Source organism: Xyrauchen texanus, chromosome 3 (genome assembly GCF_025860055.1).
Source record: "Xyrauchen texanus isolate HMW12.3.18 chromosome 3, RBS_HiC_50CHRs, whole genome shotgun sequence".
Classification (NCBI taxonomy): Eukaryota; Metazoa; Chordata; class Actinopteri; order Cypriniformes; family Catostomidae; genus Xyrauchen; species Xyrauchen texanus.
In genome coordinates this window covers 36782165-36854253 of record NC_068278.1, presented here as the reverse complement: position 1 = coordinate 36854253, position 72089 = coordinate 36782165, and the positions used below count along the sequence as shown (strand labels likewise).

The following is a 72089-nucleotide window of genomic DNA, read 5'->3' as shown; positions in this document are numbered from 1 at the left end:
CACTCAAAAAAGTAAAGTTAGGAGGGGATGTTTCATTAAGGACTGTTGCACTACAGCTTTCTTCTAGCCAAGTTTCATTTAGAATCATAAAATCCAGGTTGTATGTGCTTAAGTCGTTGACTAGAAGTGATTTATTTTTAAGTGAGCGGATGTTTAAAAGTGCTAACTTAACAGTTTTTGTCCCCACAGCAATCTTAGTTTGGTGTGTAATAGGCACCAGATTAGATTGGTTTGCTGAACGGCTTTTGAAGGCTTTAGACTTTCTATCATGTAATTGAACAGCAATAGAGAAATATACAGGCACACTGGGTTCCCGCTTGTTTTGTAAACATTTGAGAAAGTTACTGTTATCATAGCGGGGACCCGACACATATCACAGAGAGCTGGTATCAGTTGTTTTTGGTTCACCTCGAGCAGATGGAGGAGGGTGTGAGCCCTGGCGTTGTGGCAGAGGTCGAAGAGCACTCACAGGAGGAGGGGGAGGGCGAGCTGGGCCCGCAGGTGGTTGAGGGGCCTGACGTTTTTTGCTTGATATCTGGGGGCTTGCAGCAAAAGAGTGGGATAGTTTGGTTCCAGCATACACCAGTTCTTCCATTTTCTCTGAGAAACACAGATGTGGAGATGCTGGAGAGAGGGATAACATGTCTGTTTTTGCCATCGATTTGTAAGTCGATCGGCTTGTTTCTCTACACTCAGTATGGCCTGTCGAGGAGCACTAGATTCATGGGACTCACTGGCTGTATGCTGAGGGTGTCCATGATGAAGCTCTGTTGTGTGTTCCGTCTGGTTTGGTGGTCCTGTAAATAACTTTGTTTCAAGAACTGCAATCCTTTGTAAAAGTCTGTGGCAGTTAGCGCAGCAAATAGATTCCAGAAGAGGCATTTTCTCTTATCCTTTTGAATGTAGGCAGTTGTGTTTTCCCTTACCTGTGTAGCAGTACGGGTTAACGTGTAATGAGCTGGCGTGCTTTTGGCCAATCCCCGTGTGAGGCTCCGTCCTATAAATGTAGCGAGTAGTTTTTATAACACCCTCTCTTGCTCGTCGGTGACGGAACTTGTGTTGTGCTTCCGGGTCGCTCTCTCTGTGTGCCCTGCTGTGCTAACAGGTAGGGTAGCGGCTTCGCTGTCTCTACGCGAATATTGTGGTTACTATCTGCTGTTATGGTTACTATGTGTTGAACGCTCATAGAACACTGGCCCTCCAACCGGAGATCTATCTCGTCATTCAGCGCATTCAACAAACAGACTTGCTGTTTCCCTCGGGTATTCGTGAATGCTGCTTGATCGGTATGTATGCCAAATGGCGTGGGATTTATTTATTTTTCTTTTATTAATTGGGGTTAATGGGAAATATTATTTTTTGTAAATAACAGGAATGAGGCCGGTTTAGCTGGAGATCGTCGCCAGCCACACAGTATTGATTCGCTAGTTGCTGTTTTGCCTGTACTATTTGTTTTCTGAACTGCTGTTTGCTTTATGCGCATGCATTGAAAATTTGACAAGCAATTGGAGCAGATTGCTGCGTGCTTGTCTTGCCATTATAACCACTGGGCAATTACAGCTACATGGCCAAAAGTATGTGCCATTTGTTTTATGTGGTTCAGTGATTTTATGATGGTTGAATATTGCTCAAGGGGTTGGGGTTTTATATTATAATTTTGCTGATTTAAGAAGTTTGTTTCTTTTCTGTTTGTTTTGATTTCTATTTAGATTATAAGTTGTATTTTTCCCTTGTTTGATTTCTTTCGTTGCTGATTATTTAATTTATATATATATCTATATATCTATCTATCTATCTATATATATATATATATATATATATATATATATATATATATATATATATATATATATATATATATATATTTTTTTTATATTGTCTTTTTAAAACCATTGTTGGTTCTGGCGGTTTATATTGTGTGTATCTCGTGATAAGTTTGTTAGTTCTTTTCATTTAAAGATTATATATTGATTTCCCTTATTCCTTTTTTTTTTTGTGAATCTTTGTTAATTGAGTGTGTGTTTTCGTTACAGTGGCTGAGAGCCGATGGTGGTGCTGGTGTCTGGGTGGTAGTGTCCCCTTCTGGTGTGCTGTGTTGCCTTTCGCGTTTTCCTTTGTGTTCACTGTGTTGTGGTTGTGTGTTTACTAGGGGGACTTTCCTTGGGATTTTTCTACTGCCTTTGACTCCTTTCTCCTCCATCGGTAAGCCTCAGCAATTATAAATTATATATATTTTTCTTTTTTTTGTTTATTTCCTTTTTGCGCTCTCTTCCCCGAGAGATGAATGTGTTTTAAAATTGTTTTAAATGATTGAAATAAAAGGTGTTTCTTCTTCAAAATTGAACGTTGTCTTTGGCTAAATTGTACATGTACCTGTGTGTCCTTAATTGTATCAATACCATTGCAATTAGGTAGTAAAATCATTCCCTGGGTGAAATTCCCAGGGTGGCGTAGTCTGCGTATTGTCTGTCCTCGTTCTGATCGCCACACCTGGAATGAAAACTTTCAGTGGGAGGCTGGTCGGATAAAAGAATTCTGCTTTTTTTTTTTGTAGTAGTCCAAGCTTTTGAGTACTGTGCTGATTTGTTTAAGTTAAAATTAGTTAAAATTAGTTGATAAAAGGAGATAAAATATGAAAATATAAAAGCGATAGAGCAAAGCGCGGAGCAGTAAGCAAAAGCGTCCGAACAGAAGCTGAGCAGGAAGTGATGTGAAGCAATTTACATATAGCATACATATAAATATAATAACTGCATTAAGCTAATTAAGTTGGCTTGTGAGAGCCAACTTACTGAAATCCTATTTAAACTTATTAAGTTGGCTTGTGAGAGCCAACTAACTGAAATCCTATTTAAACTTATTATTAAGTTGGCTTGTGAGAGCCAACTTACTGAAATCCTACTTAAACTTATAATTATTAAGTTGGCTTGTGAGAGCCAACTTACTGAAATCCTATTTTAACTTATTATTATTATTATTACTATTATTAGTGGTGCTTGCAAAGCATCACTATTGTAATCTCACATACTTATTTTTCTTCTTATTATTATTAGTGGTGCTTGCCAAAGGCAAGGCATCACTATTGTTATTCGCCATACTTATTATTATTATTATTAAGTTGGCTTGTGAGAGCCAACTTACTGAAATTCTATTTAAACTTATTATTATTATTAAGTTGGCTTGTGAGAGCCAACTTACTGAAATTCTATTTAAACTTATTATTATTATTATTATTATTAAGTTGGCTTGTGAGAGCCAACTTACTGAAATCCTATTTAAACTTATTAAGTTGGCTTGTGAGAGCCAACTTACTGAAATCCTATTTAAACTTATTAAGTTGGCTTGTGAGAGCCAACTTACTGAAATCCTATTTAAACTTATTATTAAGTTGGCTTGTGTGAGCCAACTTACTGAAATCCTATTTAAACTTATTAAGTTGGCTTGTGAGAGCCAACTTACTGAAATCCTATTTAAACTTATTATTATTATTAAGTTGGCTTGTGAGAGCCAACTTACTGATATTGTACTTAAACTTATTATTAAGTTGGCTTGTGAGAGCCAACTTACTGAAATCCTATTTAAACTTATTATTATTATTATTATTATTATTAAGTTGGCTTGTGAAAGCCAACTTACTGAAATCCTATTTAAACTTATTATTATTATTAAGTTGGCTTGTGAAAGCCAACTTACTGAAATCCTATTTAAACTTATTATTATTAAGTTGGCTTGTGAAAGCCAACTTACTGAAATCCTATTTAAACTTATTATTATTATTATTATTATTCTTACTCAGAAATTTCTATACGCTACTCCTCCTAGAGCTTTTAAGCTACAGGCACCAAACTCGGCACAGACCTTCAGACTAATCCCGAATAGTGTGCTATATCTTTTCTAACTGATCGGACTTACGGTTTTCCTAAAAATGACGATCAAACTCGGAAAAAACTCCCATTGACTTAACATTGCGGAATGTTCAGAAATTCAAATTCCAACTGACATTTTCACACACACAGACAAAAAGGGCCTGTCAGCCCTGCATCTCTCCCTCTCTCTCTCCCTCAGAGGATTTCTTTTATCAACCAGCCAAAAAGTAATGACCTAAAATCTTCATAGCCACACGCTAAAACATGCTAAAAACGTGCTAGCATCATGCTAACACATGCTAGCATTGACTAGCGAAGTGCTAAAACAAGCTAAAAATGTGCTAGCATCATGCTAAAATCGCCTAGCGAAGTGCTAAAACATGCTAAAAACGTGCTAGCATCGCCTAGCGAAGTGCTAAAACATGCTAAAAACGTGCTAGCATCGCCTAGCGAAGTGCTAAAAAATGCTAAAAACGTGCTAGCATCATGCTAACACATGCTAACATCGCCTAGCGAAGTGCTAAAACATGCTAAAAACGTGCTAGCATCATGCTAACACATGCTAGCATCACCTAGCGAAGTGCTAAAACATGCTAAAAACGTGCTAGCATCATGCTAACACATGCTAACATCGCCTAGCGAAGTGCTAAAACATGCTAAAAACGTGCTAGCATCATGCTAACACATGCTAGCATCGCCTAGCGAAGTGCTAAAACATGGTAAAAACGTGCTAGCATCATGCTAACACATGCTAGCATCGCCTAGCAAAGTGCTAAAACATGCTAAAAACGTAATAGCATCATGCTAACACATGTTAGCATCGCCTAGCGAAGTGTTAAAACATGCTAAAAACGTGCTAGCATCATGCTAACACATGCTAGCATCGCCTAGCGAAGTGCTAAAAAATGCTAAAAACGTGCTAGCATCATGCTAACACATGCTAGCATCGCCTAGCGAAGTGTTAAAAAATGCTAAAAACTTGCTAGCATCATGCTAACACATGCTAGCATCGCCTAGCGAAGTGCTAAAAAATGCTAAAAACGTGCTAGCATCATGCTAACACATGCTAGCATCGCCTAGCGAAGTGCTAAAAATGCAAAAACGTGCTAGCATCATGCTAACACATGCTAGCATCGCCTAGCGAAGTGCTAAATCATGCTAAAAATGTGCTAGCATCATGCTAACACATGCTAGCATCGCCCAGCGAAGTGCTAAAGCATGCTAAAAACGTGTTAGCATCATGCTAACACATGCTAGCATCGCCTAGCGAAGTGCTAAAAAATGCTAAAAACGTGCTAGCATCGCCTAGCGAAGTGCTAAAAAATTCTAAAAACGTGCTAGCATCTATCTGTCTGTCTATCTATCTATCTATCTATCTGAGGGTCAATATATATCTATCTATCTATCTATCTGAGGGTAAATATCTATCTCTCTCTCTCTATCTATTTATCTATCTATCTGAGGGTAAATATCTATCTATCTATATCTATCTATCTATCTGAGGGTAAATATCTATCTATCTATCTCTCTATCTAACTATCTATCTGAGTGTCTATCTATCTATCTGTCTATCTAGCAACTAAGTTAAACTTTAAACTACTTTAAACTACAAACTACTTTAAACTTTAAACTAATTTAAACTACAAACTAATTTAAACTTTAAACTCGTTTAAACTATAAACTACTTTAAACTTCAAACTACTTTAAACTTTAAACTCGTTTAAACTACAAACTACTTTAAACTTACTAAACTACACTTTAAACTTCAAACTACTTTAAACTTCAAACTACTTTAAACTTCTTCAAACTTTCTGGTCCAAACTTTCACAAGCCAACTTAAAGTTTGTCTCGACCGAACTTTTTCTAGTTATTATTATTCTTCTTACTCAGAAATTTCTATACGCTACTCCTCCTAGAGCTTTTAAGCTACAGGCACCAAACTCGGCACAGACCTTCAGACTAATCCCGAATAGTGTGCTATATCTTTTCTAACTGATCGGACTTACGGTTTTCCTAAAAATGACGATCAAACTCAGAAAAAACTCCCATTGACTTAACATTGCGGAATGTTCAGAAATTCAAATTCCAACTGACATTTTCACACACACACACAAAAAGGGCCTGTCAGCCCTGCATCTCTCCCTCTCTCTCTCCCTCAGAGGATTTCTTTTATCAAGCAGCCAAAAAGTAATGACCTAAAATCTTCCTAGCCACACGCTAAAACATGCTAAAAACATGCTAGCATCATGCTAACACATGCTAGCATTGACTAGCGAAGTGCTAAAACATGCTAAAAATGTGCTAGCATCATGCTAACACATGCTAGCATCGCCTAGCAAAGTGCTAAAAATGCTAAAAACATGCTAGCATCATGTTAACACATGCTAGCATACGCCTAGCGAAGTTCTAAAAAATGCTAAAAAGTGCTAGCATCATGCTAACACATGCTAGCATCGCCTAGCGAAGTCGCTAAAACATGCTAAAAACGTCGCTAGCATCATGCTAACACATGCTAGCATCGCCTAGCGAAGTGCTAAAAATGCTAAAAACGTGCTAGCATCATGCTAACACATGCTTAGCATCGCCTAGCGAAGTGCTAAAACATGCTAAAAACGTGCTAAGCATCATGCTAACACATGCTAGCATCGCCTAGCGAAGTGCTAAAAATGCTAAAAACGTCGCTAGCATCATGCTAACACATGCTAGCATCGCCTAGCGAAGTGCTAAAACATGCTAAAACGTGCTAGCATCATGCTAACACATGCTAGCATCGCCTAGCGAAGTGGCTAAAACATGCTAAAAACGTGCTAGCATCATGCTAACACATGCTAGCATCGCCTAGCGAAGTGCTAAAAAATGCTAAAAACGTGCTAGCATCATGCTAACACATGCTAGCATCGCGTAGCGGAGTGCTAAAACATGCTAAAAACGTGCTAGCATCATGCTAACACATGCTAGCATCGCCTAGTGAAGTGCTAAAACATGCTAAAAACGTGCTAGCATCATGTTAACACATGTTAGCATCGACTAGCGAAGTGCTAAAACATGCTAAAAACGTGCTAGCATCATGCTAACACAAACTAATTTAAACTTTAGACTAATTTAAACTTTAAACTAATTTAAACTATAAACTAATTTAAACTTCAAACTACTTTAAACTTCAAACTACTTTAAACTTCAAACTTTCTGGTCCAAACTTTCACAAGCCAACTTAAAGTTTGTCTCGACGAACTTTTTCTAGTTATTATTATTCTTCTTACTCAGAAATTTCTATACGCTACTCCTCCTAGAGCTTTTAAGCTACAGGCACCAAACTCGGCACAGACCTTCAGACTAATCCCGAATAGTGTGCTATATCTTTTCTAACTGATCGGACTTACGGTTTTCCTAAAAATGACGATCAAACTCGGAAAAAACTCCCATTGACTTAACATTGCGGAATGTTCAGAAATTCAAATTCCAACTGACATTTTCACACACACAGACAAAAAGGGCCTGTCAGCCCTGCATCTCTCCCTCTCTCTCTCCCTCAGAGGATTTCTTTTATCAACCAGCCAAAAAGTAATGACCTAAAATCTTCATAGCCACATGCTAAAACATGCTAAAAACGTGCTAGCATCATGCTAACACATGCTAGCATTGACTAGCGAAGTGCTAAAACAAGCTAAAAATGTGCTAGCATCATGCTAAAATCGCCTAGCGAAGTGCTAAAACATGCTAAAAACGTGCTAGCATCGCCTAGCGAAGTGCTAAAACATGCTAAAAACGTGCTAGCATCGCCTAGCGAAGTGCTAAAAAATGCTAAAAACGTGCTAGCATCATGCTAACACATGCTAGCATCACCTAGCGAAGTGCTAAAACATGCTAAAAACGTGCTAGCATCATGCTAACACATGCTAGCATCGCCTAGCGAAGTGTTAAAACATGCTAAAAACTTGCTAGCATCATGCTAACACATGCTAGCATCGCCTAGCGAAGTGCTAAAACATGCTAAAAACATGCTAGCATCATGCTAACACATGCTAGCATCGCCTAGCGAAGTGCTAAAACATGCTAAAAACGTGCTAGCATCATGCTAACACATGCTAGCATCGCCTAGCGAAGTGCTAAAACATGCTAAAAACGTGCTAGCATCATGCTAACACATGCTAGCATCGCCTAGCGAAGTGCTAAAACATGCTAAAAACGTGCTAGCATCATGTTAACACATGTTAGCATCGCCTAGCGAAGTGCTAAAACATGCTAAAAACGTGCTAGCATCATGCTAACACATGTTAGCATCGCCTAGCGAAGTGCTAAAACATGCTAAAAACGTGTTAGCATCATGCTAACACATGCTAGCATCGCCTAGCGAAGTGCTAAAAAATGCTAAAAACGTGCTAGCATCATGCTAACACATGCTAGCATCGCCTAGCGAAGTGCTAAAAAATGCAAAAAACGTGCTAGCATCATGCTAACACATGCTAGCATCGCCTAGCGAAGTGCTAAATCATGCTAAAAATGTGCTAGCATCATGCTAACACATGCTAGCATCGCCCAGCGAAGTGCTAAAGCATGCTAAAAACGTGTTAGCATCATGCTAACACATGCTAGCATCGCCTAGCGAAGTGCTAAAAAATGCTAAAAACGTGCTAGCATCGCCTAGCGAAGTGCTAAAAAATTCTAAAAACGTGCTAGCATCTATCTGTCTGTCTATCTATCTATCTATCTATCTGAGGGTCAATATATATCTATCTATCTATCTATCTGAGGGTAAATATCTATCTCTCTCTCTCTATCTATTTATCTATCTATCTGAGGGTAAATATCTATCTATCTATATCTATCTATCTATCTGAGGGTAAATATCTATCTATCTATCTCTCTATCTAACTATCTATCTGAGTGTCTATCTATCTATCTGTCTATCTAGCAACTAAGTTAAACTTTAAACTACTTTAAACTACAAACTACTTTAAACTTTAAACTAATTTAAACTACAAACTAATTTAAACTTTAAACTCGTTTAAACTATAAACTACTTTAAACTTCAAACTACTTTAAACTTTAAACTCGTTTAAACTACAAACTACTTTAAACTTTAAACTAATTTAAACTACAAACTACTTTAAACTTCAAACTACTTTAAACTTCAAACTACTTTAAACTTCAAACTACTTTAAACTTCTTCAAACTTTCTGGTCCAAACTTTCACAAGCCAACTTAAAGTTTGTCTCGACTGAACTTTTTCTAGTTATTATTATTCTTCTTACTCTGAAATTTCTATATCTAACTCCTCCTAGAGCTTTTAAGCTACAGGCACCAAACTTCGGCACAGACCTTCAGACTAATCCCGAATAGTGTGCTATATCTTTTCTAACTGATCGGACTTACGGTTTTCCTAAAAATGACGATCAAACTCAGAAAAAACTCCCATTGACTTAACATTGCGGAATGTTCAGAAATTCAAATTCCAACTGACATTTTCACACACACACAGAAAAAGGGCCTGTCAGCCCTCCATCTCTCCCTCTCTCTCTCCCTCAGAGGATTTCTTTTATCAAGCAGCCAAAAAGTAATGACCTAAAATCTTCCTAGCCACACGCTAAAACATGCTAAAAACATGCTAGCATCATGCTAACACATGCTAGCATTGACTAGCGAAGTGCTAAAACATGCTAAAAATGTGCTAGCATCATGCTAACACATGCTAGCATCGCCCAGCGAAGTGCTAAAGCATGCTAAAAACGTGTTAGCATCATGCTAACACATGCTAGCATCGCCTAGCGAAGTGCTAAAAAATGCTAAAAACGTGCTAGCATCGCCTAGCGAAGTGCTAAAAAATTCTTAAAACGTGCTAGCATCTATCTGTCTGTCTATCTATCTATCTATCTATCTGAGGGTCAATATATATCTATCTATCTATCTATCTGAGGGTAAATATCTATCTCTCTCTCTCTATCTATTTATCTATCTATCTGAGGGTAAATATCTATCTATCTATATCTATCTATCTATCTGAGGGTAAATATCTATCTATCTATCTCTCTATCTAACTATCTATCTGAGTGTCTATCTATCTATCTGTCTATCTAGCAACTAAGTTAAACTTTAAACTACTTTAAACTACAAACTACTTTAAACTTTAAACTAATTTAAACTACAAACTAATTTAAACTTTAAACTCGTTTAAACTATAAACTACTTTAAACTTCAAACTACTATAAACTTTAAACTCGTTTAAACTACAAACTACTTTAAACTTTAAACTAATTTAAACTACAAACTACTTTAAACTTCAAACTACTTTAAACTTCAAACTACTTTAAACTTCTTCAAACTTTCTGGTCCAAACTTTCACAAGCCAACTTAAAGTTTGTCTCGACTAACTTTTTCTAGTTATTATTATTCTTCTTACTCTGAAATTTCTATATCTAACTCCTCCTAGAGCTTTTAAGCTACAGGCACCAAACTCGGCACAGACCTTCAGACTAATCCCGAATAGTGTGCTATATCTTTTCTAACTGATCGGACTTACGGTTTTCCTAAAAATGACGATCAAACTCAGAAAAAACTCCCATTGACTTAACATTGCGGAATGTTCAGAAATTTAAATCTCAACTGACATTTTCACACACACAGACAAAAAGGGCCTGTCAGCCCTGTGTCTCTCCCTCTCTCTCTCCCTCAGAGGATTTCTTTTATCAAGCAGCCAAAAAGTAATGACCTAAAATCTTCATAGCCACACGCTAAAACATGCTAAAAACATGCTAGCATCATGCTAACACATGTTAGCATTGACTCGCGAGTGCTAAAAAGGCTAAAAATGTGCTAGCATCATGTTAAAATCGCCTAGCGAAGTGCTAAAACATGCTAAAAACGTGCTAGCATCATGCTAACACATGCTAGCATCACCTAGCGAAGTGCTAAACAATGCTAAAAACGTGATAGCATCAAGCTAACAAATGCTAGCATTGCCTAGCCGAAGTGTTAAAACATGCTAAAACGTCTTAAGCATCATGTTAACACATGCTAAAATCACCTAGCGAAGTCGCTAAAAATGCTAAAAACATGCTAAGCATCATGCTAACACATGCTAAGCATCGCCTAGCCGAAGTGCTAAAACATGCTAAAAACGTGCTAGCATCATGCTAACACATGCTAGCATCGCCTAGCGAAGTGCTAAAAAATGCAAAAATGTGCTAAGCATCATGTTAACACATGTTAAGCATCGCCTAGCGAAGTGTTAAGACATGCTAAAAGCGTGCATAGCATCATGCTAACACTTGCTAGCATCGCCTAGCGAAGTGCTAAGACATGCTAAAAACATGCTAAGCATCATGCTAACACATGCTAACATCGCCTAGCCGAAGTGCTAAAAATGCTAAAAATGTGCTAAAATCATGCTAACACATGTTAGCATCGCCTAGCGAGTGCTAAGACATGCTAAAAACGCATTAGCGTCATGCTAACACATGCTATCATCGCCTAGCAAAGTGCTAAAAATGCTAATAACGTGCATAGCATCATGCTAACACATGCTAACATCGCCTAGCGAAGTGTTAAAACATGCTAAAAATGTGTTAGCATCATGCTAACACATGTTAACATCGCCTAGCGAAGTGCAAAAAATGCTAAAAACATGCTAGCATCATGCTAACACATGCTAGCATCGCCTAGCGAAGTGTTAAAACATGCTAAAAACGTGCTAGCATCATGCTAACACATGTTAGCATCGCCAAGCAAAGTGCTAAAAGATGCTAAAAGCGTGCTAGCATTACGCTAACACATGATAGCATCACCTAGTGAAGTACTAAAAAATGCTAAAAACGTGCTAGCATCTATCTGTCTGTCTATCTATCTATCTATCTATCTGAGGGTCAATATCTATCTATCTATCTATTTGAGGGTCAATATCTATCTATCTATCTATCTATCTATTTGAGGGTCAATATCTATCTATCTATCTATCTGAGGGTAAATATCTATCTATCTCTATCTATCTATCTGAGTGTCTATCTATCTATCTATCTATCTAGCAACTAATTTAAACTTTAAACTCATTTAAACTATAAACTACTTGAAACTATAAACTACTTTAAACTCATTTAAACTCATTTAAACTTCAAACTACTTTAAACTATAAACTACTTTAAACTAATTTAAACTTCAAACTACTTTAAACTTCTTCAGACTTTCTGGTCCAAACTTTCACAAGCCAACTTAAAGTTTGTTCTCAAACTTTTAATCTAGTTATTATTATTCTTCTTACTCTGAAATTTCTATATCTAACTCCTCCTAGAGCTTTTAAGCTACAGGCACCAAACTCGGCACAGACCTTCAGACTAATCCCGAATAGTGTGCTATATCTTTTCTAACTGATCGGACTTACGGTTTTCCTAAAAATGACGATCAAACTCAGAAAAAACTCCCATTGACTTAACATTGCGGAATGTTCAGAAATTCAAATTCCAACTGACATTTTCACACACACACACAAAAAGGGCCTGTCAGCCCTGCATCTCTCCCTCTCTCTCCCTCAGAGGATTTCTTTTATCAAGCAGCCAAAAAGTAATGACCTAAAATCTTCCTAGCCACACGCTAAAACATGCTAAAAACGTGCTAGCATCTATCTGAGGGTCAATATCTATCTATCTATCTATCTATCTATCTATCTATCTATCTATCTATCTATCTATCTATATATCTATCTATCCATCTATCTGAGGGTAAATATCTATCTCTATCTATCTATCTATATCTATCTCTCTATATATCTAAGGGTAAATATCTATCTATCTATCTATCTATCTATCTATCTATCTATCTATCTAGCAACTAAGTTAAACTTTTTAACACTACACTGTAGAACTGGCTCATTAGAGTCATTCATTTGGGAATCAGACTACACTGGTCACACTGTATGTTTCACACTGTAGATTCAAAAGAACTGGCTCATTAGAGTCATTCATTTGGGAATCAGACTACACTGGTCACACTGTATGTTTCACATTGTAGATTCAAAAGAACTGGCTCATTAGAGTCATTAATTTGGGAATCAGACTACACTGGTCACACTGTATGTTTCACACTGTAGATTCAAAAGAACTGGATCATTAGAGTCATTCATTTGGGAATCAGACTACACTGGTCACACTGTATGTTTCACACTGTAGATTGAAAAGAACCAGCTCATTAGAGTCATTAATTTGGGAATCAGACTACACTGGTCACACTGTATGTTTCACACTGTAGAGTCAAAAGAACCGGCTCATTAGAGTCATTAATTTGGGAATCAGACTACACTGGTCACACTGTAAGTTTCACATTGTAGATTCAAAAGAACCGGCTCATTAGAGTCATTAATTTGGGAATCAGACTACACTGGTCACACTGTATGTTTCACATTGTAGATTCAAAAGAACCGCTCATTAGAGTCATTAATTTGGGAATCAGACTACACTGGTCACACTGTATGTTTCACACTGTAGATTCAAAAGAACCGGCTCATTAGAGTCATTAATTTGGGAATCAGACTACACTGGTCACACTGTATGTTTCACATTGTAGATTCAAAAGAACCGGCTCATTAGAGTCATTAATTTGGGAACACACAAAGACAAAAAGGGCCTGTCAGCCCTGCATCTCTCCCTCTCTCTCCCTCATTGCATAAATATTTTGTATTGAACATAGCTCTGGATCACAGTGTCATAGAGACAAGGGGCGGGCTCATTTTACTCAGACGACCAATCAGTCTCTCGGATCATTGTGAAGCTATCAAGCCACGCCCTAGCAACAATTTAAAGCACCTTAGCAACAACTCCCATAGACTTCTAATGAAAGACATCAAAGGGATATCTCCGGATAGAAGGGTCATAGAAACACAAGGGTGGTCTCGTTTGACTCGGAGCAGCAAACAGCCAATCATGAATCACCTCAACACTTCCTAGCCCCTCCCTAGCCACCATTGTCGAGCACCTTAACAACCAAAATCCATAGAGGGATATCTTCCATTCTGAATGTCACAGAGGCATGGGAGTTGGTTTATATCATTCATACTGACAAGCAGCCTTTGGAGTTTCATGATTGGCAGCTGTCAAGCCACTCCCTAGCAACTAAACAGAGTACCCTAGCAACCGCTTAGCAATAACTATATCTCTGCACCAGAAAATCAGAGAGACTTCTGGGTTCATTTATTTCAATCAGGATGGCAAGGAGACTTCATTAGTATCACTATGGTAACTGCCTAGCAACCAGATGGGGTTACCCTAGCAACCGAGTAACAAATCACATATCTCTGCACCAGATAATCGTAGAGACTTCTGGGTTGATTTATTTCAATCAGGATGTCAAGGAGACTTGACAAGTATCACTATGGTAACTTTCTAGCAACCACATTGGGTTACCCTAGCAACCGAATAACAAATCACATATCTCTGGACCAGAAAATCGTAGAGACTTCTGGGTTGGTTTATTTCAGTCAGGATGGCAAGGAGACTTGATAAGTATCACTATGGTAACTGCCTAGCAACCACATGGGGTTACCTTAGCAACCGAGTAACAAATCACATATCTCTGCATCAGAAAAACGTAGAGACTTCCGGATTGACTTATTTCAATCAGGATGGCAAGGACACTTCATTAGTATCACTAAGGTAACTGCCTAGCAACCAGATGGGGTTACCCTAGCAACCGAGTAACAAATCAAATATCTCTGCAACAGAAAATCATAGAGACTTCTAGGTTGATTTATTTCAATCAGGATGGCAAGAAGACTTGATAAGTATCACTATGGTAACTGCCTAGCAACCATATGGGGTTACCCTAGCAACCGAGTAACAAATCACATATCTCTGCAACAGAACAACATAAAGACTTCTGGCTTTGTTCGTGGTACTCAGGGTAGCAAGGATCAATCAATCAATCCATCTATCTATCTATCTATCTATCTATCTGAGAGTCAATATCTATCTATCTATCTATCTATCTATCTATCTATCTATCTATCTATCTATCTATCTATCTATCTATCTGTCTCTCTGTCTGTCTGTTGTCTATCTATCTATCTGAGGGTCAATGTCTATCTATCTATCGATCTATCTATCTATCTGAGGGTAAATATCTATCTATCTATCTCTCTATCTATCTGAGTGTCTGTCTATCTATCTATCTATCTATCTATCTATCTATCTATCTATCTAGCAACTAAGTTAAACTTTAAACTACTTTAAACTAATTTAAACTAAACTAATTTAAACTATAAACTACTTTAAACTATAAACTACTTTAAACTAATTTAAGCTAATTTAAACTTCAAACTAATTTAAACTACAAACTAATTTATACTTCAAACTAATTTAAACTACAAACTAATTTAAACTATAAACTACTTTAAACTTTAAACTAATTTAAACTTCAAACTACTTTAAACTTCTTCAAACTTTCTGGTCCAAACTTTCACAAGCCAACTTAAAGTTTGTCTCGATCTAACTTTTTTTCTAGTTATTATTATTATTATTCTTACTCTGAAATTTCTATATCTAACTCCTCCTACAGCTTTTAAGCTACAGGCACCAAACTCGCACAGACCTTCAGACTAATCCCTAATAGTGTGCTATATCTTTTCTAACTGATCGGACTTACGGTTTTCCTAAAAATGACGATCAAACTCAGAAAAACTCCCATTGACTTAACATTGCAGAATGTTCAGAAATTCAAATTCCAACTGACATTTTCACACACACACACAAAAAGGGCCTGTCAGCCCTGCATCTCTCCCTCTCGCTCTCCCTCAGAGGATTTCTTTTATCAAGCAGCCAAAAAGTAATGACCTAAAATCTTCCTAGCCACACGCTAAAACATGCTAAAAACGTGCTAGCATCATGCTAACACTTGCTAGCATTGACTAGCGAAGTGCTAAAACATGCTAAAAATGTGCCAGCATCATGCTAACACATGCTAGCATCGCCTAGCAAAGTGCTAAATAATGCTAAAAACGTGATAGCATCATGCTAACACATGCTAGCATCGCCTAGCTGAGTGCTAAAACATGCTAAAACGCATGCTAGCATCATGCTAACACATGCTAAGCATCGCCTAGCCGGCGCTAAAACATGCTAAAAGCGTCATAGCATCATGCTAACACATGCTAGCATCGCCTAGCCGGCGCTAAAAATGCTAAAAACGCAGTTAAGCATCATGCTAACACATGCTAAGCATCGCGTAGCGGAGTGCTAAAACATGCTAAAAACGTGCTAAGCATCATGCTAACACATGCTAAGCATCGCCTAGCAAAGTGCTAAAAATGCTAAAAACGTAGCTAAGCATCATGCTAACACATGCTAGCATCGCCTAGCTGAGCGCTAAAACATGCTAAAACGTGGTAAGCATCATGCTAACACATGCTAAGCATCGCCTAGTGAAGTGCTAAAACATGCTAAAACGTCATACCATCATGCTAACACATGCTAAGCATCGCCTAGCGGCGCTAAAACATGCTAAAAGCGTCATAGCATCGCCTAGCGGCGCAAAAAATGCTAAAACGCAGCAAGCATCATGCTAACACATGTTAGCATCGCCTAGCCAGGCGCAAAAAATGCTAAAACGCGCTAGCATCATGCTAACACATGTTAGCATCGCCTAGCCGAGCGCTAAAACATGCTAAAACGTCATAAGCATCATACTAACACATGCTAGAATCGCCTAGCGAAGTGCTAAAACATGCTAAAAACGCAGCAAGCATCATGCTAACACATGCTAGCATCGCCTAGCAAAGTGCTCAAACATGCTAAAAACGTGCTAGCATCGCCTAGCCGAGTGCTAAAACATGCTAAAAACGTCGCTAGCATCATGTTAACACATGCTAGCATCGCCTAGCTAAGAGCTAAAACATGCTAAAAACATGCTAAGCATCATGCTAACACATGCTAAGCATCGCCTAGCCGGTGCTAAAAATGCTAAAAATGTGCCAAGATCATGCTAAAACATGCTAAGCATCATGCTAACACATGCTAAGCATCGCCTAGCCGAGTGCTAAAAATGCTAAAATGTGCCAAGCATCATGCTAACACATGCTAAGCATCGCCTAGTGAAGTGCTAAAACATGCTAAAACGTGTTACCATCATGCTAACACATGCTAGCATCACCTAGCCGAGCGCTAAAACATGCTAAAACGCATAAGCATCGCCTAGCTGAGCGCAAAAAATGCTATAAACGTAGCTAGCATCATGCTAACACATGTTAGCATCGCCTAGCTGAGTGCAAAAAATGCTAAAAACGTCATTAGCATCATGCTAACACATGTTAGCATCGCCTAGCCGAGCGCTAAAACATGCTAAAACGTGCTAGCATCATGCTAACACATGCTAGAATCGCCTAGCGAAGTGCTAAAACATGCTAAAAACGTGCTAGCATCATGCTAACACATGCTAGCATCGCCTAGCAAAGTGCTAAAACATGCTAAAAACGTGCTAGCATCGCCTAGCGAAGTGCTAATACATGCTATAAACTATAAACTACTTTAAACTTCAAACTACTTTAAACTATAAGCTACTTTAAACTAATTTAAACTGATATAAAATTCAAATTTCTTTAAACTTCAAACTACTTTAAACTATAAACTACTTTAAACTATAAACTACTTTAAACTAATTTAAACTTCAAACTACTTTAAACTATAAACTACTTTAAACTATAAGCTACTTTAAACTAATTTAAACTAATATAAACTTCAAACTACTTTAAACTAATTAAAACTACAAACTAATTTAAACTAAACTAATTTAAACTATAAACTACTTTAAACTTCAAACTACTTTAAACTATAAGCTACTTTAAACTAATTTAAACTAATATAAACTTCAAACTACTTTAAACTATAAACTACTTTAAACTTCAAACTTTCTGGTCCAAACTTTCACAAGCCAACTTAAAGTTTGTACTCAAACTTTTTAATCTAGTTATTATTATTCTTCTGAGACTAAAATTACCAAGACTAACTCCTCCTAGAGCTTTTAAGCTACAGGCACCAAACTCGCACAGACCTTCAGACTAATCCCTAATAGTGTGCTATATCTTTTCTAACTGATCGGACTTACGGTTTTCCTAAAAATGATGATCAAACTCGGAAAAACTCCCATTGACTTAACATTGTGGAATGTTCAGAAATTCAAATTCCAACTGACATTTTCACACACACAGACAAAAAGGGCCTGTCAGCCCTGCATCTCTCCCTCTCTCTCCCTCAGAGGATTTCTTTTATCAAGCAGCCAAAAAGTAATGACCTAAAATCTTCCTAGCCACACGCTTAAAACATGCTAAAAACGTGCTAGCATCTATCTGAGGGTCAATATCTATCTATCTATCTATCTATCTATCTATCTATCTATCTATCTATCTATCTATCTATCTGAGGGTAAATATCTATCTCTCTCTATCTATCTATATCTATCTCTCTATATATCTAAGGGTAAATATCTATCTATCTATCTATCTATCTATCTATCTATCTATCTATCTATCTATCTATCTATCTATCTATCTAGCAACTAAGTTAAACTTTTTTAACACTACACTGTAGAACTGGCTCATTAGAGTCATTCATTTGGGAATCAGACTACACTGGTCACACTGTATGTTTCACACTGTAGATTCAAAAGAACCGGCTCATTAGAGTCATTCATTTGGGAATCAGACTACACTGGTCACACTGTATGTTTCACATTGTAGATTCAAAAGAACTGGCTCATTAGAGTCATTCATTTGGGAATCAGACTAAACTGGTCACACTGTATGTTTCACACTGTAGATTCAAAAGAACCGGCTCATTAGAGTCATTCATTTGGGAATCAGACTACACTGGTCACACTGTATGTTTCACACTGTAGATTCAAAAGAACTGGCTCATTAGAGTCATTCATTTGGGAATCAGACTACACTGGTCACACTGTATGTTTCACATTGTAGATTCAAAAGAACTGGCTCATTAGAGTCATTCATTTGGGAATCAGACTAAACTGGTCACACTGTATGTTTCACATTGTAGATTCAAAAGAACTGGCTCATTAGAGTCATTAATTTGGGAATCAGACTACACTGGTCACACTGTATGTTTCACACTGTAGATTCAAAAGAACCGGCTCATTAGAGTCATTCATTTGGGAATCAGACTACACTGGTCACACTGTATGTTTCACATTGTAGATTCAAAAGAACTGGCTCATTAGAGTCATTAATTTGGGAATCAGACTAAACTGGTCACACTGTATGTTTCACATTGTAGATTCAAAAGAACTGGCTCATTAGAGTCATTCATTTGGGAATCAGACTAAACTGGTCACACTGTATGTTTCACATTGTAGATTCAAAAGAACTGGCTCATTAGAGTCATTAATTTGGGAATCAGACTACACTGGTCACACTGTATGTTTCACACTGTAGATTCAAAAGAACTGGATCATTAGAGTCATTCATTTGGGAATCAGACTACACTGGTCACACTGTATGTTTCACACTGTAGAGTCAAAAGAACCGGCTCATTAGAGTCATTAATTTGGGAACACACACAGACAAAAAGGGCCTGTCAGCCCTGCATCTCTCCTCTCTCTCTCCCTCATTGCATAGGGATTTTGTATTGAACATAGCTCTGGATCACAGTGTCATAGAGACAAGGGGCGGGCTCATTTTACTCAGACGACCAATCAGTCTCTCGGATCATTGTGAAGCTATCAAGCCACGCCCTAGCAACAATTTAAAGCACCTTAGCAACAACTCCCATAGACTTCTAATGAAAGATATCAAAGGGATATCTCCGGATAGAAGTGTCATAGAAACACAAGGGTGGTCTCGCTTGACTCGGGCAGCAAACAGCCAATCATGAATCACCTCAACACTTCCTAGCCCCTCCCTAGCAACCATTGTCGAGCACCTTAACAACCAAAATCCATAGAGGGATATCTTCCATTCTGAATGTCACAGAGGCATGGGAGTTGGTTTATATCATTCATACTGACAAGCAGCCTTTGGAGTTTCATGATTGGCAGCTGTCAAGCCACTCCCTAGCAACTAAACAGAGTACCCTAGCAACCGCTTAGCAATAACTATATCTCTGCACCAGAAAATCAGAGAGACTTCTGGGTTCATTTATTTCAATCAGGATGGCAAGGAGACTTGATAAGTATCACTATGGTAACTGCCTAGCAACCACATGGGGTTACCCTAGCAACCGAGTAACAAATCACATATCTCTGCACCAGAAAATCAGAGAGACTTCTGGGTTGATTTATTTCAATCAGGATGGCAAGGAGACTTGATAAGTATCACTATGGTAACTGCCTAGCAACCACATGGGGTTACCTTAGCAACCGAGTAACAAATCACATATCTCTGCATCAGAAAACGTAGAGACTTCCGGATTGACTTATTTCAATCAGGATGGCAAAGAGACTTCATTAGTATAACTATGGTAACTTCCTAGCAACCAGATGTGGTTACCCTAGCAACCAAGTAACAAATCACATATCTCTGCACCAGATAATCGTAGAGACTTCTGGGTTGATTTATTTCAATCAGGATGGCAAGGAGACTTGATAAGTATCACTATGGTAACTGCCTAGCAACCACATGGGGTTACCTTAGCAACCGAGTAACAAATCACATATCTCTGCATCAGAAAAACGTAGAGACTTCCAGATTGACTTATTTCAATCAGGATGGCAAGGACACTTCATTAGTATCACTATGGTAACTGCCTAGCAACCAGATGGGGTTACCCTAGCAACCGAGTAACAAATCACATATCTATGCACCAGAAAATCATAGAGACTTCTGGGTTGATTTATTTCAATCAGGATGTCAAGGAGACTTGATAAGTATCACTATGGTAACTGCCTAGCAACCACATTGGGTTACCCTAGCAACCGAGTATCAAATCACATATCTCTGGACCAGAAAATCGTAGAGACTTCTGGGTTGGTTTATTTCAATCAGGATGTCAAGAACACTTGATAAGTATCACTATGGTGACTGCCTAACAACCAGATGGGGTTACCCTAGCAACCGAGTAACAAATCACATATCTCTGCAACAGAAAATCGTAGAGACGTCTGGGTTGATTTATTTCAATCAGGATGGCAAGAAGACTTGATAAGTATCACTATGGTAACTGCCTAGCAACCATATGGGGTTACCCTAGCAACCGAGTAACAAATCACATATCTCTGCAACAGAACAACATAAAGACTTCTGGCTTTGTTCATGGGACTCAGGGTAGCAAGGATCAATCAATCAATCCATTCATCCATCCATCCATCCATCCATCCATCCATCCATCCATCCATCCATCTATCTATCTATCTCTCTATCTATCTATCTATCTATCTATCTATCTGAGGGTCAATATCTATCTATCTATCTATCTATCTATCTATCTATCTGTCTCTCTGTCTGTCTGTTGTCTATCTATCTATCTGAGGGTCAATGTCTGTCTATCTATCTATCTATCTATCTATCTATCTATCTATCTATCTATCTATCTATCTATCTATCTGAGGGTAAATATCTATCTATCTATCTCTATCTATCTGAGTGTCTGTCTGTCTAGCTATCTATCTATCTATCTAGCAACTAAGTTAAACTTTAAACTACTTTAAACTAATTTAAACTAAACTAATTTAAACTATAAACTACTTTAAACTAATTTAAACTTCAAACTAATTTAAACTACAAACTAATTTAAACTTCAAACTAATTTAAACTATAAACAAATTTAAAATTCAAACTACTTTAAACTTCTTCAAACTTTCTGGTCCAAACTTTCACAAGCCAACTTAAAGTTTGTCTCGATCTAACTTTTTTTTCTAGTTAAGTTGGCTTGTGAGAGCCAACTTACTGAAATCCTACTTAAACTTATTATTATTCGATTCTTCTTAGCGGTGAAATTTCTATATCTATCTCCTCCTAGAGCTTTAACTCCACATACTCCAAACTCGCACAGACACTCAAACTGTTCTGACTCGAAGTTGCTATATCTTTTCTAACTGATCGGACTTACGGTTTTCCTAAAAATGACGATCAAACTCGAAAAAACTCCCATTGACTTAACATTGCGGAATGTTCAGAAATTTAAATCTCAACTGACATTTTCACACACACAGACAAAAAGGGCCTGTCAGCCCTGCATCTCTCCCTCTCTCTCCCTCAGAGGATTTATTTTATCAAGCAGCCAAAAAGTAATGACCTAAAATCTTCATAGCCACACGCTAAAACATGCTAAAAACATGCTAGCATCATGCTAACACATGCTAGCATTGACTAGCTGAGTGTTAAAACAAGCTAAAAATGTGCTAGCATCATGCTAAAATCGCCTAGCGAAGTGCTAAAACATGCTAAAAACGTGCTAGCATCATGCTAACACAAGCTAGCATTGCCTAGCCGAAGGGCTAAAACATGCTAAAACGTCATAGCATCGCCTAGCCGGCGCTAAAAAATGCTAAAAACGCATAAAACGCGCTAAGCATCATGCTAACACATGCTAGCATCGCCTAGCCGAGCGCTAAAACATGCTAAAACGCGCTAGCATCATGCTAACACATGCTAGCATCGCCTAGCCGAGCGCTAAAAAATGCTAAAAACGTCATAAGCATCATGCTAACACATGCTAGCATCGCCTAGCCGAGTGCTAAAACATGCTAAAACGTGCATAGCATCATGCTAACACATGCTAACATCGCCTAGCCGAGTGTGAAAACATGCTGAAAACGCAGTTAGCATCATGGTAACACATGCTAGCATCGCCTAGCCAAGTGCTAAAAATTCTAAAACGTGATACCATCATGCTAACACATGTTAAGCATCGCCTAACAAGTGCTAAAATATGCTAAAAACGTGTTAGCATCATGCTAACACATGCTAGCATCATCTAGCAAATTGCTAAAACATGATAAAACGTGCTAGCATCATGCTAACACATGCTAGCATTGCCTAGCGAAGTGCTAAAACATGCTAAAAACGTGTTAGCATCATGCTAACTGAGGGTCAATATCTATCTATCTATCTATTTGAGGGTCAATATCTATCTATCTATCTATCTATCTGAGGGTAAATATCTATCTCTCTCTCTCTATCTATCTATCTATCTGAGGGTAAATATCTATCTATCTATCTATCTATCTATCTATCTATCTGTGTCTATCTATCTATCTATCTATCTATCTATCTATCTATCTATCTATCTATCTATCTATATATATATATCTATCTATCTATCTATCTATCTAGCAACTAAGTTAAACTTTAAACTGACTTTAAACTACAAACTACTTTAAACTTTAAACTAATTTAAACTACAAACTACTTTAAACTAATTTAAACTTTAAACTCATTTAAACTATAAACTACTTTAAACTTCAAACTACTTTAAACTATAAACTACTTTAAACTACTTTAAACTAATTTAAACTTCAAACTACTTTAAACTTCTTCAAACTTTCTGGTCCAAACTTTCACAAGCCAACTTAAAGTTTGTCTCGTAACTCTAGACTTTTTTCTAGTTAGTGGTGCTTGCAAAGCATCACTATTGTAATCTCACATACTTATTATACTTTTTATTTTTATTTTTATTATATCTCTTAACAAAACTTCGCACCTAACTCGTCCCACGACCGCTTAGCGAGACCCACTAATGAGGTGTCAAATCGAACGGCCTATTGAGGACACGTGTGCTATGACTTTTATAAGCTTATCGGGTACGGTATTTGCCCCAGGGGCAAAAAAGCGTCGAAAAATCCCATAGACTTAACATTGAGACAAACTTTGACGCGTCACAGCTCCAAGCTGAGGATTTCAGAGAAACGTGTGATTTGCCACATTTGAAGAGGCTGGCAGGCTCTGTAAGAGCATACCTCAATATGGGGTAAAAGTTGCACTCCTGGGGGCAGGAGCTGCCCAAAAATGCCCCAATTGACTTATAATGGTGTAGGACGCCCATGAAATGAAAAGGCATAGGGATTTGTATTGAACATAGCTCTGGATCACAGTGTCATAGAGACGAGGGGTGGGCTCATTTTACTCAGACGCACCAATCGGTCTCTCAGGATCATTGTGAAGCTATCAAGCCACGCCCTAGCAACCATTAAGAGCACCTTAGCAACAAGTCCCATAGACTTCTATTGAAACAGATCAAAGGGATATCTCCGGATAGAAGTGTCATAGAAACACAAGGGTGGTCTCGCTTTGACTCGGGACAGCAAACAGCCAATCATGCATCACCTCAACACTTCCTAGCCCCTCCCTAGCAACCATTGTTGAGAACCTTAACAACAAAAATCCATAGAGGGATATCTTCTATTCTGAATGTCACAGAGGCATGGGAGTTGGTTTATATCATTCATACTGACAAGCAGCCTTTGGAGATTCATGATTGGCAGCTGCCAAGCCACTCCCTAGCAACTAAACAGAGTACCCTAGCAACCGCTTAGCAGTAACTATATCTCTGCACCAGAAAATCAGAGAGACTTCTGGGTTGATTTATTTCAATCAGGATGGCAAGGAGACTTGATAAGTATCACTATGTTAACTGCCTAGCAACCAGATGGGGTTACCCTAGCAACCGAGTAACAAATCACATATCTCTGCATCAGAAAACGTAGAGACTTCCGGGTTGACTTATTTCAATCAGGATGGCAAGGACACTTGATTAGTATCACTATGGTATCTGCCTAGCAACCAGATGGGCTTACCCTAGCAACCGAGTAACAAATCACATATCTCTGCATCACAAAAACATAGAGACTTCCGGGTTGACTTATTTCAATCAGGATGGCAAGGAGACTTGATAAGTATCACTATGTTAACTGCCTAGCAACCAGATGGGGTTACCCTAGCAACCGAGTAACAAATCACATATCTCTGCATCAGAAAAACGTAGAGACTTCCGGGTTGACTTATTTCAATCAGGATGGCAAGGACACTTCATTAGTATCACTATGGTAACTGCCTAGCAACCACATGAGCTTACCCTAGCAACCGAGTAACAAATCACATATCTCTGCATCAGAAAACGTAGAGACTTCCGGGTTGACTTATTTCAATCAGGATGGCAAGGACACTTGATTAGTATCACTATGATTACTGCCTAGCAACCAGATGGGGTTACCCTAGCAACTGAGTAACAAATCACATATCTCTGCACCAGAAAATAGTACTGACTTCCGGGTTGATTTATTTCACTCAGGATGGCAAGGACACTTCATTACTATCACTATGGTAACTGCCTAGCAACCAGATGGGGTTACCCTAGCAACCGAGAAACAAATCACATATCTCGGCACCAGAAAAGAGTACAGACTTCCAGGTTGATTTATTTCAACCAGGATGGCAAGGACACTTCATTAGTATCAATATGGTAACTGCCTAGCAACCACATGGGGTTACCCTAGCAACCGAGTAACAAATCACATATCTCTGCATCAGAAAAACGTAGATACTTCTGGGTTGACTTATTTCAATCAGGATGGCAAGGACACTTGATTACTATCACTATGGTAACTGCCTAGCAACCAGATGGGGTTACCCTAGCAACCGAGTAACAAATCACATATCTCTGCACCAGAAAATAGTACTGACTTCCGGTTGATTTATTTCACTCAGGATCGCAAGGACACTTGATTACTATCACTATGGTAACTGCCTAGCAACCAGATGGGGTTACCCTAGCAACCGAGAAACAAATCACATATCTCGGCACCAGAAAAGAGTACAGACTTCGGGTTGATTTATTTCACTCAGGATCGCAAGGACACTTGATTACTATCACTATGGTAACTGCCTAGCAACCAGATGGGGTTACCCTAGCAACCGAGAAACAAATCACATATCTCGGCACCAGAAAAGAGTACAGACTTCGGGTTGATTTATTTCAACCAGGATGGCAAGGACACTTCATTAGTATCAATATGGTAACTGCCTAGCAACCAGATGGGGTTACCCTAGCAACCGAGTAACAAATCACATATCTCTGCACCAGAAAACACTACAGACTTCCGGGTTGACTTATTTCACTCAGGATGGAAAGGAGCCATGTATTGTATTACCTTGGTAACTGCATAGCAACCACATGGGCTTACCCTAGTAACCGAGTAAAAAATCACATATTTCTGCACCAGAAAATCGTACAGACTTCTGGGCTGATTTATTTATGACCATAATTTTTTTTCTTTTCAAGTTACAACATGCTGTTTGACGAGTTTTGCCACGGCAAGCACCACTCACATTTTCTTCAGGAAATGTACCTATCTAGTTATTATTATTATTCTGAGACTAAAATTACCAAGACTAACTCCTCCTAGAGCTTTTAAGCTACAGGCACCAAACTCGGCACAGTCCTTCAGACTAATCCCGAATAGTGTGCTATATCTTTTCTAACTGATCGGACTTACGGTTTTCCTAAAAATGATGATCAAACTCGGAAAAAACTCCCATTGACTTAATATTGCGGAATGTTCAGAAATTCAAATTCCAACTGACATTTTCACACACACAGACAAAAAGGGCCTGTCAGCCCTGCATCTCTCCCTCTCTCTCTCCCTCAGAGGATTTATTTTATCAAGCAGCCAAAAAGTAATGACCTAAAATCTTCATAGCCACACGCTAAAACATGCTATGGTAACTGCCTAGCAACCAGATGGGGTTACCCTAGCAACCGAGTAACAAATCACATATCTCTGCACCACAAAATCGTAGAGACTTCTGGGTTGATTTATTTAAATCAGGATGGCAAGAGGACTTGATAAGTATCACTATGGTATCTGCCTAACAACCAGACGGGGTTACCCTAGCAACCGAGTAACAAATCACATATCTCTGCAACAGAAAATCCTAGAGACTTCTAGGTTGATTTATTTAAATCAGGATGGCAAGGACACTTGATAAGTATCACTATTGTAACTGCCTAGCAACCAGATGGGGTTACCCTAGCAACCGAGTAACAAATCACATATCTCTGCACCAGAAAATCATAGAGACTTCTGGGTTGATTTATTTCAATCAGGATGGCAAGGAGACTTGATAAGTATCATTATGGTAACTGCCTAGCAAACAGATGGGGTTACCCTAGCAACCGAGTAACAAATCACATATCTCTGCACCAGAAAATCATAGAGACTTCTGGGTTGATTTATTTCAATCAGGATGGCAAGGAGACTTGATAAGTATCACTATGGTAACTGCCTAGCAACCAGATGGGGTTACCCTAGCAACCGAGTAACAAATCACATATATCTGTACCAGAAAATCGTAGAGACTTCTGGGTTGATTTATTTCAATCAGGATGGCAAGGAGACTTGATAAGTATCACTATGGTAACTGCCTAGCAACCAGATGGGGGTTACCCTAGCAACCGAGTAACAAATCACATATCTCTGCACCAGAAAATCATAGAGACTTCTGGGTTGGTTTATTTCAATCAGGATGGCAAGAAGACTTGATAAGTTTTACTATGGTATCTGCCTAACAACCAGATGGGGTTACCCTAGCAACCGAGTAACAAATCACATATCTCTGCACCAGAAAATCGTAGAGAATTCTGGGTTGATTTATTTCAATCAGGATGTAAAGGAGACATGATAAGTATCACTATGGTAACTGCCTAGCAACCAGATGGGGTTACCCTAGCAACCGAGTAACAAATCACATATCTCTTGATTTGTAGATTCAAAAGAACTGGCTCATTAGAGTCATTCATTTGGGAATCAGACTACACTGGTCAAACTGTATGTTTCACACTGTAGATTCAAAATAACCGGCTCATTAGAGTAATTTCTTTGGGAATCAGACTACACTGGTCACACTGTATGTTTCACACTGTAGATTCAAAAGAACTGGCTCATTAGAGTCATTTGTTTGGGAATCAGACTACACTGGTCACACTGTATGTTTCACATTGTAGATTCAAAAGAACTCGCTCATTAGAGTCAGTAATTTGGGAATCAGACTACACTGGTCTCACTGTATGTTTCACACTGTAGATTCAAAAGAACTGGCTCATTAGAGTCATTTGTTTGGGAATCAGACTACACTGGTCACACTGTTTGTTTCACATTGTAGATTCAAATGAACCACTCATAGGAGTCATTAATTTGGGAATCAGACTACACTGGTCACACTGTATGTTTCACATTGTAGATTCAAATGAACCGGCTCAATAGAGTCATTCATTTGGGAATCAGACTACACTGGTCACACTGTATGTTTCACACTGTAGATTCAAAAGAACTGGCTCATTAGAGTCATTCATTTGGGAATCAGACTACACTGGTCACACTGTGTTTCACACTGTAGATTCAAAAGAACCGGCTCATTAGAGTAATTAGTTTGGGAATCAGACTACACTGGTCACACTGTATGTTTCACACTGTAGATTCAAAAGAACTGGCTCATTAGAGTCATTTGTTTGGGAATCAGACTACACTGGTCACATTGTATGTTTCACATTGTAGATTCAAAAGAACTGGCTCATTAGAGACATTAATGTTGTAATCAGACTACACTGGTCACATTGTATGTTTCACACTGTAGATTCAAAAGAACCGGCTCATTAGAGTCATTAATGTTGTAATCAGATTACACTGGTCACACTGTATGTTTCACACTGTAGATTCAAAAGAACCGGCTCATTAGAGTCATTTGTTTGGGAATCAGTCTACACTGGTAACACATGCTAGCATCGCCTAGCGAAGTGCTAAAACATGCTAAAAAAGTGATAGCATCATGCTAACACATGCTAGCATTGCCTAGCGAAGTGCTAAAACATGCTAAAAACGTGCTAGCATCATGCTAACACATGTTAGCATCGCCTAGCAAAGTGTTAAAACATGCTAAAAACGTGCTAGCATCATGCTAACACATGCTAGCATTGCCTAGCGAAGTACTAAAACATGCAAAAAACATGCCATCATCATGCTAACACATGCTAGCATTGCCTAGCGAAGTGCTAAAACATGCAAGAAACGTGCTAGCATCATGCTAACACATGCTAGCATCGCCTAGCGATGTGCTAAAACATGCTAAAAATGTGCTAGCATCATGCTAACACATGCTAGCATCGCCTAGCAGAGTGTTAAAACATGCTAAAAATGTGCTAGCATCATGCTAACACGTGCTAGCATCGCCTAGCAAAGTGCTAAAACATGCTAAAAACGTGTCTATCTATCCATCTATCTATCTATCTAGCAACTAAGTTAAATTTGAAACTACTTTAGACTACAAACTAATTTAAACTTTAAACTAATTTAAACTATAAACTACTTTAAACTTCAAACTACTTTAAACTATAAACTACTTTAAACTAATTTAAACTAATATAAAATTCAAACTTCTTTAAACTTCAAACTACTTTAAACTATAAACTACTTTAAACTAATTTAAACTAATATAAACTTCAAACTACTTTAAACTAATTTAAACTACAAACTAATTTAAACTTTAAACTACTTTAAACTATAAACTACTTTAAACTAATTTAAACTAATATAAAATTCAAACTTCTTTAAACTTCAAACTACTTTAAACTATAAACTACTTTAAACTAATTTAAACTAATATAAACTTCAAACTACTTTAAACTATAAACTACTTTAAAATAGAAACTACTTGAAACTAATTTAAACTAATTTAAACTTCAAACTACTTTAAACTTCTTCAAACTTTCTGGTCCAAACTTTCACAAGCCAACTTAAAGTTTGTACTCAAACTTTTTAATCTAGTTTCTAAATGTTAACTCACAATATTGCAAATGTTAGAAATTATTTTAAAAAATTAAAAGGCAATTTAAATTAGATTAAGGAGAACATAATGAAATGTTGATTGTTGAAATTTTTTTACTCATAATAACAATTGTAAAAATAATAAAGCAACCATACAACACTGCAATAAACCTACATAGAGAAAATAGTCAAATGAATGCAGACATTTGACTGCATGTTAGAAACAGTACAGTAAACTAGGATTACTAACTAGGATTAGCACAGCACCAATACATTTCTCAATGGAAATCTTTGGTCAATAATGGTAGGGCAACAAGCCCACATTGAGATGCAAAGGTACCAAATGTAACTTTAGTGTGCACCGGCAGTCTTACAGATTGCCAACATGGCGACCACTATTGATAAACTTGTGCATAAGAGCGTGTTGTTTCTATTGCCAATTCACACAAACAAGACATCAAACAAGTTGGTCCTGACAAGCTAAACATAAAAATGTTATTGAAAATCAAAAGACAAGAGCAGGAGATAAGACATTATATTTATTGTATGATAAAAAATTTAATATCTAAAACCCTTAGCTCTCTATTTTTCCCATTTATAGCCTACTTTTTTGTTCTTATTTTGCACGGGGATAGGGGGATGCATACAGTACCGTGTATACATTTGGCATGTTATCTCAGAATGTTATCTTGTCACTGTGTTTTAAATTTTGTTAAGTTTGAATTTTTCGCTCAAAAGATACAGGCCAATTAGTAGTTAGAAATATTTTTTAATTTTTAATTATTATAGGGCCAACAAGAAGCAGAGGTTTCCACATTTTGTGTATATCCTCAGAATGACCCCATACATAAGTATATCTAATTTGGTGATAATATCTCAATCTGTTCAAAGTTATAACCATTGTAATAAATGTGGCCACACCCACTATGTTTTGGCATACCGTTTGATGATGAAAAGTAAGAAATTCCTTTGATAACTTTTTACATTGGGACTCTGCTGAATCTTTCTTCAATGGTTTGGTTACGATTGGGCTAATGGCCAACAACTAGTTTGAGTGTAGTTTTTTTTTTTAAATCTCAAGTATTGAATGATTGTTTTATTTCAAACAAATGGTACTTGAGGCTAAAAAAATTCATAATGAGGAGATCTACATTATGGTATGAATAAACAGTTTCTCTGTGAAAAACAGGGGTATATACAAAAATTAACATGCATGTAAAACACCATAGCACCTCCCGGTGGGCAGTTTCTTTCCAATTTTACACAAACCTTTTACTCTATATAAAAGCTGATTGGCCGATGGCAGCCAATATTTTTGATGGCACCTTGGACAAAGACAGTGCATGCAAAATTTCAAGTCGTTCGGACCAACGGTTCCATAATTAGAGCCATTTTTGATTATTTATTATGAGCTCATACATACATTTACCAAATTTGGTGATAATATCTCAACCCATTCAAAACCTGTTTTAGTAAAATGGACAAGGCCACTACGAATCATTCTGCACTGGTTTGGTTCCGATCAGGCAAACGGCCTAGGACGAGTTCAGATGGGTCTTCGGCTCGGTAACAACACTAATTTGCGAACAAGCGCCACTTCAGGGCGTAAAGATGCCTGGTGGAAGGGGCTCTGGCTTGGTTGATCGTGTCTACGACGGTAGGTGGTAGACCAGCTAGATCTTCCAAGTCCCGTCCAGGGGCCAGACGTGGAGGTTGCAAAGGTCTGGGTGCGGATGCCAGAGCGTGCCCTGCCCCTGAGAAAGAAGGTCCTTCCTCAGGGGAATTTGCCAGGGAGTATGAGGTCCGAGAACCAGACCCGGGTGGGCCAATAGGGAGCCACTAGTGTGACTTGTTCCTCGTGCTCCCTGCACCTGTGCAAGAAGGCTCACTGTGGGAACTGCGTATTTGTGCAGCCCCGCGGGCCAGCTGTGTGCCAGTGCGTCTGCCTCGAGGGGAGCCTCTGTTCGGGCATACCAGAGCGGGCAGTGGGAGGTCTCTCAAGAGTCAAACAGATCTAACTGGGCCTCGCTGAATCGTTCCCAAATCAGCTGGACCAACTGGGGAGTGAAGCCTCCACTCTTCGCTGGGCAAGCGTTGTCGTGACAGCGCATCCGCTATCTTATTGAGTTTGCCGGGGATGTGAGTGGCACGCAGTCAAGCCAGACAGGCGAGTCGCGACATGTGGCGGGAGCGTACGCCGCCTTGGCGATTTATGTACGCTACCGCAGTGGTGCTGTCTGACCTGACTAGGACATGTTTGTCCCAAACTAGCGGGAGGAACTTCCACAAAGCAAAGAAAACAGTCAGCATCTCTAGGCAATTGATATGCCAGCGCAGTGGGGCCCCTCTCCAATGGCCCGCAGCTACGTGCCCGTTGCACATGGCGCCCCAACCCAGTCTGGAGGCGTCAGTTGTGACCAGGACGCGTCAGGACACCTGCTACAGGGGCACACCTGCCCGTAGAAAGCAGAGGTCTGTCCAGGGTTTGAGTGTCTGGCGGCAGGCGGGGGTGATCGTCACACGGTGCGTGCCGTGGAGGATGCTATATGCCCCAGGAGCCTCTGGAAGAGTTTTAGAGGGACCGTTGTGCCTGGCCTGAACTTGGCGAGGCATTTCAGCACCGACTGCGCACGCTCGTTGGTGAGGTGTGCTGACATTGAGACTGAGTCTAACTCCATACCGAGGAAAGAGATGCTCTGAACCGGGGTGAGCTTGCTCTTTTCTCGTTTGACCAGAAGCCCCAAGTGGCTGAGGTGTCTGAGCACCTAGTCTCTGTGAGCGCATAGTAACTCTCGGGAGTGGGCCAGTATGAGCCAGTCGTCGAAGTAATCGAGTATGCGGATGCCGGCTTCTCGGTGCAGGGCTTGAGCTGCCTCTGCGACTTTTGTGAAGATGTGAGGGGACAGAGACATGCCGAAGGGGAGGACTTTGTACTGGAACGCCTGGCCGTCGAACGCGAACCGTAGAAATGGTTGGTGTCCTGGCAGAATTGAGACGTGGAAGTACGCGTCCTTCAGGTCTACCGCTGCGAACCAATCTAGATGCCGGACGCAAGTTAAGATGTACTTTTGCGTGAGCATTTTGAACGGGAGTATGAGCAAAGCTCTAGGAACAGGCTCTATCGCGTCTTTGAGTAAAAGAGTAGCGATTTCCGTGCGCAGGGATTTGGCATGTTCGCCGTGTACTGCAGTAAAGCAGACGCCCGCGAAGCGAACTGAATTGCGTAACCGAGTCGGATGGTCCGGGCCAGCCAGCGTGACAGGTTGGGAAGTGAGAGCCACGCATCCAGTCTCCATGCTAGGGGCACCACAGGGACGAGAATTTTTGACGTACCCGGCGGGGCTTCTCAGCGGGGCGGAGCAGGTAGTACAGCGTCAGGAGGCGATGATGCGTCCCGAGGCTCTAGTGCTGAGAAAGGACTCGAAGCACTTACCTACCTCAGCACACCCGGCAGGGGGCAGGTTAGTGACTGAGGAGGAGGCCCTGTAGCGGCATCCTCTGGACTTGTCAGAACCGACTGGCCGGGGGACAGTCGTGGGGCTGAAGGTCGGGGGTCCGCGTCCATCATGTTGAGACTGTTGAGATCTGGTGGCAGAGTGCCGTGAGAATGGCATTTGTGGGCCAGATGACCCAGAGACAAAGGAAATTGCTCTTTTATTGAGAATTTGGGTACCGCTGCCCCGTAAGGGGAGCGGCAAATGAAAGGAATTCAAAAAAAGATTCTCCTCCAGGCCCTCCACCGGGGGATGGAGTGGTCTTACCATCTCCGGAGCTAACATCTCGCCTGGGAGCCTTCCGGGTTCTGGAGGAGGTCCATGAGACAGGGGGCATCTGCTTCCTGCGGGGCACTTGAAGCATGGGCTGAGAGCTAGGTCCAGGTTGAGGCGGAGCAGCCTGTTGTCTCTTCGCAGGGGGACACCCTCGGCGAGCAGACGGGGCATGGCCCATGGCGGCAGACTTGCGGTGGGGCAGGATATGAGAAATGGCCTCCGTCTGTTTCTTCACCGCGGAGAACTGCTGGGTAAAGTCCTCGAGGGTGTCGCCGAAGAGGCCAAACTGGGAGACTGGGGCGTCGAGAAAGCGAATCTTGCCGGTCTCATGCATCTCGACCAAGTTCAGCCACAGATGACGTTCCTGGACCACGAGCGTGGCCATCGCCTGCCCAAGTGACTGTGCTGTGACCTTCGTGGTTCTAAGGGCGAGGTCGGTCACTGAGCGCAGTTCCTGCAGCACATCGGGATCAGGGCTACCCACGTACAGCTCTTTGAGAGCCTTGGCCTGGTGAACTTGCAGGAGGGCCATGGAGTGCAGGGTGGAAGCGGCATGTCTGGTGGCGCTGTAGGCCTTCGCTGTCAGTGAGGATGTCGTCCAACAGGCTTTGGAAGGGAGCACAGGGCGAACCCGCCAGGTGGTATGGTTTCCGGGACACAGGTGGAGCGCAACAGCCCTATCCACCGGGGGAATCGCCATGTACCCGTGGGCCACTCTGCCGTTGAGGGTAGCGAGAGCGGATGAGCGAGTGGCTTTGTGATGGGCGGCCATGAGCGGTGCCCAGACCCCAGGAACAAGTCATCCAACCGCGATGGCTGTGGGGAGGATGGAGGGTTCCAGTCCAAGCCAACGGGAAAGCATATCGGACATCTGAGCCTCAGCCTGGGCATGCTGGCCCGAAGGCGGCAGCCGCATCAGACGCCGCGCTCTCCGATGCAGCGGCGAGCTCATCCACTTCGAGTTCCAGAGGATAGGCAGGCTGGCTGTGAGGCGAGCTGCTGTTGCCTCGAGCATGGACGGGAGTAAACGAGCATGCCGGGGGACGGGTGGTCCGAGGGGGGTTCCCGACAGAGCTGCACCCACTGCCATCCCCAGATTGCTTCCAGAGCCACCCACACCATCCTCAATCCCGTGGGAAGGAGCAATGCGGGGGGCGGCTGGAGTGGCACCCCGGCCTGAGGTAACGCCGAGAGGAGTGTGGAGCGGAGGGGGGCGGGGCCGGGCTAGAATGTTGCACACCCGGTCCCTAATCAGCCTGATGGGATGCGCGAGGGATAAAGGCGGCCGGTGATGATGGTTCGAGAGAGAGAGAATTACGGGCGTGTCCGTCATGTGTGTGTTTATGTTCGTGTGTTTTGGTTTTGGGTTTAATTAAATATGATTTATATTGACAAGCTGGTTCTCGCCTCCTCCTTGCTCATCCTAACCCCCTTACAGAGAGTTAGTCGTAGGGAAGAGGGTACATAGGTTTTATTAGTAGGACTACAGACTTTTATTGGCAGAGGCCTCAGTGATGTCATCATCAAGGGACCATTGAATTGGGATTATTATAACGCAAGAAGGAAGAATAGTATCTGGTTTCTCATGGGTTTCTTCTGGAGTGTAGAGAGGGGAAAGGGCATCCGCCTTGATATTCTTGTTTCCTGGATGATAGGAGATGGTAAAGTTGAAGCGCGAGAAGAAGATAATTTTTTCTACGAAGGAATTGGGTTACTGTGCTATTTTGATCCCAGAGAGAGGTTGTGCCCATTGCAGCGCTTGTCCAGTTAACAAAGAGATTATATTAGCCACCTTAGCTCATTCTGTGGGAAATCATTGCAGCTGCATTTCTAGAGCGAGTGAACACTGGGTCAAAAAGCTGCTGCAGTTCTCCGCCAATCCAGAGTAGGGCGCTGGGTTGAACACAGGACTGGCAGAATAGACCGGGGAAGGAATTGTGGAAGTGCCGGCGGTTATCGGTGGTGCTGTGGGATCCAAACAGTGAGTGATTGCATGCTGGAATGCATCAACCAGCTCCTGAATGGGGTCAGACCCAGTTGGGTTTAGGATTTTAGTTGGTCTGGTTTTCTGTAACAGACACCCAGATTGTAGATACCGTAGAACCCGGAGGTGGTGTTTATTGAAAACAAAACAAACTAAACAAAGGCAGAGATGACCTTGGGCAATCGTCAACGGAGCGATGGAGCAGGAACTAGGATAAGAGAGTGAGGGAATATCTTCAGGGAGTAACCAGCGGTAGCAGGTAAGTTAGTCTGTATTCTTAGTTGAGACCAGACGAAGAGTGAAAGAAGGATCAGGCTTTTATGTCGCAGAGCTGATCGATGCAGTGATGAGGGACAGGTGCAGATGATCACTACTCAGGGAATAGGGATGGTAGAGTATTAGTGCTGGGAGTTTCCGGTAGATCTGTGACACCAGCGTGCAAGTGAACTGGCGAGAGAAGCATGCAGATCAAAAATGGCGTCCACCAGCACCACAAGTCCCCAAAACAGTTCTTCGCCAAAATAACAAGATTGCATATACAATAGCCACCAAAATATCAGAGGAATTTTAGTGAAAAGAATTATTCATATTATGAATATTACAACGCGGTTACACCAGCATTTGACACAGGTGTATGCAAAAGTGACTCGCTCCCTTTGCATGAAAATCAGTCTACAGTCTATATGCAACCTATGAAGACTGGGAAGGGCTCATTTTTAAGTTGCATTTCAAGCCGTTCACAAATGGGCCAAAAAAAAAAAAAAAGTGAATATTACAGATTGCACCTTTAAATAACATAAAGTCTCTTGGCAGATTTTGATCATGAACATCTAAAAATTATTTATTGATTTATATACTATTATTTATAGCACATAAGACATTTGTTTGTCCCCACATAGTGGCAATTACAGAAGTGGTCAGGAAACTAGTTAATTAATGCAACTAAACAAATTTGTGAAACAGAAGCAAGCCACGCAAAAATACCCTTTATATGCAGATAATTTGCTATACTTGAATCAATAAAATAACTTAAGTTGGTGCTTTTAGCTTATTCTTTTAAAAAATAACTGCAGAAAACATGAATCGTGGATCAGTGATTGTCTCAACATTTTCGCCTCTCATTTGTTTGCATCCCTGTGAGTTATAAACTTTATACAATGATGAGTGTTGGACCACTGATTTAAAAAAACAAACTTCACACTGTGTTGGCAGTGTGGTGATTCAGCCTTTATACCTCGGGATGCAAAATTAATTTTCAATAATTCAACGACTGGATTCAGCTTATACCATGGTTACCACATGTAGTTAGGGCTGAAACGATTAGTCAATGTTTGATCTCATTTAACGTAACATGATATCACACTTAACTCTAATGATGACGCGAAAAGAGCAGCACTGCAGCTCGCGCCTGACTGAAGAGAGGAAGAGTTACACAGCTCACAGTCCAGATGCACTCTAAATTTTCAAAATAGCTTCAGGTGATGTAGATCGCAAAGTATAACAGAGTTATCCAAAATAAGTAAATACTGAAGCACTCTAATTGTGAAATAATTGGAGTGGAGCAAAACTTGCATGTTGAGCATCTTTAAACTAAACACCCTTACATCTTTATTGCAGTTATATTTAATGCTTTTTTAAAGTTCAAATAACAAGGAAGCAGGTAATGTAAATAACAACAAACTCTGATACTGGCATTCTCTGTGCAGTCAGCACCTCTTCTATGAGTTGCGTGGATGTCCTGATCTAAAGGGGGGAGAGTAAAACAGCACCAAGCTGATTCACACTCTGTCGCGGGGACGCTCGCTTAAATATTATAACTGAGCCTTGAAAAGAGTGGGGTCCCAGAAAGAGCATCAAGGTCATTATCCGGGGTATGCAAATACTGTCTGCCTAATTCCCATTGGCCCTTTTTCATAGATCAGAGACTCAAGAGAGACCCCTATGTGTGGTAAAGACTGTACAGGATGTTGTATGTCAGCAGGTGACCCTTGTGCTGAGGTGCAGACCGTCTTTTGTTTGTCATTATTCCAGAAGAGATTTAAGTTGTCAATATAGCCCGTACTTGGCACAGATTGAGGAGAACGAAGTGTGATTCCTCAGCAGCCTACTGAAGCACTCGATGCTGCGATGAGACGCAGACTCAGGAGTGGGACCGGAAAAGAAAACTTGACCAGCTGGGAATGCACAAATTACATTAAAAAGATTATCCAAGTCAGCATTCAGCAGTTCATCTTGCTGACATGGGATATCATTCGTTCCAGTATGAATGATAATTTGCTTCACAGTAGGGTGCTTTTTAAGGATAGATGCCACCTTTCGTGCTATTTCCAGAACTCTGGCATCTGGATAATAGTATGTTTAACCAACCTGGAACTGACGTGTCTGACAATAACCAGGGTTTGTGGATCAACTGTGGATGATGTTGTCAGTCATAATGAGAATGTTTTGTGTGGACCTGTTGACTAATAATTTGCATGCCCATGTCTCTGTCAGTAAGCCAATAGTTAATTTAGTTTTTTGTATGTGTGTCTGTTTTCCCCTTATGATCCAGATGTTTTGGGAATGAAAAGTCTCCTGCCAAAAGATCTTCAGAGGCAGGGAGTATTCATGTCATCTTCACATAAAGACAGCGCAGGCTAGGAGCCATATTACTGCCAGTTTTTCGGCATGTTAATTTTATTTGTTTTCTCAAGAATTGACAATTACCTTTTTGTGGGAGGAAACATGTGAACACAGAGGCAGAACAATCAAACTCTGCACAGAGGCACCAGTCTGGCTCAAAACCCTTCAAACAATATTTTACTTATCTATGCTGTTCATGAGTTTAAGGACATAGCCATCCATCCTGACACAGCTGTACAATGAATCCAGTGGTGCCTAATCAAACATGTGTAAAACCTCTCCTTTCAAATACAAAAATGCACGTATTGCCTTAAACACACCATGAACATGAATCCATATTTTCTCTTACTTTTCCATCATACTGGCCGGTAGGATTTGTAACACAATTCAGTCTGGTAGTTGAGTGAGTAAAATGTGAAGTCATTGTCATGTCCATCAATGCAGACACAGGTTATAAAAAAATGTATTGTTTGTTTTACATATTGTTCCTTTAACTACACAGAAATATATTATACGGCTTGTGCTTGTCTGGATGAGATGCAACCTGTTATGTATGTGTAGCTGCCTGAGTAATTTTTACATTCATGGAACACTAGTAAGTATCAGCAGTAAGTTTCTACTGCAGTATATAAGACAAGATATTAAGTCAATTTTAACCACTATTTCTTAACCTTTCATTGTGATTTATATATGTAATATTAAGTATGATTTCTTAAGTACTTTAATGATCTCATCAAAGTACATGTGTAAGACATTTCCCCCACTGGTGATAGAAAAATATAAGAACTTTTACTTTTGACTTCCTCTGAGTTGGCACACTGAAAGGGGAATAGATCCTGTTCAAAGACATATCATCATCATCATCATTATTCCTTTATTTAATTCTCAGGAGAAATTTGAGGAAAAAACCCTCATGACCATTAGACATGTCATAACAGGATAAAACGCAGCTAGAGTTAATACAATTATTAGATGGTTGGTTTGATTTTGGTGTACCATTTGGCTTTTTATTTTATTTTTTAGCTACAACTGTGTTTACCTTGCGATAATACATGCATCAAGGATCCAACTGATTACTGGCAATTTAGAGGATTGTTCTTTATCTGCTATATTGCATGGTCACTTCTGGTACAGATTCATTGACCTTTTGTGCTATGCTTTGATTTTACTTATTAATACACTGTATATTTAGGACTCTGAATTAAAAGACTATCCATCCATCCATCCATCCATCCATCCATCCATCCATCCATCCATCCATCCAACCAACCAACCAACCAACCAGCCATCCAACCAACCAACCAACCAACCAACCAACCAACCAGCCAACCAACCAACCAGCCATCCAACCAACCAGCCAGCCAAACAAACAAACAAACAAACAAACTGTCTGTCTTACTTATCTAAGCTTTTTGATGGAATGAAAACGTATACTAACTTTAGAAGGAGCATTTCCTTCTGTGTTTCTTTGCAGGTATAGTTGTTAGACGTCTGTCTGCTGACCACCTGAAATATTGTATTTTTTAAGAAGACAGATCAATAATTAAAACAAATTTCATGGTCAGGCAGAAATAGGGCTGGGTATACTTAAAAAAATTTTATACCAATACCTTGACTTCAATACCGGTTCCTAAACAATACTTTTTTCGATACTTTGGTCAACATTTTTTTTTAAATACACAATAAAACAAGACACCTTGATTTCAAACTTTGAACTTAATTTTTTTTTTATTTTAACTAAAAGTTCAAATGAAACTGGAAAAAAATAAGTGCTTTTAAAATGTGTTGTTCAACTTTTTGAAAGATGGCTTTACAACAGTTGTGAACATCTCGCTGGCAAAGAAACTTCATCCATGCATTCTCTACCAGTCGAGTATTTCAATATCCAGGAAAATATATCATGTATGTGAATAAATTTGTTTAGTTCCCTCCTTCACAATACATATATCCAATTACATCGGAAACCTCGGGGCTAATATTCTTGCTTTAGTGATTTTGCATTGAAAATTAAATCATTTATTTAAAAAACGAAAAACTTAAATCAAATACATTTCTAAATTCAAATTGCACTCCAAACGAAATGAAAAAGCAAATAAATAAATAATAAAGTGATAAAATAATATATATATATATATTACTTTATATATATACAGGTCCTTCTAAAAAAAATTTGCATATTGTGATAAAGTTCATTATTTTCCATAATGTAATGATAAAAATTAAACTTTCATATATTTTAGATTCATTGCACACCAACTGAAATATTTCAGGTCTTTTATTGTTTTAATACTGATGATTTTGGCATACAGCTCATGAAAACCCAAAATTCCTATCTCCAAAAATTAGCATATTTCATCCGACCAATAAAAGAAGTGTTTTTAATACAAAAAAAGTCAACCTTCAAATAATTATGTTCAGTTATGCACTCAATACTTGGTCGGGAATCCTTTTGCAGAAATGACTGCTTCAATGCGGCGTGGCATGGAGGCAATCAGCCTGTGGCACTGCTGAGGTGTTATGGAGGCCCAGGATGCTTCGATAGCGGCCTTAAGCTCATCCAGAGTGTTGGGTCTTGCGTCTCTCAACTTTCTCTTCACAATATCCCACAGATTCTCTATGGGGTTCAGGTCAGGAGAGTTGGCAGGCCAATTGAGCACAGTAATACCATGGTCAGTAAACCATTTACCAGTGGTTTTGGCACTGTGAGCCGGTGCCAGGTCATGCTGAAAAATGAAATCTTCATCTCCGTAAAGCTTTTCAGCAGATGGAAGCATGAAGTGCTCCAAAATCTCCTGATAGCTAGCTGCATTGACCCTGCCCTTGATAAAACACAGTGGACCAACACCAGCAGCTGACATGGCACCCCAGACCATCACTGACTGTGGGTACTTGACACTGGACTTCAGGCATTTTGGCATTTCCTTCTCCCCAGTCTTCCTCCAGACTCTGGCACCTTGATTTCCGAATGACATGCAAAATTTGCTTTCATCCGAAAAAAGTACTTTGGACCACTGAGCAACAGTCCAGTGCTGCTCCTCTGTAGCCCAGGTCAGGCGCTTCTGCCGCTGTTTCTGGTGCCTGTGCACAGTGGCTCTGGATGTTTCTACTCCAGACTCAGTCCACTACTTCACGCAGGTCCCCAAGGTCTGGAATCGGGTCCTTCTCCACAATCTTCCTCAGGGTCCGGTCACCTCTTCTCGTTGTGCAGCGTTTTTTGCCACACTTTTTCCTTCCCACAGACTTCCCACTGAGGTGCCTTGATACAGCACTCTGGGAACAGCCTATTTGTTCAGAAATTTCTTTCTGTGTCTTACCCTCTTGCTTGAGGGTGTCATTGATGGCCTTCTGGACAGCAGTCAGGTCGGCAGTCTTACCCATGCGGTTTTGAGTAATGAAACAGGCTGGGAGTTTTTAAAAGCCTCAGGAATCTTTCGCAGGTGTTTAGAGTTAATTAGTTGATTCAGATGATTAGGTTAATAGCTCGTTTAGAGACTCTTTTCATGATATGCTAATTTTTTGAGATAGGAATTTTGGGTTTTCATGAGCTGTATGCCAAAATCATCAGTATTAAAACAATAAAAGACCTGAAATATTTCAGTTGGTGTGCAATGAATCTAAAATATATGAAAGTTTAATTTTTATCATTACATTATGGAAAATAATGAACTTTATCACAATATGCTAATTTTTTTAGAAGGACCTGTATATATTACTTGTACAAATGAAGACATAAAAACAATTAGAAATGTAAAAAAATAATAGTTATAATGATGATAATAATCACTGAAATATAAATCATGGTTCGAGGTGAACGTGTTTTTGTATTATTTTATACATATCGTATTATTTTATATAATTTGTATTATTTTACAGTCTGCAGAACTGCGTTCACAATAAACTGCTCTGTGGAAATAAAGTGAACTGAACTCAAAGCACCTCCTGAACTGAGATGTCTGAGATCATTTGCAGCACTCATAAAAAATATAAATCGGAAGGCAGAAACAAAGTGTGAGATCCTTAGATGCGCGTGTTCCACGAGACTGCACGCCTCTGCATCAGCGCGTCATACATACCCATATACGACTTTTCTGTCATCTGCACTTAATAATATAATAAAGAGTGTTTCTTCAGACGCGTGTCTTTGTGCCTAAGGACAAAATATTTGTAATATTAATTTGATAATAATAATAATTTAATAGATTAATGGGAAAACGAGCCAAATATCTTCATGACATGGTCAAAGGCATCAGTTATTGGCGATCACTCTGACCATCATTGATCCCGAGATCATCGTCTGTTTGCGCAACTCAAATGTGCATTTCTCTCTATAAATTAACAAAATGTTCAGACAGTCTCTTGCTGGTTTTTCCGACACATTCAGAATCATTACCGCTTTTCCCGGTGTCGCTGCGGCTCGTTTCATGCATGCGCTTGTAAAATTTATATTATAAAGGCTCATTATTACAGTTTAGTATTTCTCTGTAATGTAGAACAGTGTTAGCAATATTACTGATAACATTCTTTCTCAGCCCTGGAACTCAACAATTTTCTGATACTAGTGTTTTTCCTTGATGCCTAAACACAGCCAATCACCAGCACTTTTAGATTTTAGCACATCTAGCATGCTATATGCTTATCACTGACACTGACGAGATTAACCCCTTGGGTATCGAAACTGATAACTCCTGCAAACTTAATAATAAAGAATACATTTCCATAGACCATCTGACTTTTAAGCATCAAAATGATGCCATTCAGAATCTTCCTGTTTACACAGACCGATTTCACTTCAGAATGATAGTACACCACCTCACAGAGTCACTCACACAAATTCATACAGTCCTGATATTGTGTGAGTGACACTCTGAGGTGGTGTACTACAGTCTCATTCTGAAGTAAAATTGTTCTTTGGAAACAAGGAGTTTCCTTAAAATATCTATCTGAATTTGAGTTTCCTTAAAATATCTATCTGAATTTATAGAATACATAGCATGTATATGACATTTTAGAGGGTTTTATTTTTAAATTCAACATTAGACTGCCCTGCCATTGTGGGAGTGGCACTCTGAGGTGTTGTACTATCGTTCTGAAGTAAAACTGGTCTGGGTAAACAGGAAGTTTCTCAATGAGAGTCTGTCATTTTGGTGTTTAAAAGTTAAGTTTGCAGGCTTTATTTTTTTTAAATTAAAATAGTTACATTTTTGTTTAATATTTATACATTTTGTTTTATGTAGATATTTATGTATTTTTATTTAATAATTATTAAATTTTTTCATTCACTCATTATTGACAGACTGACTGAATGTGAATTGACATTCACCAGAAGGTCGCTTTTATTTTGAAATCAGATCTTACACTGTCTTACCATAATGCATAGTATATACACATACTGCAAAACAACGTGGGGGCTAGCTTGACCATGTTTTTACAAGTGGAGGCTGGCCTGACTACGGTGAGGAACTGTACAGTGATTAGAGGTCTGCACGGGCCTTAAAATGAAACCTGTACCCAAGACCGCATGGCCCGGCTCAAACGATACCGTCAGATTTTAAGCCCGAGCCCGAAATCACTTACTATCTAAGAACAGTTGCAATAGGCTGCATTTTATGTAAGCATATAGGCAACATCCATAAGAGTACTGAAACAGTAAACATACACAGTTTTATCAAGAATGAATGAATGTTACATTTATATAGCACTTTTTCTGACACTACACACAAAGAGCTTTACACAGTGAACAGGGGACTCTCCTCAAGGAGAGCAGCCCCTTTTACACTAGAGCAGAAGGGAAAAAAGCATTGACTTACTGTTTATTTGATGAAACTTCACTTGGTGCAGAACAATGTGGAATAAAATGAAACAATGCAACAGTCCCCTCTATGCATTCTGAACTTGTTTAGAACGTTCAATCTTTGTGACAACTGTGCTAAAAACAATCTGAGCAAACATGTGTTTTTGAAATTTTTAAGTTCTTTTTAACTTGACATGGTGTTTAAAATGTGCCGGTCCTGCAAGAAACACTGAAGAAAAAGTGAGACGTGGTGTAAATGCATTCGTCCAGCATGTGTTTACATAGGAAAACAATGGGAAAAAAGAACAGATGTGCGCAAAAACTTGTTTGGTGTAAAAGGCCCCTAACTCGTATTTGTGAGTGACAGCGTGTGCGTGAAACATGTTCGGTAAGCCTATTTGTTTTTTCATTCATACAAACCCGAAGTCCTACTTGAAAAACTGACCCAAACCTGGTCCGAAACATGTTGCGCCCATGTCAGGTTGCAGACCACTAACAGTGATGCAGATAATTCATATTTATAGGGGATTATTTAGAAGCCATGATGGACAGAGGCCAATGGGCACATTTGTCCAGGACACAAGGGTTACACTCCTCCTCTTTTCGAGAAATGCCATAGGATTTTTGGCACCACCCAATAGTGTAGTCGGATATTCGCCGTATGCCCACCTATCTATCAAAGGATTTTCCATATGCCCACCTAAAATTTGTTATGATATCGCTAGAACACAGAGGAGACTTTTGACCCATAACTTTTAATTATGCTGAGGTAATGAGTGACTCCAGCCAGGTCTCCTAAGCAACCAAATTGGCCCGGTTGCTAGGGAGGGTAGAGTCACATGGGGTAACCTCCTCATGGTTGTGTTTAGTGGTTCTTGCTCTCAATGGGGCACGTGGGTAAGTTGTGCATGGATCGCGGAGAGTTACATGAGCCTCCACATGCAGAGTCTCCATAGTGTCATGGACAACGAGCCACGTGATAAGATGTGCTTGATTTGTAAAAATTTACTTGTTCATTGAACTGTTGTATATAAGCAATATCACCCGCAGTCGTGCTATATGGTCCTAAATCAGCACTGCTGAGATTACCTAAGGCACTCGGCATTGTGCCTGCGGCAAAATCACAGCTGATGTAAGGCCATATCGCACTCATGCTCGTGTGATATTGCTTAAATATATATATATATATATATATATATATATATATATATATATATATATATATATATATATATATATATATATATAAAATTGTCTTATTGTGTATTCTATATATAATTTATTTTCTATTCAATTTTTATTTATTTATTATTATTATTGTTATTTTTTATTCAATTTTTATATTTTTTTTATTATTATCTATGTCTTGTTGCAGTTTTGTATTGTTGTGCACTGGAAGCACCTGTCACCATGACAAACACTTGTATGTGTATGCATACTTGGCAATAAAGCTTATTCTTATTCTGATTCTGATTCTCAGTTATACATATACAATGCTTAACAGTTTACTGTGTATAAGTTTATGTATTCGTTTATTAGAGTAAGTATAATGCATTTTTACTGTTGAAAGAACAGTTAATCAAACCTATTTATTTAAATAGATATTTAATATCAAGCTTTAGTAGTGAATTCTACACCTTGCCAGCAAGAAACTGTCTATCACAATGCATGTCAGAGTAAAACAGAATATGATTACAACGAACCACAAATTGTTAATATTATTTGTTTATGTATTGAAAAATATAATTTTCTTAATCTATATTAATGTAAATATATGACTTTTTGAGACCAGGTGTAGTATTACATTTTAAAAAAAAATTTGCATGACCAACTTTTCACCTTGCTCTAGTGTGAGCTGGGAGAGGGAGAAAAACAGGGTGAAAGAACACAAACAAGAAAAGAAGGGTAACAAAAACCCTTTATATCACTGACATCAACCCAACTTTACACATTTCTCAAATTTCTTAACAATTATAATAATTGAGGTAAGTTTTGTTAGTCATTGACTGTTTTGTAAACAAATGACTAAGCAAAACGATTAATGAAGAAAAAACCTCAACCGCATATTTTATCGAATGCACAGTTTAATCAATAATTGTGAATAAAACGATTTTAGCGTTTACACACGACAGTGTTGACAAGCCAAATGGATAATTTCTCCATGAACTCACAGCGAGTCAGCATGTGTGATCATGATTCAACTCCCACCCCCTGTGGCAAAATGCCCTGTTATAACACATCAGCATGCCATTTCGTAAATAGAAATGCTATAAAACAAATATACAGTGGTCAGCTTGTCATTAATTTAACTCCGTATGTATCTGTTTTGATGAAAGATATGTTTGTTATGAAAAATAGGAGAATCATACAGAGTATTCGTAATGTTTTACATAATTTTGTTATTCAAATTAAAATTAAAATGTGCATACAATCCGTGGTATTCCCTTATAAATATGTTATAAGACCCATAAAAAAATTTAACATTCCACTGAATATGATGCTACCTGATATCTCTATTACATTTGATACAACTTCTTTATTGCTTATTTCTGGAACTGGTTTCTAATAAGGCTCTACATCCATTCTTAACTTTAAATGGACAGCTTCTACACACAGTAATTAAAACTTGAATGTCTGTCCATATTTAGTATCTGCTTAGTGTGCAAGTAAATCTTAATATAAGAGAGGTCAGTATGATCAGCCCATTAGAAGACTGAAGGAGCTCCAACTGGTGGTAAGTTGATTTGCATGGATGTTGGCATACACTTGGCAAGATTTATGGTAATCACTTCAAACCTGCAGGAGAAGCAAAATGGGATAAACTAATAATACATCTAGGATCCTGTTTAGTTTGTAATGAAGCAGTATCGATTTAAAAAAAAAAATGCTCTGTTTTTACAAAATTCATCATTTGGGCAATCATGGATGTTTAACTGTTTAATTTTGCAGGAAATTTAATCTGGTCTCAAAAAGAGGGAAGGTAGGTGGATGTCCCTACTTTAATGTAATGAGTGTTGGATTAGTTGGTGTATTGACATCTGTGTTTATGTTTATGTAGATTATTCTATGTCAAGTGAGTCTTTGTTTTTTATACATTTTGTGTTGTTTGCTCAGAAAATGTTGTCACACACATGGAAAAATATAACTATATTTGTGCTTTGTAGATAATTTCATACATTTTTTGGGGCATTAGATAGAGTACAGAGATAGAACATCTTGATTGCAGAGTTTATCAGAAATGTATCATTGCTATCAGACTTGTTTTGAATCTAAATATAATTTGTTTAATTTATTGTTAATTTAGTATAGTTTTTAAGATGAAAATATAGGTACAAAATTGCAAATCACTTTGTTAATATTGTGCTTGGTTTAATGGTGTAATGTTGCATTTTTTTATGTTATTATTTCCACACAATACAATACAATTTCCCTTTACGTTTTCCAGTAAGCCGGCACCATGAGTACGGACGCGGAGATGGCCGTTTATGGCAAGGCTGCCATATATCTACGCAAGCCTGAGAAGGAGAGAATTGAGGCTCAGAGCAAGCCCTTTGATGCTAAGTCTGCTTGCTATGTGGTTGATACCAAAGAGTTGTATGTCAAAGGAACAATCAAGAGCAAAGATGGTGGCAAAGTCACCGTTATTGTGCTTGACACTAAGGAGGTACATTTAACCTATTGCATGTAAACAAGATGCTCAATACATTACTCATTGCCATTTTCACTGTTAAATCTAATATATGCTGGATGACATTTATAGGAGAGAGTTGCTAAGGAGGATGATGTCTTCCCAATGAATCCTCCCAAGTATGACAAGATTGAGGACATGGCCATGATGACCCATCTCAACGAAGCCTCTGTGCTGTATAACCTCAAAGAGCGTTATGCAGCATGGATGATCTACGTAAGTTAAAAAGTCAACAAAAAAACCCTTTTAAGATAATTTTGACTGTGATGCTGTAATCTGACCTCATTTCAGACCTACTCTGGACTGTTCTGCGCTACTGTGAACCCCTACAAAATGCTCCCAGTGTATGATGCAGAAGTGGTGACTGCCTACAGAGGCAAAAAGCGTATGGAGGCCCCACCCCACATCTTCTCTGTCTCTGACAATGCCTATCAGTTCATGCAAACTGGTAAAATCTAAATTTTTTACAAATTATTTAGATTTGTGTAATTCTGCATTTTTGTTTTTATAAAACAACTATTAAAAATTATTACCTTTGAATTTACAGACAGAGAGAACCAGTCTGTCCTGATTACGTATGTATCTACTGTTATAAGATGTAAAGAACAGTTATATTTTCTTCTCATGGAAAATTGCACATGTCTGATCATCTTCTGTCTTATAATCTCTCATAAACCAGTGGAGAATCTGGTGCTGGAAAGACTGTGAACACCAAACGTGTCATTCAGTACTTTGCCACAGTTGCAGTAGCGGGTGGTGACAAGAAGAAAGAGCAAGTTCCCGGCAAAATGAAGGTATAAAACTATGTTTATATCTATGTATGTAAAAAATACTAAATAATTATTAATAATTGCAGTTGTCTTACATAATATATGACCATTATATTGAAAATTGCCAGCTGAATTAGTAAAAAAACGGCACCTTTTGTAAAATATTTGTACCAATATCATTTGTAAAACACAAATAAATAAAAATCCTGACTAATTTAGACATGAAGGGTACAATACATTAAAACACTTCACACGATACAGGGATCTCTTGAAGACCAGATCATTGCCGCCAACCCTCTGCTTGAGGCTTATGGTAATGCCAAGACTGTGAGAAATGACAACTCTTCTCGTTTTGTAAGTACACTGTTTTTATTTATACAGAGCCCAGGGTCCGTTTTGCTGAATTTTTCTGTTGCACTGTGACAACAATGTTATTTTGTTTTTAACAGGGTAAATTCATCAGAATTCACTTTGGCTCAACTGGAAAACTGGCACGTGCTGATATTGAGACATGTAGGTGGACGTGCTTTTAATTTATCAATCTGTATATATCTCTGTCTATCACTCTTCAGAACATGACTTTCTTACATTCTCTCAACAGATCTACTGGAGAAGTCTAGAGTGACATTCCAACTTTCTGATGAGAGAGGCTACCACATCTTCTACCAGATGATGACCAACCATAAACCTGAGCTGGTTGGTAGGTGGACACATTTCATTTAAAGCCATTGTTTTTATGAAAAATAATATTGTTAAATACTTATAATATTGTTAAATACTTTTTCATAAATGCTCTGTGTATTTTACAGAAATGACACTCATTACCACCAACCCCTATGACTTCCCCATGTGCAGTCAGGGTCATATCACTGTGGCAAGCATTGATGATAAAGAGGAGCTGGTTGCAACTGATGTGAGTAATTGCTAATACGATTATTGACATACAGTATTCCATGTAAATATGGCAGATCTAACTGCTTTTTTTATTTCCAGACTGCTATTGACATTCTGGGCTTTACTAATGAGGAGAAGATGGGCATCTACAAGTTTACTGGAGCTGTTCTGCATCATGGTAACATGAAGTTCAAGCAGAAGCAGCGTGAGGAGCAGGCTGAGCCTGATGGCAATGAGGGTGAGAATAAATTGATTAATGTGTAATCCCATTTAAGAATGGTTTGATTGAAAGATAATTTTCTATTTGCAAATCCGAAAGAGTAGTTACTAGTTTTCAGGGCAAATCATTTAAAATGTTGAACTAAAAATTGCAGAGGCTGACAAAGTCGCCTACCTTCTGGGCTTGAACTCTGCTGATATGCTGAAGGCTTTGTGCTACCCCAGAGTGAAGGTCGGAAATGAGTATGTGACCAAAGGTCAAACAGTGCCACAGGTATGTAGTAACATACAGTATATCCAGCTAAGTATGTGTTAGACCTAAAAATGATGAGTAAATCTGACTATTATTGCAAAAGCAGAAGGATGTTGGAATAAAAATGACACTGTATTTTATCCACAGGTGTACAACTCTGTTAGTGCTTTAGCCAAATCTATCTATGAGAGGATGTTCTTGTGGATGGTCATTCGTATCAATCAGATGTTGGACACAAAACAGTCCAGTCAGTTTTACATTGGTGTGCTGGATATTGCTGGCTTTGAGATCTTTGATGTAAGAATTATTATTTTATCCAATTTAATGAAAGTTGAAATTCAGTCAAATTCAGTGTTCAGTAAATGTCTCTCTCTCTCTCTCTCAACCCCCCATCCCTAGTATAACAGCATGGAGCAGCTATGCATCAATTTCACCAATGAAAAACTGCAACAGTTCTTCAACCACCACATGTTTGTGCTGGAACAAGAGGAGTACAAGAAGGAGGGCATTGTTTGGGCATTCATTGACTTCGGCATGGACTTGGCTTCTTGCATTGAGCTCATTGAGAAGGTTGTACTAGCTATTGTTTTTTACTATTTTTATAATTTACATTTCTTAAAATGTGAAACATTTAGTAATACTCCTCTTTCATTTACAAATAGCCCATGGGTGTCTTCTCCATTCTTGAAGAGGAGTGCATGTTCCCCAAGGCTTCAGACGCTTCCTTCAAAAACAAGCTGTTTGATCAGCACCTTGGCAAAAACCAAGCCTTCCAGAAACCAAAGCCTGTCAAAGGCAAACCTGAGGCCCACTTCTCTTTGGTTCACTATGCTGGAACTGTGGACTACAACGTCACTGGCTGGTTGGACAAGAACAAGGATCCACTGAATGAGTCTGTTTTACAGTTGTACCAGAAATCTTCTGTCAAACTTCTGGCTACTCTCTACCCACCTGTTGTTGAGGGTAATTTTATTCATTACAAGTTCATATTACAAATAGAGAATTATTTAATTAGCTAATTTGAATTGACAATTTGGCTTATAATTGTAATGTTTGTAAAGACCCTACCAAGAAGGGAGGCAAGAAGAAGGGTGGCTCCATGCAGACTGTGTCCTCCCAGTTCAGGGTATGTACAAAGGATTTGAATCTGATATAAAGACAATACTGCTGTATTTGAAAAGAGATAGAACTCCTTTTTATCTTCCACAGGAGAACTTGGGGAAGCTTATGACCAACTTGAGGAGCACTCATCCTCACTTTGTGCGTTGTCTAATTCCCAATGAGTCCAAGACTCCAGGTGAAGTAAAGAAGGACTTTCAGATTTTTTAATGTGAATTGTTTATATTCAAAGCTCTTGATATAACCTGTTTTATAGGTCTCATGGAGAACTTCCTGGTTATCCACCAGCTGAGGTGTAACGGTGTACTGGAGGGTATAAGAATTTGCAGAAAGGGCTTCCCAAGCAGAATCCTCTATGGTGACTTCAAACAGAGGTAAATAGGACTGCATGAAAATACTATTTCCTGTTGGAGGGTTCTCAATATAAAAATAAGAAGCATTAAAAAAAAATCTTTCACAGATACAAGGTGCTGAATGCCGGTGTAATCCCTGAGGGACAGTTTATGGACAACAAGAAGGCCTCTGAGAAACTCCTGGGATCCATTGATATTGATCATGAAGAGTATAGATTTGGGCACACAAAGGTTCATATTCTGCATTATAACAATTCAAAGATTCAATAACCATGCTGTATGTTATTTAACAAACTCTGCATTTTTGTACATGAACTCAGGTGTTCTTCAAAGCTGGTCTTCTGGGTGTTCTTGAGGAGATGCGTGATGAGAAACTGGCTGTTCTGGTCACAATGACTCAGGCTCTCTGCCGTGGTTACCTGATGAGGAGGGAGTATGTGAAGATGACGGAGAGGAGGTGAGTTATGTAAGAGATAATGTGTGGTCATCTGGTCATTATCACAAAATAAACCAGACAGGGGAATCAGGACCTGAGCGCAAAGCGGTGTGGTCTTATTTCACCCGAAGGGGGTTATTTTGTGACAATCACCGACTTACTGTATATTATCCTGCTTAATACACAGCTACTTACCACCAAATAAATAAATAAATGTAAATAAAATATAGATTTGCATTGAAATTATGTTAGAATATTAAGAATGAAATTGCTGAACAGCTAAAATCAACCTCTGGTTTTGAGTTCTGTTGGTGTTTATTTTGAGAAAATAACTGTCTGACTGCTCATTATACAGCTAATTACAACACTTATTACAAAATAAATAAATAATTGTACATTAAACATTGAATTAAGTTGAAATTATTTTATAAGCTTACTTGTAGAGATCGCTGAGTGATACGAAAAGTAGCCAATAACGTTAGAGCGACAGCAGTAGAAATGCCCACTTGTGACTTACAGTACAATGACTAGCATCAAGCGATAAAGTCGCTGCCTGTGAATTGGGCTTTAATACATGGATGTGCAATTGTTTCTGAGAAATATTAGTCTGATAGATCATGCCATTGGCCAATCATAATTAAGTATTTCAGAGAGCCATGTTATACTTAATGATATTTGTGACATTTAATCACCAATTATTCACAGGGAGTCCATTTACACCATTCAATACAACATCCGCTCATTCATGAATGTCAAACACTGGCCATGGATGAAGGTTTACTACAAGATTAAGCCTCTGCTGAAGAGTGCTGAGACTGAGAAGGAGCTGTCAAACATGAAAGAGGATTTTACAAAATGCAAAGAAAATCTTGCCAAGGCTGAAGCCAAAAAGAAGGAGCTTGAGGAGAAGATGGTTTCACTGCTGCAAGAGAAGAATGATCTGCAGCTTCAAATAGCCTCTGTGAGTATGCACTAATTAATTTACTGAAATTTGGTTCCATTTAAAATTATGCAAATTTTTGACCATAATATGTAAAATACTTTTTCCTGTCAGGAAGGTGAGAATCTCTCAGATGCCGAGGAGAGGTGTGAGGGTCTGATCAAGAACAAAATCCAGCTTGAAGCTAAACTCAAAGAGACAACTGAGAGACTGGAGGATGAGGAGGAAATCAATGCTGAACTCACAGCCAAGAAGAGGAAACTGGAGGATGAGTGCTCTGAGCTGAAGAAGGACATTGATGACCTAGAGCTTACCTTGGCTAAAGTGGAAAAGGAGAAACATGCCACTGAAAATAAGGTTTGAGTTTTATTTGGTTTAATAGAGTATATTATTTCATTTCTAATGTTACCTAATATTTTTTTAAGAAAATTAATTAGGACAGAAGGAAGTAATTTAGTATCCAACATCACACAGGTCAAGAACCTGACCGAGGAAATGGCAGGACAGGATGAGAGCCTTGCCAAGCTTACAAAGGAGAAGAAAGCCCTCCAAGAGGCACATCAGCAGACTCTGGATGATCTCCAGGCAGAGGAGGACAAAGTCAACACCCTGACCAAAGCTAAGACAAAACTTGAGCAACAAGTTGATGATGTGAGTTACTGTTTCAACATGTCCTTAATTAATTTAATATATATTTTTGCTTTGAACATTTATATATTGTTTTCCCATAGCTTGAGGGTTCCCTTGAACAAGAGAAAAAGTTGCGCATGGATCTTGAGAGAGCCAAGAGAAAGCTTGAAGGAGACTTGAAACTGGCCCTTGAGACCACTATGGACCTGGAAAATGACAAGCAGCAATCAGATGAGAAACTTAAGAAGTATTTTAAAACATCAAATTATTAGAATTTATATTGCTATGTTTGTGTTATTTTGTTTATGTATGTTATTGTTATACACACAAGTTATTGTTGAACTCCCACAGGAAAGACTTTGAAACAAGCCAGCTCCTGAGCAAGATTGAGGATGAGCAATCTCTTGGAGCTCAACTCCAGAAGAAGATCAAGGAGCTTCAAGTATTTTACATTTTTTGGTATTTTTTATTGTTACATTGTTATTTGTTTAAAAAAATCAAGATCAGAAATGAATTAATTACTTGCCCCTGTAGGCTCGCATTGAAGAACTGGAGGAAGAGATTGAGGCTGAACGTGCTGCTCGTGCAAAGGTGGAGAAGCAGAGAGCTGATCTTTCCAGGGAACTTGAGGAGATCAGTGAGAGGCTTGAGGAGGCTGGAGGAGCAACGTCTGCTCAGATTGAGATGAATAAGAAGCGTGAGGCTGAATTTCAGAAGCTACGTCGTGATCTTGAAGAGGCCACCCTCCAGCATGAAGCCACTGCTGCTGCCCTCCGCAAGAAGCAGGCCGACAGTGTGGCTGAGCTGGGAGAGCAAGTCGACAACCTCCAGCGCATCAAGCAGAAGCTTGAGAAGGAGAAGAGTGAATACAAAATGGAGATTGATGATCTCTCTAGCAACATGGAGGCCATTGCCAAAGCAAAGGTTGAGAATTGTGTTTCGAAAGAAATTAATCAAATGTGTAGGATTTTTTGAATATCTAATGACTTTGTATTTGCAGTCCAATCTTGAGAAGATGTGCCGCACACTTGAGGACCAACTCAGTGAAATTAAGTCCAAGAGCGATGAGAATCTTCGCCAGTTAAATGACCTCAGTGCTCAAAGAGCAAGACTTCAAACTGAAAATGGTAAGAGTTGAAAATTATGATCAAATTATTTGTATGTTGAGAATTATTAAGTATATAGTGTATTAAAATATTTCTGCATTGAATTTATGACTCTAACTTAGGCTTATTAGAAACAAGCATACTGATTACTAAAATACTTTCTCACCAACAGGTGAGTTTGGCCGTCAGTTAGAAGAGAAGGAGGCTCTAGTTGCTCAGCTCACCAGAGGAAAACAAGCTTTCACTCAACAAACTGAGGAGCTTAAGAGACATATTGAAGAGGAAGTTAAGGTATTACAGCAAAATTATTGTGACCACATATTTGCCTGTGCAGAGTAAAGCTAATAGTATGACTTTGCATCCTAGGCCAAGAATGCTCTGGCCCATGCTGTGCAGTCAGCCCGTCATGACTGTGACCTGCTCCGTGAGCAGTTTGAGGAAGAGCAGGAGGCAAAGGCTGAGCTGCAGCGGGGAATGTCTAAGGCCAACAGTGAGGTTGCTCAGTGGAGAACCAAATATGAAACTGATGCCATCCAGCGCACAGAGGAGCTAGAAGAGTCCAAGTATGAACATCAGAGGAGCTGATAAACACTTGTTAATATGTGAAAATGTTTGCATCATAGATTAATGCTGACAAATTCATAACAGGAAGAAGCTGGCTCAGCGTCTGCAAGAGGCAGAGGAACAAATTGAGGCAGTGAACTCCAAATGTGCCTCTCTGGAGAAGACCAAACAGAGACTCCAGGGTGAAGTGGAGGACCTCATGATTGATGTGGAGAGAGCCAATGGCTTGGCTGCCAACCTTGACAAGAAGCAGAGGAACTTTGACAAGGTAAACAATTTGACTACTTCTGTGATATGCTAATTCCTCTCACATCTCAAATTAAGTAATAATATTATTAGTGGAGCCTGAAATTTCTCTACCCAAGGTCCTGGCAGAATGGAAGCAGAAGTATGAGGAAGGTCAGGCAGAGCTGGAAGGTGCCCAGAAAGAGGCACGCTCACTCAGCACTGAACTGTTCAAGATGAAGAACTCCTATGAGGAGAGTCTGGATCAGCTGGACACTCTCAAGAGAGAAAACAAGAACCTACAGCGTAAGACAACATTTGTTGAATTATTTATTAACTTCAACACTCTTAGTGTTAAATCAGTATTGGGAATTGAATGTGTATACTGTTTATAATATACTGATACTATTTTCTTTCTCTTATGTAGAGGAGATCTCGGATCTGACAGAGCAGATAGGTGAGACTGGTAAAAGCATTCATGAGCTGGAAAAGGCCAAGAAGGCTGTTGAGACTGAGAAGTCTGAGATTCAGACCGCCTTGGAGGAGGCTGAAGTGAGTATCTGAAGATAATTGTATTGAAGATTAATATGTATTATTTTGTTGTAAAAAACAATTAGCACTATCCTGTCCTGATTGTTTTCATTATAAAATTCAAAAAATATTTTTCACCTTTCATAGGGCACCCTGGAGCATGAGGAATCTAAGATCCTTCGTGTCCAACTTGAGCTAAACCAGGTCAAGAGTGAGATTGACAGGAAGCTTGCAGAGAAGGATGAGGAGATGGAACAGATCAAGAGGAACAGCCAGAGAGTCATTGAGTCCATGCAGAGCACTCTTGACTCTGAGGTCAGGAGCAGGAATGATGCCCTGAGAATCAAGAAAAAGATGGAGGGAGATCTTAATGAGATGGAGATTCAGCTGAGCCATTCCAATCGCCAGGCTGCTGAGGCCCAGAAACAGCTGAGGAATGTTCAGGGACAACTCAAGGTATGTGACATCTCTCTGGCTTTCAGTTTGTATAAGTGTGTAAATGAGTATGCTACACAAAAATGAAAAGTAAAAAACTAATCAGGGAGCCCTCAAAAAAATGTATGTACAGGATGCCCAACTGCACCTTGATGATGCCCTGAGAGGACAGGAAGACATGAAGGAGCAGGTGGCCATGGTGGAGCGCAGAAACACTCTGATGCAGGCTGAGATTGAGGAGCTGAGAGCTGCTCTGGAGCAGACAGAGAGAGGCCGCAAAGTGGCTGAACAAGAGCTGGTGGATGTCAGTGAGCGTGTTGGACTGCTGCACTCTCAGGTAAAAGCATATAGTTGCTGGTGTTTTTGAAGAGTTAAATTATGGTAATTGAAAGTGTTGTTAAAAAATAAATTGAATTATCTTATCCATTTTGTAGAACACAAGTCTAATGAACACCAAGAAGAAGCTTGAAGCTGACCTTGTTCAAATCCAGAGTGAAGTTGATGACACTGTACAGGAAGCCAGAAACGCAGAAGAGAAGGCCAAGAAGGCCATCACTGATGTGAGTAACTGAAAATTCAAGGAGCTTCTTAAGAATCTGCACACTTAAATATTTAGACCTAATGCAAATTTGTGGAATTTGTGATTTCCAAAAGGCTGCAATGATGGCAGAAGAGCTCAAAAAGGAGCAGGACACCAGTGCTCACCTTGAGAGGATGAAGAAAAATCTGGAAGTCACAGTGAAGGACCTGCAACACCGTCTGGATGAGGCTGAGAATCTGGCCATGAAGGGAGGAAAGAAACAACTCCAGAAACTGGAGTCAAGAGTACGCTTGCCTTTATTTCAGTGTTCATTATCTTGATATGGGTGCTGTGTAGTGTATGTCATACTACAATACTGCTTACTTTGTGTTTGATAGTGTAAACCTATTTTTTTTGAGTGAAATGAGTTTAATAATATCTATAATTAAGGTCCGTGAGCTTGAGACTGAAGTTGAGGCAGAACAGAGACGTGGAATTGATGCTGTTAAAGGTGTTCGCAAATATGAGAGGAGAGTGAAGGAGCTCACCTACCAGGTAAATAAAATTTAATACAATTTCAGACAACATTTTTCTTATTATATTCTTGTTTAATGTATGTTTATTACCTGCAGACTGAGGAGGATAAGAAGAACATCAGCAGACTGCAAGATCTGGTTGACAAGCTTCAGCTGAAGGTCAAGGCTTACAAGAGGCAGGCTGAAGAAGCTGTGAGTATCTAATTTGAAAAACGATAAATGCCACATTTCACATTGTTTGTGCCTTGTATACCTATATATTTGACGTTGCAGGATGAACAAGCCAACACTCATCTGTCCAAATTGAGGAAGTCACAGCATGAGCTGGAGGAGGCTGAGGAGCGCGCTGACATTGCTGAATCTCAGGTCAACAAGCTCAGAGTCAAGAGCCGTGATGCTGGAAAGGTAATTTGTATGATGTATCAGTTCTAATACTTACTAAAAGATTTTCTTTCTAAGATATTTTAAACCATACTTGCCACTGCTTTAATGCTTTAGTTTAATATCTAAATTTTAACTTAAAATGTATACTAATTATGTATTTGTTCAATTTCTAATTTTTCCAGGTTAAAGAGGTAGCTGAGTGAAAACCTTTCAAAAAGTCTTCGAAAATGTCAAATTAATACAAAATAAAACTTTTACTTTTGGACCTCCATTTCTCTTGATTGATTTGTTGCTGAACACCTAACACAACAATTTTCTAGTACACAAAATATGAACTTTTATATGACATGAACAAAGATCTCAATATGTCACTAAATATTATTATTGCAGATTTATATTTTTCACTTTAAGAGGTAGCAACTTAATCAAATCATCAAATTTCCAGTAATACTCAAAGATAGTCGATAGAGTGCATAGTTTGAAAGGTTATAGTGGTTGTGAGGGGCGGGAAACAATACCAAAATGCATTCCACATTAAGTACAACGTATCTTCTGCTTGTGAATGACTGCAGATAATGGTATTTTTACAGACAGTGCTGGGTAAGGAAAAGTTTCATATCTTCTGCGTGCAGAAAATTAAAAACATCAAAACTGAGCCAAAATGTTTGTCCTTGATGGCTGATCACTTTGATGTGACCATTTTGGGTCACGGTCGTAGCGCCACTAACTGGCGGAAGGAAGTGTGTCACTTTTAACAGACGCTGAAAAATCCCTATAATTTTAGCCTGAATTGCTTAAAAATTTATAGATTAATTTCAAGGCATTGCACATTTTAAATTATTGAAGAGTTTCTTGATATCATAAATACTGTCACAGTGGCGATTCATTAAATGTCATCATCCTTTTTAAATGTTTTGAGGTATTTGGAATAATTGCATTTTAAAGTTTAATGTTAATAAACATATTTATAACATTGAATATAACTAACTATCAACTGAAATGTAAAAATACAAGAAACCCCATGTCTAATCCACTGTCTGTTAATTATCTGACTGCAATTACAAGAAATGTCCAATAGAGGGCATCCGAGCTCCATTGTTGAATGATTTCCAACAGTTCTGAGTCTAATAAATGTATCGTCATTACCGTCGTCCTTCATTAGCCTGGGAAAAGACAGATGGGATATCCTGGGAGATTTACTCCAGTGTTGGACTTACTGCTTCAAATTGAAAACTGAGGCGATCTTTCAAGTTAAGACACGTTATTTAAAATGACAATTTCTGTGAAATTGACTAAATTAACTTTAGCTAGCACTTTTGTTTGCCAATGTTGTCGTTTGTGGAAAAAGCCACCTGAAGTAATGTGAGGAAAATTAATACTGAAGAAACATCACCTGACACTCGATAATAAGCTGTAGAACAAGAGCGAAAAGCACGTTGTAATTATTTTGGATTCATTGCACATTGCACCGCTCGCTTTGAACGTAGATGTTAAATGCACTGCAAATGATGAAAAATGTAGCAATAAATACAAAATAGCAATAAAGTAATTCGGCTGAACTGTTCTAACGCCCGTTTCATACTCCGTTTGCAGTGCGTATGCGGTACAGGAGCAGCACGCGCTATAGTGCTTTCACATATGCTGCGTTTGCAGTGCGCTACTGATCCGCAGTTTCTGTGTGCCACAAAATCATATAATCATATAAATAATAGCCTACATAGGCCTATGTAAACATCGCACTTGAAACAAACATTTTAAAACTTACCATCGACACCAATAGCTGATGAAATTGCTTCCCATTCCTTTTCCTTGGCATTCAAATCTTTGTACAACATATTCTGCGGGTCATAAAGAATTTTGTGTTTTTCCACCTCCACGATGAGACGAGTGTCATCCTTGTCACCTTGTTTTTGAGTAGGCTACTTTTCTGTCCACCAGCCTATCAAGTGATTGCCTGCTGTGATGCGAGTGTTCCCCCCCTCCCCCTCCCCAAAATATTTTTAGGGTAAAAAAATAATATATGATGGCATTTTGCAACTTTTGGGACTATAATCATACTTTTTTGTTTTCTTGACCCTGTAATTTAGTAACTGTAGAACACATTAACTGAAATTATGCGTATATGATGAAATTATTACAGTTTCTTGTCAATCTATGTCTATTTTCATGTGAACAATGCGCTGCCACTTTAATTCAGTGCGGTGCAGCACAGCAAAAATAGACTCGGTGCGTAAACGATCGCTGCACTGCTGTATACGCACCGCAACTGGAACGGATCGACGGACTGCATCCGCGTGCAGTGTAAAAGCTCTAACCTGTTAACATGGGTACGGAAAAAAATACGCACTGCATACGCACTGCAAACGGAGTATGTGTGAAACGGGCGTAAGTGTGTTTTGGAAGTGTACAAACATAAAGAATATGGTGTGAATAGCATATGTAAGGATTCACCGTCAAGACCAATTTGCCACGCAGCTGGTATTGGTAGATTTAACATTTAACATTGAATCGCATAAACTCTGAAAGTAAATGACTGTTTTTAATTTACAAAGTGCAACCACTGAGGCCAAAACTGATCTTACATGAACAAGATCACCATTGAAGATCTAACGGGATGAATGGTCCCCTGTCTCTCCATGAAAGGTCTTACGGGACAGAGTAACTTGGTCGATTTAAATCGGCTGTAATAAATTTGAATATGCCATATTATTTATTGTACGTGAATTAATAATTTAAGCATTAATTTAGCAATAATTAAATTTATTCCATACCATAGACATCCATTTGACATATGTTTTTATTTGCCTTACCTTAACAAACATTATTACAATATAAAATACAATACAATATAATGCTTAAAAGAAACTGGTGCGCAGCTCATATCCACTATTGAAATTTGCTACTCCGAAGAACCACACGGTTGCATACTTTGTGACGTCACGGTAATTTAACATTTTAATGGACATTAACAATCGCAATTACAATATCTAAGGCAATAATCGACCATGATGATTTTTGCTAAAATCATGCAGCCCTAAACTGGGTATTATAATGTGTGTTGTATGTTAAGGGTGGTATTGGGTTTGTCCAGTAGATGGCGGTGGCGCACTGTGTTTGTGGGCTGTAGCACTGTTAAAAGCAGAGAAGAACGCGCAGTGTGGGTGCTTGTGTGTGTATTGCTGGCTAAAGAGATGAGTCCTAATAAAAAGAGACCATCCCGAAGTTTTCGATTTCAAAGTGTGGGAGCTCAGATGTACACATTAATGAGAAATTTACTGAGTCCTGAGAGACAGGGATCAAAAAGTTATGAGCATCTGGTGAGTTTGCTGAAAAATCACTTTCATCGAAGCCCAGTGAAATAGTTCAATGCTGGAAGTTTAATTCACATAACAGATGCTTTGATGAAAGCATAGTAGAATATGTGGCCGAACTGAGGAAGCTGGCACAAGATTGTAATTTTGGAGACACACTTACAGTTATGCTGAGAGACAGATTAGTGTGTGGTGTTAATGATGACCGCATACAACGGAGATTACTGGCTGAGGATGGACTGACGTTTAAGACGCGCTAAGGAAAGCTCAGGCTATTGAAGCTGCTAATAAGGATATGGCTGATTTGCATAAAGATAAAGGAAATCGAATGGGTACCACTGTTTTCAAGATGGACACAGGAGAAAAAAGTAAATCGAGTGTTATAGGAATGTGCTATCGATGTGGTGGAAGTAACCATGGGCCAAAAGACTGTAGATTTGCCAACGAAAAGTGTTATAATTGTGGTAAAATTGGACATGTGAAAAGAGTATGTAGAATGAAACCACAAGAAACTGGTGTTGATAAAGACAGGAAATTTTGGAAATGGGGGAGAGGAAATCAATCAAAGAGGGCAAATTATCTTCAAGAATAGGAGGAAGATCAGTCCGAAGAAGTTTTCACCATGTATAGTTTAGAGACACCACAGCCCCATGTACCCCCTATTACACAGACACTGTTTGTAAATGAATGCCGGGGAAGTTTGAGATTGACACTGGATGTAGTGTGACTGTCTTATCACAGATGGAGTATGGAAAAATGGAAGCTAAAAAGAACTTGGCTGAACTCAAAACAAGCTCTCTCAGTCTAAAAATATATACAGAACAGTCAGTGCATGTTCTAGGTACCACCAAGGTTAAAGTCAAACACGAAGGGCTTATCAAAGAACTCACAGCAGTAGTGGTGGCAGGAGCTGGGCCTAATTTATTAGGACGATCATGGCTTATAGACCTGGAACTCAGCTGGGAAAGAGTGGGTAAAATTAAAGACAGCTCAGAGTTGTTGCAAGATATTTTAAGGAAACATGAAACCGTTTTCAAAGAGGAACTTGGAACATTAAAAGGAGCCACTGCTAAGATTCATGTACCAAGTGATGCAAAGCCTCATTTTTTTAAATCAAGGTCACTGCCATTTGCTATGAGAGAGAAAGTTGAAGCCGAACTTGATCACCTGATTAAAGACCATATTATAGAGCCTGTGAAATTCTCCAAGTGGGCAGCACCTATTGTAAAACCAGATGGGTCAGTAAGACTTTGTGGAGACTACAGAGTAACCATTAACAGAGAGTCGTCACTGGAGCAGTATCCCATTCCTCGAATGGAGGACATGTTTGCAGTTTTAGCTGGAGGTGAAAAATACAGCAAGTTAGATATGAGTCATGCATATCAACAGATTGTGTTAGATGAGACGTCAAGGCCGTATGTGACTGTGAATACACACAAAGGATTGTTTACGTACACCAGATTACCTTTCGGAGTTAGTTCCAGTCCAGCAATCTTCCAGAGGACCATGGAAGGGGTCCTGAAAGATATTCCAAAGGTCACTGTATATCTGGACGATATCTTGCTAACAGGATGAGATGATCAGGAGCATTTGAGGACGCTGGATCAAGTGTTGCAGCGGTTGGAGGAGTATGGTTTGAGGTTGAAGGGGAAAGTGTAAATTCTTGGAAAAGGAAGTCATTTTTCTGGGACACAAAGTGGATGCCACTGGTATTCATCCAGTTTCTGAAAAAGTTCAAGAGGCACCAAGACCAGCGTCAGTAACAGAGCTGAAAGCATATTTGGGACTGTTGAATTTCTATAACAGGTTTCTGCTAAACCTTTCAACACTGCTTGCCCCATTGCACAGGTTTTTGAAGAAGGATGTCCCCTGGGGTTGGAAAAAGGAACAAGAGGAAGCCTTTAAAAATCCAAAGAGTTACTGCAGTCTAACCGTGTGTTAATCCACTATGATGAGAAGAAAGAATTAGTGCTTTCTTGTGATGCCTCAGCGTACGGTGTGGGAGCCGTGTTGGCACATCGTATGGCAGATGGAACGGAGAGACCCATTGGGTTCGTATCATGAACACTTACAGTAGCAGAAAAAACTACTCACAGCTGGAGAAAGAGGGTTTAGCTGTAGTGTTCGGGGTAAAGAAATTCCATAAATATCTGTATGGCCATACATTTGTGATCAGTACAGAACATAAACCTTTACTAAGTTTATTGAATTAACTGAAAGCTGTGCCATAGATGGTCTCTCAAAGAATTATGAGATGGGCAGTGATGTTGGGGGCATATGAATATATCATTTCTTATAGAGCTGGCAAGGACAGTGTAAATGCCGATGCCCTCAGTCGTCTTCCTGTTCCAGAGATTCCAGAGAAAGAATCGTAGGAGGATTATGTCTTGATGTTGGACAGTGTTTTAAGTCCTTTGACGACATCAGAGCAAATCAAGCACTGGACAACTCGAGATCCTGTCCTCTCTAGAGTGCGTGAGTATGTGCTTAAAGGTTGGCCTGATCACAGTAATACAAATGAATTTGCAACTTATAAACACAGACAACAAGAGTTGTCTCTGTGTGCTGTGGGGAGCTCGCATCATCATTCCAGAGCAAGGACGTTCGGGGTTGCTGGAACAGCTACATCAGTCTCACCCAGGTATGTCAAGGATGAAAGGCCTGGCCAGGAGTTACCTGTGGTGGCCAAATTTAGATGCTGACATTGAGGCCTGAGTAAAAGATTGTACTGTGTGTCAAGAACAGAGAAAAGCCCCTGTGGGTGCACCACTTCATCCGTGGGAGTGGCCACGACAGCCATGGAGAAGAGTGCATATGGACTATGCTGGTCCATTCCTGGGGAAGATGTTTTTATTCTTAGTTGATGCCCATTCTAAGTGGATTGAGGCATATACAGTAAATTCAGCAACAACAGTGAATACTCTTGAGTGCCTCAGAAAGAGTTTCAGTACCCATGGCATTCCTGAAATGATGGTGTCTGATAACACTCCATGTTTTGTAAGTGAAGTGAGCAAAGAATTTATGTCTAGAAATGGCATAACGCATGTTACTTCTGACCCGGATCATCCATCATCTAATGGTCTTGCTGAGCGGGCAGTCCAAACTTTTAAGGACCTCATGAAAAAAGTTCTGGGAACACTATGGAGACCAAGTTGCATAGAGCATTGTTTAGTTATCGTATTACACCCCAGTCTACAACGGGATTGTCACCTGCAGAAATGATGATGGGGAGGAAATTGCGATGCACTCTAGACAAAATGCATCCTGCCTTCACCAGCAAAATTGAATGGAAACAACAAGTTCAAAAAGAGCAACATGACCAACATGCAAAATCTCGCTATTTTGAAGTAGGAGATACAGTGTACACTAGGAACTTTGGGTATGGACCAAAATGGGTGCAGGGAGTAATTCAGGAAATCACAAGACCTGTATCCTATAAAGTAGCAATAGGAAGTGTCCAAATAGTGCGACGTCATGTGGATCAATTATTCAGTCAACAACAAAAAGAGATACTGACTAAAGACTTTCAAGCGGACCTGGGTGAACCTTATGATTCTGATGTTGTGTCATTGGATGCTGATATTAAAATTCCTGAATCACTCAGTACGTCGACAACACTTGAATTTTCAGATAACTGGGAGCCTGAGAGTTCGAAATCTGGATGTCAAAGAAATCAATTGCCAGATTCACCCAGTGCTCGAAGAATGCCTGAATTAACTCAAACTGCAGATAGAAATGAGCCTGAGAGTGCATCCTCTGGATGTCTACGACGTTCAGTAAGAGAGAGGAAACCACCAGCATATCTTAAAGACTTTGTGACATAAGAAATAGTGTCATCAAGAAGAACATTAGAACCTATTGAATTATGAATGTTATGAATTGTGTGATGTAGAAAAAAAAAAAAATCATCACTGTAAAATTTGTCCTAAAAGATTTTGTGTCTTGGGGAAGGATTGCCTCTGAGTTAAATGGAGGGGAAATGTTGTATGTTAAGGGTGGTATTGGGTTTGTCCAGTAGGGGGTGGTGGCGCACTGTGTTTGTGGGCTGTAGCACTGTTAAAAGCAGAGAAGAACGCGCAGCGTGGGTGCTTGTGTGTGTATAGACCTTTTACGCACTTCCGCATTTTTCGACCGGAAATACGTCAATGAAGTGTATTAGAACTTCCTGTTATCGTAGTGGCAGATACGAAAAATGGCAGAGTCAAAGAGTCGCAGTTTCTGTTGTGTTCCAGGCTGTTCGTCTTCCACCCAAAAACAGCCCTACCTTTCCTTTCATTCTTTTCCTGTCGATCCAAACCTGAAACCCAAATGGATACAGGTGATCCGAAGAGAGGAAGGGAACAGTTTTGACATAAAAAGAGGTAGCACCTATGTCTGCAGCCGGCACTTCGCTCCGGAGGATTACGTTGGTGGCTGTGTCGTTCGTCGCCTGAAGAGTGGTGTTGTTCCGAGCCTATTCTCTTGGAACAATTTTACTGCTCCTTTGAGAAGGGAGTCAGTATATGACAGAACCATCAAACGTCAGTCTAGTATCCAGCTATGCTGTGAAGATAGCACCATGGTGGCTAAGGCAGTAAGGATGGATCACGACTACGTGACACACCCACCTGCAGGTAAGATTGCTCATAATGTGTTTAGTAAGTTAACGCTAGTCAGCTATGTGTACCGTTAATGGATAAATGCATTTCTAACTGAATAACTTAACCCTTGTGCATCAATTAAAAAAAGTTACACAGGTACATAGAGGACAAAAATGTCTGTATCAAAAAACTATCATACATTTTTTTTTAAATTGGGAGCACAGACTTAAGTTTGGTCTTATTTTAAAGAAGACCCTTGGCAGATTATTGCTTAAAACGAATAAGTAAATCCAAAAAAAGTTTTATAGGTTTAAGTTTATGAACATTATTTTATATAAAATATATATTTTATAAAACCAAGTTGAACTCTAAAACGTCTAGAAAATCAAAGCCATAAATCTAAATAAGTTGTGTTCCAAATTTGAGGTTGATATCTTTGATAGCGGTAATTATTTTGTTTGGGCGCAGTAACAGATTTTCCTCATTGGATGCCAGCAAAACTCCACTGGTGCACACAGTGATTGGATTTGTTATTTGCTGTTGAGATTCTCTCTCAACATTACAAACACACACATGCACACACACACATATTTTTGTTTAAATAACGTTAGTCTACATCTGTAACATAGTCTCATGCTGTCTAGCTGTAGGGGGCTCTGAATGACATTCTTTTTGCAGTGATGTCATTTAAGAGTTGACTTGATTACTGTTCTGTGTTGTGTTGAAAGGTAGCATAAATATGTTAAGACTGGTTTTTAATTTCTTTATCTTTACAGGTGCTCTGGATGAGGCTTTGGATTACATCCATGACTTAGAAGCCATGTTGCATAACACTGACCTATACTCTCTTCAGCCGATACTGTTCATCGGATGACCAAATTCGTTTCTACACCAAATTTCCATCCGAGAGGGTTTTTACTATTTTTTGGGAGTCGATTGCACCATCTGCCCTTAGACTGGTGTACTGGACCAAAGCAAAGAGGGCAGGTGAGGAAGGCTGCCAAGATCCCAGCCCACCACGCATCATGCCATTAATAGATGAGTTCTTGATGTACTCCATGCGGGTTGCTGTTGGCATGAAGGAGCAGCTCATTGCTGACATGGTCAATGTGAGCATTGCCAGGGTCAGCAGGGTTACAATCACCTGGGCCAATTATCTTTTTATGATGCTGAGCTCACTTACCATCTGGATAAGCAGGGAAAAGGTTAAGTCCACTATGCCCCTTAAATTCCAGAGGTACTGTCCTAATGTCAGAGTGATACTGGACTGCACAGAAATTGCCCTGGAGACAGCCTCATCCCTGACCTTACAGTCAGAAACATTTTCGAGCTACAAAAACAGGACGACATTGAAAGGCCTGATTGGAGTTGCTCCCAATGGTTTGGTGACATTCGTCTCACCCCTGTCCACTGGGTGCATCTCAGATAAGGAGAGCACCAGGATCAGTGGAGTCGTTCCCTTGCTGGAGCCAGGAGACGATATCATGGCGGACAAAGGGTTCCTCATTCAAGATCTCCTTGCTGACGTTGGAGCTAAGCTCATCATTCCACCTTTTAAGCGTTCAGCTCAATTCAGCAAAGAGGAAACGGAACAAACCCAAGCCATTGCCTGCCTCAGAATTATAGTGGAGAGAGTGATCGGTAGGGTAAATTCCTTTCACATCTGGGACTCTCCTGTGCCGCTCACACTGATTGGCAGTGTGAATCAGATCTGGCTTAACTGTTGTGTTTTAGCAAATTATCAAGGACCTTTTTGTTTTGAAGATTGAATGAATTAATGTTTTGTATGTAAATAATGTATAATGTGTAAATAGTATGTAAATAATTTAGTGTTCCCACATATTCTTAAACTTTAAATTAAATATAATTGTTATATTAATATTGTTCTGTTGAAATGTGACTGATTTCACTAAAACATTAGATGAACGATTAAAACAATTTTGGTCAAAATGATGCATCCTTTAATTTTTTGGTATGTATGTGTAACATCAGCTGATTAATAACAACTTATTCAATAAATAACACAAACATTTACAATAAAAAAAAAAAACATTACAGTTCATCAACAGTAAGACAGAAGGCAAAACTGATTGGTAAAGACAAGATTACTGGAATTCAAGGTATACATTCATGTATGTGCCATAATAATATACATCTAATTTCTCTTTCACTTCCGCTATGAATGAGTCATCACGCCAAATTCTTTCCACAGTTAAATTTGATAAGGTATCTGTAACAAAGTCACACCATGTCAGTCCTGTGATTGCCAGTTGGCCCTGAACCCGCCAGTAGTATTTATGTGAACGCTTCAGACTGGCATTGCCTTCCTGCACCTTGAGGTGAGCAACCTGAGATGGATCATTTTTTGTGCTGCTCTTCACCTCAACCAGGCCAAAAGGAGGCGACTCTGAAGGGTCATACACCCGACCGTCTGGACTGGCCCCGAGATGTGGTGCGTCAGGGTGAATGACGAATCCTGCTGGTAGCACATTAACTCACATCAGTTCAGCATCCAGTGATATCTAGACACAATAACTAATTAAATAGGTTACACTGAAGTCATACTTGCGCTGTTACATCAATGTTCATAATAACATGATACTATAACTTTCAGTAAAGAAATAGTAAGTGAAGAAAGTGCCGCAACCGCAGCAAGATGAGTGAACACGCCAGAACGGGCAACTTTTTGAACTTTTGCCAACCGGCATTCTGTCTATAGTCAAACCTCCAGTTTGTGAGGCTCCTCACTCTTCCTCATTGACCTGAAGCATCTACCTCTCACTACAACCTGTCCCTGGAGTATATTTGATACTATAACCGCATGCAACTAGAAAATATTACGTGTTATCTCACATAGAAATACACAACTTTACTTCGTAACGTTAACGTTAAGTCACAACACAATGTCAGTAACATTTACCTAGTACAGCTTCACCAAATTACTGGTTGTTATGTTATCTCATACCCTCTCACTTAAACATACACACGACATATTCACTGCGATGTGTTATACCTTATATTACAAATTCACAACACCTAAGATTTACCATTAAGTTACTTACTTTACAGTTAACGTTAACAGAGTAACCGGTGATATGGTTAAAGCTAGCTATAGCAATTTCTTGATTTCTTACCTTGCTAATTGTGGATAAAGTCTTTGTTGAAGAATTGATATCCCTTGTGCAGTTTGTTCACTTTAGTGGACGAATGTATCTCCACACTCTTCACCACATCGGCGCTGGTGAACTTCGGAAGACAAGTCAGGCTAGTCGAAAACACTCTAACGGTAGCTGCCATTTCTCCGTCAACAAAGCTTACACCGAACTGGGTTTACGCTTCCTTGGCGTATTTCGGTTTTTGCGTAAATGGTCTATAGGCTTGGTTGGTGTTGCTCCATGTGGGGCCATAACCTTTGTGTCACAGCTGTTCACTGGATCCATCTCAGACAGGGAGATAACAAAACTGTCTGGACTTTTGGAACTGCTTTCATTATTAAATACACACGTTTCAAAATTTTGCAACCAAGCCTTTGAAGGTAGGGTAGTTTTTGTAATGTGAAAACATCTCTGACTGTAGTGTAAGTGCTGTGGGGTTTTCACATCTGATCTCAGTACAGTCCAAAATAACACGGACATCTGGGCAGTACTCCTTAAATTTTGCTGGAATGGTTGCTCTGACTTGCTCTTTGGTCATCCAAATAGGCAAAGACCCCAAAACAAGGTACAGAAAATTTGCCCATGGTATGATTACTCGACTGACCGTTGTCGTACTCACATTAAATATATCTACCAGGACCTTCTCTCGTAGACCTGCAGACAGGCGACAGCAATAAAGATAAAACTCATCAATAAGCTGAAGCTTTCTGTTAGGGCTTGGTCCTGGAACCGTCTCTAGACCATGTCTCTGTGCCTTAGACCAATACACAAGGTTCGATGCTGATGGTTCTATTGATGCCCAGAAAATCCTGAAAATCTTCTCTGAGGGAAAGCGCGTGTAAAATCGGAAGTCGTCATCCGAGAGACAAAGTCTATTTATTTGAATGCGGGAGACAGACAAAGCTCGCACTTCATCCTCCAGCTCTCTAATTCTCTCTGCTGCAGCATTCAAAAGACCTGGACATGGAGGTGTTGAGTAGTCATGGTCTGTGGGTGGGACGGGTCCGTAATAGACTACAGGCTGTTCATCACTGATCTCTGATTCACTGCAATGTTGGCGCTTTAACGTTACCTTATCTAGCACATCGGATCGTTTTGGGCGAACACTCCCCCAGTTGTTCCATTTGAACCTGGACGGTATAACTCCACGTTTCAAGCGTTTACAATCGGCTGTTGACGAGTAGTCAGACTCTGTGAAGTATTTCCCGCACACGTACGTACTCCCTTTTAAAACTGCAGAACTTTTGCCTTCATCCCGCAGAATAGCATGAATCCACATTTTCTTCGCTTTTTCATCGGTTGGAAAAGAATGGAAACTGAGATACGGCTGTTTAGTTGAACTATTAGAACATTTAGGAACGCAACAACAATTCCTCGCTGTGCTCGCCGCCATTGCTACAGACTAAACCGGAAGTCGCTTTACGCTACTATCCGCCATTGGAAGTGACGACACGAGCACTGTGATAAAGGCCTATTGCTGGCTACAGAGATGAGTCCTAATAAAAAGGGACCATCCCGAGTTTTTCCCTTGGTATCTACGATACAACAATGTGTATGTATTATTTGTTTCTATTGCTCATGGCTGATACTCACAGTAACACTGTTACTCTTATTATTTTGGGTATGGCTGGCCGAAGGGGGTTATTTTGCGACAATCACCGACTTACTGTATATTATCCCGCTTAATACACAGCTACTTACCACCAAATAAATAAATGGACATAAAATATAGATTTGCATTGAAATTATGTTAGAAGATTAAGAATGAAATTGCTGAACAGCTAAAATCAGAGTTCTGTTGGTATTTATTTTGAGAAAATAACTGTCTGACTGCTCATTATACAGCTAATTACAACACTTATTACAAAATAAATAAATAATTGTACATTAAACATTGAATTAAGTTGAAATAATTTTATAAGCTTACTTGTAGAGATTGCGGAGTGATACGAAAAGTAGCCAATAACGTTAGAGCGACAGCAGTAGAAATGCCCACTTGTGACTTACAGTACAATGACTAGCATCAAGCGATAAAGTCGCTGCCTGTGAATTGGGCTTTAATACCTGGATGTGCAGTTGTTTATGAGAAATATTAGTCTGTTAGATTATGCCATTGGCCAATCATTATTAAGTATTTCAGAGAGCCGTGTTATACTTAATGATATTTGTGATATTTAATCACCAATTATTCACAGGAAGTCCATTTACACCATCCAATACAACATCCGCTCATTCATGAATGTCAAACACTGGCCATGGATGAAGGTTTACTACAAGATTAAGCCTCTGCTGAAGAGTGCTGAGACTGAAAAGGAGCTGTCAAACATGAAAGAGGATTTTACAAAATGCAAAGAAAATCTTGCCAAGGCTGAAGCCAAAAAGAAGGAGCTTGAGGAGAAGATGGTTTCACTGCTGCAAGAGAAGAATGATCTGCAGCTTCAAATAGCCTCTGAGTATGCACTAATTAATTTACTGAAATGTGGTTCCATTTAAAAATTATACACATTTTTTACCATAGTATGTCAAATCCTTTTTCCTGTCAGGAAGGTGAGAATCTCTCAGATGCCGAGGAGAGGTGTGAGGGTCTGATCAAGAACAAAATCCAGCTTGAAGCTAAACTCAAAGACACAACTGAGAGACTGGAGGATGAGGAGGAAATCAATGCTGAACTCACAGCCAAGAAGAGGAAACTGGAGGATGAGTGCTCTGAGCTGAAGAAAGATATTGATGACCTAGAGCTCACCTTGGCTAAAGTGGAAAAGGAGAAACATGCCACTGAAAATAAGGTTTGAGTTTGATTTGGTTTAATAGAGTATATTATTTCATTTCTGCTGTTACCTAATATTTTTAAAATAAAATTAATTAGGACAAAAGGAAGTAATTTAGTATCCAACACCGCACAGGTCAAGAACCTGACCGAGGAAATGGCAGGACAGGATGAGAGCCTTGCCAAGCTTACAAAGGAGAAGAAAGCCCTCCAAGAGGCACATCAGCAGACTCTGGATGATCTCCAGGCAGAGGAGGACAAAGTCAACACCCTGACCAAAGCTAAGACAAAACTTGAGCAACAAGTTGATGATGTGAGTTACTGTTTCAACTTGTCCTTAAATCATTTAATGTACATTTTTGCTTTGAACATTTATATATTGTTTTCCCATAGCTTGAGGGTTCCCTTGAACAAGAGAAAAAGTTGCACATGGATCGTGAGAGAGCCAAGAGAAAGCTTGAAGGAGACTTGAAACTGGCCCTTGAGACCACTATGGACCTGGAAAATGACAAGCAGCAATCAGATGAGAAACTTAAGAAGTATTTTAAAACATCAAATTATTAGAATTTATATTGCTATGTTTGTGTTATTTTGTTTATGTATGTTATTGTTATACACACAAGTTATTAACTAATTATGTATTTGTTCAATTTCAAATTTTTCCAGGTTATAGAGGTAGCTGAGTGAAAATCTTTAAAAAAAAAGTCTTCGAAAATGTCAAATTAATACAAAATAAAACTTTTACTTTTGGGCCTCCATTTATCTTGATTGATTTGTTGCTGAACACCTAACACAACAATTTTCTAGTACACAAAATATGAACTTTTATATGACATGAACAAAGATCTCAATATGTCACTAAATATTATTATTTCAGATTTATATTTTTCACTTTAAGAGGTA

At 39.3% G+C, this 72089-nt stretch overlaps 1 protein-coding gene across 1 annotated transcript; it reads left to right on the top strand.

Moving 5' to 3' along the window:
- The first annotated feature begins 46465 nt into the window (after window positions 1-46465).
- LOC127630219 (myosin heavy chain, fast skeletal muscle-like) lies at window positions 46466-57644 on the top strand. Its single transcript, XM_052107703.1, has 41 exons — window positions 46466-46504; window positions 46720-46750; window positions 47216-47434; window positions 47531-47674; window positions 47750-47906; window positions 48006-48033; window positions 48138-48252; window positions 48490-48582; window positions 48678-48741; window positions 48830-48928; window positions 49038-49141; window positions 49222-49360; window positions 49497-49615; window positions 49742-49891; window positions 49994-50164; window positions 50257-50557; window positions 50656-50720; window positions 50804-50891; window positions 50970-51087; window positions 51174-51297; window positions 51387-51523; window positions 52208-52463; window positions 52557-52799; window positions 52917-53093; window positions 53174-53319; window positions 53424-53514; window positions 53607-53996; window positions 54073-54199; window positions 54351-54469; window positions 54545-54741; window positions 54827-55010; window positions 55108-55273; window positions 55395-55519; window positions 55646-55954; window positions 56067-56270; window positions 56368-56493; window positions 56588-56758; window positions 56904-57008; window positions 57086-57181; window positions 57263-57394; window positions 57556-57644. The coding sequence occupies exons 3-41, from the start codon at window positions 47228-47230 to the stop codon at window positions 57574-57576; spliced, it is 5808 nt and encodes a 1935-aa protein (XP_051963663.1). The 5' UTR covers window positions 46466-46504; window positions 46720-46750; window positions 47216-47227; the 3' UTR covers window positions 57577-57644.
- The last annotated feature ends 14445 nt before the right edge of the window (window positions 57645-72089 follow it).

What these genes read in the sequence shown, in the direction of transcription:
- LOC127630219 (XM_052107703.1), top strand. Translation starts at nt 47,228, where the DNA reads ATGAGTACGGACGCGGAGATGGCCGTTTATGGCAAGGCTGCCATATAT. An exon ending in GTGAAGATGACGGAGAGGAG is followed by an intron (nt 51,524 to 52,207) that starts GTGAGTTATGTA and finishes AATTATTCACAG; the next exon opens with GGAGTCCATTTACACCATTC. An exon ending in AGAGGCAGGCTGAAGAAGCT is followed by an intron (nt 57,182 to 57,262) that starts GTGAGTATCTAA and finishes TTGACGTTGCAG; the next exon opens with GATGAACAAGCCAACACTCA.